At 38.3% G+C, this 72,089-nt stretch overlaps 5 protein-coding genes across 5 annotated transcripts; 1 reads left to right on the forward strand and 4 right to left on the reverse strand.

The window, feature by feature from the left end:
- Positions 1 to 14,285: 14,285 nt before the first annotated feature.
- On the reverse strand, positions 14,286 to 15,221 carry LOC101404048 (olfactory receptor 4D10-like). The gene has a single exon (XM_004437415.3). The coding sequence runs from the start codon at positions 15,219 to 15,221 to the stop codon at positions 14,286 to 14,288; it is 936 nt and encodes a 311-aa protein (XP_004437472.2).
- An 11,904-nt stretch (positions 15,222 to 27,125) lies between these two features.
- On the reverse strand, positions 27,126 to 28,061 carry LOC101409011 (olfactory receptor 4D11-like). The gene has a single exon (XM_004437764.2). The coding sequence runs from the start codon at positions 28,059 to 28,061 to the stop codon at positions 27,126 to 27,128; it is 936 nt and encodes a 311-aa protein (XP_004437821.2).
- A 6,284-nt stretch (positions 28,062 to 34,345) lies between these two features.
- Positions 34,346 to 35,374, reverse strand: OR4D6 (olfactory receptor family 4 subfamily D member 6). Its single transcript, XM_004437414.3, has one exon. The coding sequence runs from the start codon at positions 35,291 to 35,293 to the stop codon at positions 34,346 to 34,348; it is 948 nt and encodes a 315-aa protein (XP_004437471.2). The 5' UTR covers positions 35,294 to 35,374.
- A 16,328-nt stretch (positions 35,375 to 51,702) lies between these two features.
- LOC101403521 (olfactory receptor 5A1) lies at positions 51,703 to 52,659 on the reverse strand. The gene has a single exon (XM_004437413.3). It carries the CDS (start codon positions 52,657 to 52,659, stop codon positions 51,703 to 51,705), a length of 957 nt encoding a protein of 318 aa, XP_004437470.2.
- Positions 52,660 to 65,478: 12,819 nt separating this feature from the next.
- LOC101403252 (olfactory receptor 5A2) lies at positions 65,479 to 69,595 on the forward strand. Its single transcript, XM_004437412.3, has 2 exons — positions 65,479 to 65,574; positions 67,036 to 69,595. Exons 1-2 carry the CDS (start codon positions 65,544 to 65,546, stop codon positions 68,004 to 68,006), a joined length of 1,002 nt encoding a protein of 333 aa, XP_004437469.2. The 5' UTR covers positions 65,479 to 65,543; the 3' UTR covers positions 68,007 to 69,595.
- Positions 69,596 to 72,089: the final 2,494 nt, after the last annotated feature.

The following is a 72,089-nucleotide window of genomic DNA, read 5'->3' on the forward strand; positions in this document are numbered from 1 at the left end:
TTGTCTTGGTGATTATAGCCATTCTAATGGGTGTGAGGTGATCTTAGTGTTGTTTGATTTGCATTTCCCTGATGATTAGTGATGTTGAACATCTTTTCATATGCCTATTGGCCATCTGTATATCTTTTTTGGGAAGTGTCTGTTCATTTCCTCTGTCCATTTTTTAATTGGGTTGTGTGTTATTTTGTTGTTCAGTTGTGTGAGTTCTTTATATATTATGGAGATTAATCTCTTGTCGAATATATGTTTTGCAAATATTTTCTCCCAGCTGGCATGTTGTCTATTCATTTTGATCCTGGTTTCATTTGTCTTGTAGAATCTCTTTAACCTGATGAAATCCCACTTGCTTATTTTTTCTTCAGTTTCTCTAGTGTGAGTAGACATGGCATCTGAAAAGATTCCTTTATGACCAATGTCAAATAGTGTATTGCCTATATTTTCTTCTAGGAGTTTTATAGTTTCAGGTCTCACCTTTAGGTCTTTGATCCATTTTGAGTTAATTTTTGTGAGCAGTGATAGCTGACGGTCTACTTTCATTCTTTCACATGTGGCTGTCCGGTTTTCCCAGCACCATTTATTGAGGAGACTTTCCTTTCTCCATTGTATGTTCTTAGCCCTTTTGTCGAAGATTAGCTCTCTGTAGATGTGAGGTTTTATTTCTGGGCTTTCAATTCTGTTCCATTGATCTGTGTGTCTGTTTTTGTACCAGTACCATGCTGTTTTTTTTTTTTAAATTTTTTGTTTATTGCAGTAACATTGGTTTATAACATTGTAAAAGTTTCAGGTGTATATCATTGTACTTCTATTTCTGCATAGATTACATCATGTTCACCACCAAAATACTAATTACAACCCATCACCACACACATGTACCGAATTATCCCTTTCACCCTCCTCCCTCCCCCCTTCCCCTCTGGTAACCACCAATCCAATCTCTGTCCCTATGTGTTTGTTTATTGTTGTTATTATCTACTACTTAATGAAGGAAATCATACGGTATTTGACCTTCTCCCTCTGACTTATTTCACTTTGCATTATACCCTCAATGTCCATCCATGTTGTCACAAATGGCTGGATTTCATCGTTTCTTATGGTATATATACACAATGGAATACTACCATGCTGTTTTGATTACTATTGCTTTGTAGCATGTTTTGAAGTCAGAGATTGTGATGCCTCCAGCTTCGTTCTTTTTTCTTAGGATTACTTTAGCTATTTGCGGTCTTTTGTTGCCCCATATGAATTTTAGTATTCTTTGTTCTATTTCCATGAAGAATGTCATTGGGATTCTGGTTGGGATTGTGTTGAATCTGTAGCTTGCTTTAGGTAATACAGACATTTTAACTATGTTTATTCTTCCAATCTATGTACACAGGATGTCTTTCCATTTCTTTATGTCATCGTTGATTTCTTTCAATAATGTCTTATATTTTTCATTGTATAGGTCTTTCACCTCCTTATAAGATTTATTCCTAGATATTTTATTCTTTTTGATGCAATTGTAAATGGTATTATTTTTTGAGCTCTCTTTCTGTTAGTTATTGGCATACAGAAATGCAACTGATTTTTGTAGATTGATTTTGTACCCTGAGACTTTGCTGTAATTGTTGATTATTTCTAATAGTTTTCCAATGGATTCTTTAGGGTTTTCTATATATAAAATCATGTCGTCTGCAAATAGTGAGAGTTTCACTTCTTCATTGCCTATTTGGATTCCTTTTATTCCTTTCTCTTGACTAATTGCTCTGGGAAAAACCTCCAGTACTAGGTTGAATAAGAGTGGTAAGAGTGGGCCCTGCCTTGTTCCTGCTCTCACAGGAATGGCTTTCAGACTTTCCCCGTTGAGGATGATGTTGGCTGTGGGTTTGTCATAAATGGCCTTTATTATGTTGAAAGTATGTTGTACTTTCCTTCTAACACTTTCTTATAATGTCAAGAAAATGATGAACTGCATATAAATAAAGTAACGTGTTATTGATCAGAATTTGATTATAAAAAACTGTTTTGTACTAGTGAGTTGATGACAGTCTTATGTGTTCCTAAAACACGTGGTTGACAAAATAAGACTTGTTTGCTTTTCATCTGTCTCTCTTTGGAAAAGCCTTGTGTGTGAGTGTGTTCATATGGGTATGTATGTATGCCACAGGGACTGGTTACTTCGTACAGTCATGCATTGTTTAACGACGGGGATGCATTCTGAACAATGCATTGTTAGGTGATTTTGTCATTGTTTGAACATCCTAGAGTGTACTTACACAAACCTAAATGGTATAGCCTGCTATACACCTAGGCTATATGATACTATTCTTTTTTATTTAATTTTTTGTTTATTGCAGTAACATTGGTTTATAACTTTGTATAAATTTCAGGTGTACATCATTATACTTCTATTTCTGCAAGATTACATCATGTTCACTACCCATATACTAATTACAACCCATCACCACACACATGTGCCCAATTATCCCTTTTGCCCTCCTCCCTCCCATCTTCCCCTCTGGTAACCACCAATCCAATCTTTGTCTCTATGTGTTTGTTTGTTGTTGTTATTGTCTACTAGTTAATGAGTGAGATCATATGGCATTCGACCTTCTCCCTCTGACTTATTTCACTTTGCATTATACCCTCAATCTCCATCCGTGTTGTCACAAATGGCTGGATTTCATCATTTCTTATGGCTGAGTAGTATTCCATTGTGTATATATACCTCATCTTCTTTATCCATTCGTCCCTTGATGGGCACTTAGGTTGCTTCCAAGTCTTGGCTATTGTGAATAATGCTGCAACGAACACAGGGGTGCATGTATCTTTACGCATTGGTGTTTTCAAGTTCTTTGGATAAATACCCAGCAGTGGAATAGCTGGATCATATGGTAGTTCTATCGTTGATTTTTTGAGGAATCTCCATACTGTTTTCCACAGTGGCTGCACCAGTTTGCACTCCCACCAGCAGTATATGAGAGTTCCCTTCTCTCCACATCCTCTCCAACACCTGTTGTTTCCTGTCTTGTTAATTATAGCCATTCTGACGGGCATGAGGTGATATCTCATTGTAGTTTTGATTTGCATTTCCCTGATAGCTAATGATGTTGAACATCTTTTCATGTGTCTGTTGGCCATCTGTATATGTTCTTTGGAGAAATGTCTGTTTAGGTCTTTTGCCCATTTTTTAATTGGGTTGTTAGCTTTTTGTTGTTGAGATGCATGAGTTCTTTATATATTTTGGAGATTAAGCCCTTATCAGATGTATGGTTTGCAAATATCTTCTCGCAATTGTTAGGTTGTCTTTTTGCTTTGTTGATGGTTTCCCTTGCTGTGCAGAAACTTTTTAGTTTGATGTAGTCCCATTTGTTTATTTTTTCTATTGTTTCTCTTGCCCGGTCAGACATGGTGCTTGAAAATATGTTGCTAAGACCAATGTCGAAGAGCGTACTGCCTATGTTTTCTTCTAAAAGTTTCACAGTTTCAGGTCTTACAGTCAAGTCTTTAATCCATTTGGAGTTAATTTTTGTGTATGGTGTAAGGTAGGGATCTACTTTCATTTTTTTTGCATATGGCTATCCAGTTTTCCCAACACCATTTGTTGAAGAGACTTTCTTTTCTCCATTGTATGTTCTTGGCTCCTTTGTCAAAGATTAGCTGTCCATAGATGTGTGGGTTTATTTCTGGGCTTTCAATTCTATTTCATTGATCTGTGTGTCTGTTTTTGTGCCAGTACCATGCTGTTTTGGTTACTATAGCTTTGTAGTATATTTTGAAATCAGGGAGTGTGACACCTCCAGCTTTGTTCTTTTTTCTCAGGATTCCTCTAGCTATTTGGGATCTTTTGTTGTTCCAAATAAATTTTAGGATTCTTTGTTCTATTTCTGTGAAAACTGTTGTTGGAACTTTGATAGGGATTGCATTGAATCTATAGATTGCTTTAGGAAGTATGGACATCTTAACTATGTTAATTCTTCCAATCCAAGAGCACGGAATATCTTTCCATTTCTTTGTGTCTTCTTCAATTTCTTTCAGCAATGTTTTATAGTTTTCGGTGTACAGCTCTTTCACCTCTTTGGTTAAGTTTATTCCTAGATATTTTATTCTTTTTGTTGCAATTGTAAATGGGATTGTATTCTTAATTTCTCTTTCTGCTACTTCGTCATTAGTGCATAGAAATGCAACTGATTTTTGTATGTTGATTTTGTATCCTGCAACTTTACCATATTCGTTTATTACTTATAAAAGTTTCTTGGTGGATTCCTTAGTGTTTTCTACATATAAAATCATGTCATATGCAAATAGTGACAGTTTCACTTCTTCCTTTCCAATTTGGATCCCTTTTATTTCTTTCTCTTGCCTGATTGCTCTGGCTAGGACTTCCAGTACTATGTCAAATAGGAGAGGTGAGAGTGGGCATCCTTGTCTGGTTCCTGTTCTTAGAGGGATAACTTTCAGTTTTTCACTATTGAGGATGATATTAGCTGTGGGTTTGTCATATATGGCCTTTATTATGTTGAGGTACTTTCCTTCTATCCCCATTTTATTCAGAGTTTTTATCATAAATGGATGCTGTATCTTGTCAAATGCTTTCTCTGCATCTATTGAGATGATCATGTGATTTTTATTCTTCATTTTAGTACAGTGGTGTATTACGTTGATTGATTTGCAAATGTTGAACCATCCCTGCATACCTGGAATAAATCCCACTTGATCATGTTGTATAATCTTTTTAATGTATTGTAGTATGCGATTTGCTAGTATTTTATTGAGGATTTTTGCATCAATGTTCATCAGTGATATTGGCCTGTAATTTTCTTGTTTTGTGTTGTCCTTGTCTGGTTTTCATATCGGGATATTGTCAGCTTCGTAGAATGAGTTAGAGAGCCCCCCCCCTCAATTTTTTGGATGAGTTTGAGAAGGATATGTATTAAGTCTTATTTGAATGTTTGGTAGAATTCACCAGGGTAGCCATCTGGTCCTGGGCTTTTATTTTGGGGGAGATATTTGATTACTGTTTCAATCTCCTTACTGGTGATTGGTCTACTCATATTCTCTATTTCTTCTTGATCCAGTTTTGGAAGGTTCTATGATTCTAAGAATTTATCCATTTCTTCTGGATTGTCAAATTTGTTGGCATATAGCTTTGCATAGTATTCTCTTATAATCTTTCCTATTTATGAGGTTTCCATTGTAATTTCTCTTCTTTCATTTCTGATTTTACCTATTTGAGCCTTCTCTCTTTTTTTCTTGGTGAGTCTAGCTAAAGGTTTGTCAATTTTGTTTATCTTTTCAAAGAACCAGCTCTTGGTTTTATTAATTTTTCTGTTGTTTTTTTGTCTCTATTTCATTTATTTCTTCTCTGATTTTTATTATTTCTCTTCTTCTTCTGGTTTTGGGCTTCGTTTGTTCTTCTTTTTCCAGTTCCTTTAGGTGCATTGTTAGATTGTTTATTTGAGATTTTTCTTGTTTGTTGAGATATGCCTGTGTCGCTATAAACTTCCCTCTTAGAACCGCTTTTGCTGTATCCCATAAATTCTGGCATGTCGTATTTTCATTTGTCTCCAGGTATTTTTTTTATTTCTCATTTGATTTCTTCATTGACCCAATCATTGTTCAGTAGCATTTTGTTTAATCTCTACGTATTTGTGGCTTTTCTGATTTTCTTCCTATAGTGGATTTCTAGTTTCATAGCATTGTGGTCAGAAAAGATGCTTGGTATTATTTCAATCTTCTTAAATTTATGGAGACTTGTTTTGTGGCCTAATATGTGATCAATCGTGGAGAATGTTCCATGTGCATTTGAAAAGAACATGTATTCTTCGGTTTTTGGATGGAATGTTCTGCATATATGTACTAGGTCCATCTGTTCTAGTGTGTCATTTAAGGCCAATGTTTCCTTATTGATCTTCCATTTGGATGATCTATCCTTTGGTGTAAGTGGAGTGTTCAAGTCCCCTAATATTATTGTGTTACTGTCTATTTCTGTTTTTATGTCTCTTAATAATTGCTTTATATATTTAGGTGCTCCTACATTGGTGCATAGATATTTACAAGTCTTATATCCTCTTGTTGGATTGTTCCCTTGATCATTATGTAATGCCCTTCTTTGTCTCTTTTTACAGTTTTTGTTTTAAAGTCTATGTTGTCCGATATGAGTATTGCTACCCCAGCTTTCTTTTCATTGCCATTTGCATGGAGTATCTTTTTCCATCCCTTCACTTTCAGTTTGAGTGTCTTTAGGTCTGAAGTGTGTCTGTTGTATGCAGCATATATATGGGTCTTGTTTCTTTATCCAGTCAGCCACCCTATGCTTTTTAATTGGAGCATTTAGTCCATTGATGTTTAAAGTAGCTATTGATAAGTATGTACTTACTGCCATTTTTTAACTTTCCTTTTCTGAGTGTTTCAGTAGTCCTTCTCTGTTCCTTTCGTCTTCTATACAGAATTGATGGACTCTTTAGTTTGACCTCTGTCTGAAAGCTGTATTCTTTAACTCCCCTCCTCCCTCCTTTTATATTTTTGATATCATATCTAACCTCTTTTTTGTGCATTTGTATCCATTACCCTCTTATCATGGAAATAGATAATTTTTCCTATTTGTGGTCTTCTCTTTTCCCCTTAAATCAGTCCCTTTAACATTTCTTGTAGCACTGGTTTCTTGCTGACAAACTCCTTTAATTTTTGCTTGTCTGTGAAATTTTTGATCTCTCCTTCCATTTTGAATGATAACCTTGCTGGGTAGAGTATTCTTGGCTGTAAGTTTTTTCCTTTTAGCACTTTAAATATATCGTGGCTCTCTCTTCTATCCTGTAAGGTTTCTGCTGAGAAGTCAGCTGATAGCCTTATGGGGTTTCCCTTGTATGTAACTTGACTTTCTCTTGCGGCTTTTAGTATTCTCTCTTTATCTTTAATTCTGGACATTTTGATTATGATGTTTCTTGGTGTGGGCCTCTTTGGGTTTATCTTGTTTGGAGCTCTCTGTGCTTCCTGTACCTGGATGTCTGTTTCCTTCCTTAGGTTAGGGAAGTTTTCATCTATTATTTCTTGAAATAGATTCTCTGCCCCTTTGTCTCGCTGTTCTCCTTCTGGGACACCTATAACACGGATGTTAGCGTGCTTGCTGTTGTTCCAGAGGTCCCTTAGACTGTCCTCACTCTTTTTAATTCTTTTCTCTTTTACCTGTTCAGCTTGGATAATTTCTTCTAGTCTTTCATCCAGCTCGCAGATCCATTCTTCTGTATCCTCTACTCTGCTTTTGAGTCCCTCTAGTGAATTTTTCATTTGCAGTATTGTATTCTTCATTTCTGATTGGTTCTTTTTTATATCTTCCATTTCTTTGTTGACATTCTCACTGAGTTCATCTATTCTTCTCCCCAGATCAGTGAGCATCCTTTACACTCTTTGTTTGAACTCTCTGTCGGATAGGTTGCTCATTTCTGTTTCACTTAGTTCCTTTTCTCAGATTTTGTCCTGTTCCCTTAATTGGAATGTATTCCTTTGCCTCCTCATTTTGCCTCTTTCCCTGTGCTTGTGTCTACATATTAGGTAGGTCAGCTATGTCTCCTGCTCTTAGATAGGTGACCTTATGTAAGTGATGCCTTAGGAGGCTTCCAGTGTGCTTCCCTCAGTTCTCAACGTTCCAGGGGTGACTCCTAGGTGGGCTACGTGTGTCCTTCTGTTGTGGCCTGTTTGCTTTCCCTGTAGGCGCCCAGGGAGGCTGAGTTATGCTCCTGGCCAGCTGTTGTAATGCTCAGCTGCTTGTAGTTGTTGTGGGCCCTTCAGTCTCTTTATCAGGTGTGGGAGCCCCAGCACAGTTGGCTGCAAGTTCTAATACCACATTTGTGTAGCAGTATTTCTTTTAAGTGAGTAGGCCCCCAGTGTGGCAGGTTGTTAAGCTCTGGGGCTTACAATTGCTATAAGCCTCCAACCTTTAGGGCTCTTGTCAGCTCTCTGAGGATCGCAGCTGGGTGGGGCTGGCCTCAGGCACGGGAGCACCCTATAGTTTCAGGCTTGGAAGGTGGGGCAAACTCCCTATGTGGGACTTTGACAAGCACAAGTCTTCTGCAGCTGACAAGCCCTGCCACCCACAGGTCCACACACACAGTCAACACAGTCCTGCCTTGTGTGCACGCCCCGATCTCCTGATGACGACCCAGTCTCTCCCCGGCGGAAGCCCCACACACTCCACTACCGCCCCACACTGTCCACCCTCTCCTTGTGCACACCCTGCCCCTCTGAAGTGGGCTCAGTTGCCAGGCTGCAGGGAATCCAGTCACCAATCTATGCAGGCCCACAAGTTGCCTGAGAGCTTGTTGTTGGGTGGGGCCGGTCTCTAGGGTGGGCTGCCCACCCTGGCTGAGCTGGATTAAATCGGTGCTCTAGTGGGTGGGGCAGACCTGGGCTAGTAGGCCCCAGGGAGAACTCCAATGGCATCTGTGTCAGCACGCCCACACCAGGCCACAACAGTGGCCCCCGCCAATGTCCTAGTCCCTTGAGAGGTCTCACCTCTCACCGAGAGGCACTCAGGGCCTATCAGGTGAGTCTCTTTTCACCAAAGCACTGTGCACCTTTCTTTCTGGTGATTTTAGGTTGCTTTCTGAGACGGGTGAGTTTGCACGTGGGCCCTTTAGGAGCCGGTTTTAATTTCTTTGTGAACCAGCTTTTCTGGGAGTACTCCCCAATGTTTTAGTAGCAGGCAAAGTCAGATATTATGCCACTCGTCTCGATTGTGATGGGTTCACAAAATGCCCCCAGCAGAGGCGCTCCCTGGGTCAGGGTCCCGCTCCTCCAGGGAGGGCTGCTTACCTTTGGGCTTCTCCCGGGCGGCCGTGAGGCGCTGCGGCTTGTGAAGGTGGCATTTTTTCTCTCTCCAGAAGGGAGTTTCTGCCTCTTCCACCTCAATTAGGATTGCCCTTTGTTGCAGGAGTTCCTCTTATCCAGTTTTCAGTTCTGTCTTAGGGGTAATTTTTCCACGAGTAGTTGTAAATTGGCTGTGTCTGCAGAAGGAGGTGAGTTCAGAGTCTGCTTACGCTGTCATCTTGACTTCTTTCCTGAGCTTTTAAGTTCTAAGTATCCAAGATAAACAGGTGGATGTCAAATATTCACAGAGGGACTCTTGTGGCAGGAGGGATATAAAAATGGAGGCAGTTTGGTGTGTGGATAAGGCAGTGCCTATTTGATATGACTGGGGTTCTTTGAGGTTCCACGGAAGTGTGGTTTTTTTTCCAGACTGGTTGCTCCATTTAAACAGTTTAAGAACTCCTATCTGCAAAATGGTTGTCTTTGCACTGGATTTCACAGAAACACTGCTCCTTTTTTAAATCACAAATTTAATGCTAGGAAAATTACAAAATTTTAAAGCCATTAATTCTTTATTGTTCTATTCTCCCTCATGGGGATTTCTTTGTTTCTATCTTCATTTTAAACGACTTTAGGTACCAAAACCCCAGGGTCTTGATGAGCCTCTCAGCTGTGGAAATAACAGTGTGAGTCAGAGTCTCTCTTCTCTTCATTCTTTGAATTTATTTCCTAAAAGTTATTTTTTTATTGCATCATCATTGAATATACAATAGAGCCATGTGGTTGAAGTGTACACTTTGACAAGTTTTGACATACGCATACACGCAAGACATCATTACTATATTTAAGATAGTTAACATGCCTATCAATCACCCCCACAGTGTCCTTGTGACACTTTGAAATATGTCCCCTCTGCCCCTCCTTCTTCTGAGAACCACTGATCTGCTTTCTGTCACTATCCATTAGTTTTCATTTTCTGTAAGTGGAATTCTACAATATGTACTCTCTTTTTGTCTGCCTTCTTTCACTCACAAAATAAATCCATTTTTTTGTGTGTACCAATATTTTATTCCCTTTAATCATATGGATGTACCACATTTTGTTTATCCATTCAATTGTTGATGAACATTTGTGTTGTTTCTAGTTTTTGGTTATTACACATAAGGCTGCTATGAACATTAGTGTACAGGTCTTTGTATAGACATAGGTTTTATTTTTCTTGGATAAGTATCTAAGAGTGGAATGACAGCAACTCTGAAAATTTGATAAGGAAACAAAAACCCAATAAAACAAGAGGGGCAAATGGTTTGAACAGACACTTCAACAAGAAGATATAGGGATAGCATATAAGCACAATAAATGATTCTTAACATCATTTATCACTGGGAAAATGTAAATGAAAACCACACAAGACAACAGTACACACCTATTAGAATAGCTACAATAAAGAAGATGGACATATCAAGAGTTAACAAAAATGTAGAGGAATTGGAACTCTGGTGGGAATGTACAATGGTGCGACCGCTTTTGAAAACAAGTTTGTCAGTTCCTTAAAATATTAAATGTATACTTAACATGTAATGGTATTGCTTTTGTATTCCTGTCTTTTTTTTGTGAATCATTGAAATGGACCTAAATTTCTTTCTTTGCAATTTATCTCCCTTTTCTTACCATAGTCAGAAACAAAAGGTGAAAGTCACTTCTCCCGTTTTTTGGGTGTGTTTTCTAGTTCAAATGAAAATATTTCTTTTCACCTGACTCACTTTCTTTTCTCTGTGTGCAATTTTGTCCAAAGTCTACTTAATATGGAAAACTAAAAAAGCTCCCAAGAGGTGTAATAGTGTGCAGGCAGGTACCTGGGTGCCTCTGGCATCACACAGTCTCTTCAAATCCCAGCTGGGCACTTACTGGTTATAGTTCTAGGTTATTTGAAAGAAAGGAACCCAATCCAAAACCGGTGGAAAAAGAATTGAAATCTAATAGTAATATGGGAGTGATGGGGACCCTCTAATGACAGATAAGCTGTGTGTGAGGAAGGGATGATTTCTTACCAAGAGACTCGGAGAAACCTACATGGAGGAGGTGACCATTTATGTTTGAGGCACATGGAAATGTAGAGAAAGGGAGCCCTGGTTTTAGACGACCACTTGAATATATAAAAGTTGCTCATGATTGAGAAATTTGGCTGGAAAGAAAGGCTGCAAACAAGTAGACATGGAAAGATAGGAGAGAAAATCATTGCTACAAAATTTTTATTTCTTTGTAAACCTAAGGAAGGGAATGTAGGTGTTCATTGTACTATTCTTTGAACTTTTTGAGGGTTGGAATTATTTTGTTTCTCTCTAGTTTTGAACTTAGCATAAGAAATACCTCTGTAGATTTCAGTCTGAGGAGTTCCATCTACAGGAAATAAGCCTGAGAAAAATCTCTTCCTTGCACAATTTAAGGGATCCTAGAGAAAAAGAGCTGCCTCTCCCCAAATTCCAAACTGAACTCATTTCTATGACTCTCATTCCACAATATCCTTTTTGTTAATGTTTCTTATTAACAAAATTCTGTGCTGTCTGTCACTGAAGGTTCACCCTGGAACACAGCATCTTGTATATTTATTACATTATTTTTAATAAAACTTTATGAATACTAATGATACATCTAAATTTCAGTTTTTATCACTCTTCTTTTCTCACTCTTGTGCATAGACACACAGACATCACAGACGTTCACACTCATGTAGAGTTATATTTCTTACCTAAAATCTCCAACTTTCTTCTCCAACATCTTAGATAAGTTCACACGAACCTCGGGAATCATTCAGCTTCAGAAAATTCTGTTAAATACCTTTCAAAAGGCCTCTGATTTCAGTGGCTTCTCTTCTATATTTATGAGGAAAACGCCAGACTCAGGGAATACAGTTTTTACTCTTATGCACTGATTCACAGTGCTCCATCATATTTACCAATTTCTTAATCCCAGGACTAGTGTGAGAATTGTCAAAGGGAATGTAGTTGGATGTGGCTGTGGAAAAATTCTGCTGATAGTGAGGTGGTTTCAGTGGGAGCAATTAAGTTGTTACTCAGGCACATACGCTTAGGAACACATTTTTTGTCCTTGGTCTAAGATTTTCTAGCATCAACAAAGATTTTCTCCTTGACCAAACACTACTGAAGATCCCCTGAATTTTTCAACTAGGCCTCCACTTTTGGACCTCCATGCTTGTCTCTATGTTGTCTAATTTTATCAAAAATCGTGCTATGTCAGTTTAGCCAGAATCTCCCACCCTCCATATTGATCAACCTCAATATGGAATCGGTTCCTTCCTCATCCTCCACGATTGCCCAAGTGGTATCTGATCACCCAGGTCTGCCTTCAGCAAGAATCCTGTGAGGTTAGTTTAGCCAGAATTCCACCTTACCCCTGATGTCTCCTCTTAATAGTGTTTCTATTGGGAAATTTTTGTCTGTTCTTAGGGATTCTGAACAACTTCCTTAGGCAGTTTCACCCATGTAGGGTGATTCCTGAAGTGTGACACACAGGTATTGGAAGGAGCCATTAGACCTGAAGGGGTTATGTAGGCGAGAGTGTAGGAGATCTCAATGGGCTGATGAACAAAGTGGATGATGGAGTTGTCACAGGATACACATGTAGCCAGGAAATCCACACTGGATCCATCTGCTAATTCCACTTGCTCGATCTTCAAAGTTTTTTGAAATTCTCACCACTTCCGCCATACTACCCTAAGGGATGTCTTCATTATTTCTATCATGGGACTATTGCAACAGTCTCTTAATTGATCTCTCTGTTTTTGTCCTTCCCTTTCTTCAGTCTATTTATAACAGTAGCCCCTGCAATTCTATTAAAACATGCATCACTGTTCCTCTCTTCAAAGCCCTCCAAATGTATCCCATCTTATTTAATGTGAAAGTCAAAATCCTCACAATGATCTAATAGGTCCTCAAGGCCTGGTCCCATAGTCCCCTTATCTCTGTGACCTCAACTACTACTTCTCTCCTCTTTGCTTCCTCTCATCTACTTACAAAGGCCTACTTGTTGTTTCTTGGATGCTCTGGGCACATCCCTACCTCAGGGCCTCTGCATGTCTGATCTGTGGACTGAGATTTGTACCACAACATGAACATTTTTCTAATTTCAAAAATTTTAAGATCTAGGATCTACCCCCATAAATCAGGGGGGTGTGGAACAACTCCCCGCAGTTGGAAATAGCATAATATGTAAAAAAATAAAAGCTGTGCTGATATATTGAGTAACATTTTGCACTTCATGCCAACATTTTTGCATGTATATGCATAGTCTGAAGCAGCTTCATAGGTTTCTGGCATTTTTAGGGAGTCATGTTTACAGAGAATAATAACAACAAATCAATTGTTTTTTTAAACCATATTCTCCAATGATTTGACGAGCAGAAATGAGTGAGAGGTGATATTCATCATTGAGTTTTTTAATTCAGTAATTTTTGAATGCTTTCTTTGTTCTGCTTGCTGTGCTACATGCTCAGGATACAATAAATAAATCATAGTCCTACTGGGGGAGATAGGAAGAAGGAAACAGGGAATAGGAAACAAGGCCCTGAGTGCTGTGGTCCAGCTAATCCCAGGGTGCTGAGGGAAAGTGGAGGAGGAGCGGCCAGCAGGCCTGGGGTTCAGAGGAAAGTCAAGGTAAGGACCTTGCATGGGGTCACAGAACTCACAGTTGATGAAGTAGATATTCTAACTCAAGCTCTGCTAACTATAAGGCACTGCTCTCAACCACTGGAGTATGGGGTTCAGATGGAAAAATCTTCAAGTAATAGTTATCTAATTTATTGATATGATAGAATCAGAGGAGGAACTTAATTTGGATGTGTTTACTTACTAAGATGGGATTACTTCATGAAAGACCATATAGAATCCAATGCCCAATCAGCATAATTTTTTAATACGTGTCTCAGCTCCCTTCCTGGTAACAGCAAATGTAGCCAGAGTGTCTGAGTATATATTGTTTTTCAATTTCTTATTGATAATTTTATTTAGACAATTGGAGATTCCCATGTAGTTGTAATAAATAACAGTGAGAGATCCCACCCTAACCCATTTTCTCCCAATGATCATTTCACAATTCACACGTATATCAAAACATCAAGTTGTGCATCTTAAATATATACCACTTTTATTTTCAATTATGCCACGACAGAGTCAGGAAAAAAACGCCCACAACAGTTCCAACGTGATAAAATTGTCTGAGTGTATATCAATTCTATTTTCTTATTTCTTCCAAGGCTGTATTGCAAAAGCAATATCCACCTCTCCAGCTAACAATTTGATTTCTCTACTTTCTTTTGTAACATGAAACCCATCTTTTACATTATTATCGCATGCTGATCAGAATCTTTGCATGTCATGTATATCTTAGTGGAAATATAAAATTATTCAGAAATCCTTTAGTCCATACAGTTTATTTGATGGAGAAACATGTTAAAAGGTGGTGAGAAGGAGTGAGCGAGTAGTCTATACCCTGTCAGAAGGCACAAATCTTCTCTTCATACTCCTCATGGCTGACTTCATTTCCTGGTTCCTCAGAGTGTAGATCAAGGGGTTCAGCAGAGGGGAGATGACAGTGAAGGTGACGGTGGTGGCCTTATCTGTGGGGAGGGCAGAGAAGGGCCGTGCATAGACATAGATGCAGGGCACAAAGTGCAGGGTGACCACAGTGATGTGTGAGGTGCAGGTGGAGACGGCTTTCCTCCTGCCCTCCCCTGCCTGAGACCTCAGCATCATTAGGATGACTGTGTAGGACACAAGCAGTAAGATAAACCACAGTGTGGTGAGCAGTCCACTATTGGAAATCATCAGCAGCTCAAGCATAAAAATGTCTGTGCAAGCGAGTTTGAGGACCTGGGGGACATCACAGTAGAAAGTGTCAAGAACATTGCATCCACAGAAGGGAAGAGGCACCAGCAGAGAAATCAGCACGATAGAGTGGACAAAGCCCCCCACCCAGGAGGCCACAATGAGGGCAGTGCATCGCCCCCTACTCATGATGGTCACATAGTGCAGGGGCTTGGAGATGGCCACATACAGATCTAATGCCATCACAGACAAAGAACATGCATCCACCCCCCCAATAAGGTGGAAGAAAAACATCTGGGTGAAGCAGCCATTGAAGGAGATGGTCTTTTTCTGTGACAGAAGGTCCACCAGAACCTTGGGAGCTGTGATGGAGGAAAAGCAGATGTCGGCAATAGATAAATTACGCAGCAAAAAATACATGGGGGTGTGAAGGCGAGACTCACAGGTCACAGTGACCATGATGAGGAGGTTTCCCAGCAGAGTTGTGACATACACCCAAAGTAGGAAAAGATATAAGATCAGGTTCAGTTCTTGATTCTGGGTTAGGCCAAGGAAAATGAATTCTTTTACCCTGGTGCAGTTTTTCAGCTCCATTGAGTCATCTTCTTTCTCTCTCTTTTGTTTCAAGCTTCTTCATTTGAAGAGACTTGGCTATTTATTTTGTTTTCTTCCTAAGCACAAAGAATACAATTCAGAATGTTCCTCATGTGGCTGTGGTGCTTGCAGTTTGTTGAGTTGTCCAAATTTTTAAGATTGCAATCAATTTGGTGATCAAATCAAATTATCACATGCAAAGTCGTTCAGTAATTCTTTTCCTATAAAACCATTTTTGAAAAGAATAAACACTTATTTTTAGTGATGTTTACATTGCATAATTTATTTAATTAAATTGTTTTAGTTTTTAAGTTTTTTTTTTTTTATTTCACTCAGATTTATTGAATGTCAGGAACTGTCTGAAGCATTAAATACAAAGATAAGTAAGACATGGTTCCAGCCTTTGTAGACTCAGAGTCTACAAGTTGAATATTTATGTTAGCAAATATTCTGTTGACTTCAACAGGGTCTTGTCTTGCAAAAAAAGGATGTCATTCTGTTCCTTTCTTTCTTTCTTTTTTTTTTTTTTGTGAGGAAGATTAGCCCTGAGCTAACGTCTGTTGCCAATCCTTTTTTTGCTGAGGAAACTTGGCCCTGGAGTAATATCCAAGCCCATCCTCCTCTACTTTATATGTGGCATTCTTGCCACAGGTTGGCTTGATAAGCGGTGCACAGGTCTGTGCCGGGATCCGAATCTGCCAATCCTGGGTCACCTAAGCAGACCGTGCAGTCTTTTTTTTTTTTTTTTTTTAATTTTTTGTTTATTGCAGTAACATTGGTTTACAACATTGTAAAAATTTCAGGTGTACATCATTGTACTTCTATTTCTGCATGGACTACATCATGTTCACCACCAAAATACTAATTACAACCCATCACCACACACATGTACCGAATTATCCCTTTCACCCTCCTCCCTCCCCCCTTCCCCTCTGCTAACCACCAATCCAATCTCTGTCCCTATGTATTTGTTTATTGTTGTTATTATCTACTACTTAATGAAGGAAATCATACGGTATTTGACCTTCTCCCTCTGACATTTCACTTTGCATTATACCCTCAATGTCCATCCATGTTGTCACAAATGGCTGGATTTCGTCGTTTCTTATGGCTGAGTAGTATTCCATTGTGTATATATACCACAGCTTCTTTATCCATTCGTCCCTTGATGGGCACTTAGGTTGCTTCCTTACCTTACACCATGCACAAAAATTAACTCCAAATGGATTAAAGACCATGCAGTCTTAACCACTACGCATCCTTGCTGGCCCCGTCACTCTGTTTCTTATTGTAGTGTTGCCGTGTCATGAGTCAATTTCCTTGCTCTTGGCTGTTTTATGTCAAATTTCTTAAAATTACAGATTATTCCATGTAGATAACTCACTATCGTGATTAGTTTATACTAATCCGATGATGTGCTTAATAATTATTTTAAAGTATATAAAATATATTATTGGGAAACAGATTGAAACAACATGTAAATCCAAATCTCTAAGAATATCATTATAATTACTTCTATTGTGATAAAAACACTTAAACCTGAGAGCTACTTTCTTAAACTTTTAAGTGCGTGATACAGTATAGCCATCGTGTTGTACAGCAACTCTCTAGAGCTTATTCACCTTACATAACTGATGTGATTCTTGCTTGTATATTGGGCAGAGAATAGAGGTAGTGACCCGCTTCTGAGAGGAGGTCAGTACTGTACCAACCACACTCTCCTCTGCCTCTTTCCCTTTGTGGATCAAAGCTAAGAGAGTGGAGGGATCCCACAGCAGGGAGAGACATTGATATCATTGGAATAACATCTGTTTTTTATAGGCCATTATTGATCATTCTTAGGAAATTTTATAATTATTATTTGCTCCACCCTATACTTAGCAAGTGAACACTTACTGCAATCTTCAAATGTATATGGATAATTTGGACCATTGTCAAATTGTTTGCAGCCTAACAGAAGTGGATGATTTGTATAAATTGATGAACATAATGGTAAAACATGAAACATGTCATGAGAAAAGTAGAGGCAGACATGGGTGGGATAAGAGATAAGAAAGGAGATATCAGGATTTCTAGTAGTGACAAAATCTAATTTTTTTGAGCATTTACCATGTGTTAAGAGTTATGAAAAGTTGGTTCATTTGATTTTCACCACCATCCTTTAGAAAGTATTAATGTTATTCTTGTTTTTCACATGAAATATATTCTGAATCAAAGTTTGGCTGAAGGAAATGAAGAGATGAAAGTAGGATGGAAAACAGTGGTTATTTCCCCCTTGAATCTTATAGATAAGGGTCTAATTTTGTATAACAATAATGTTTGATAAAGTCTGTCTGAAGCTAAGATTTGGCAGAAAGGGGCTCTGGAACCCTGACTTACATTGACCTTAGTCTGAGGCTGCCTCCCCAATAGGCAACTCAAAGGATCACAACAAATGCCCTGATGCCTTCTCTCACACTGAATGGACCACATCTGAATCCTTCTTAACATATCATCTCTCTTCCCAATAGTTAACACCCACCTTTGTTGTTTCTGTCATCGAGAAGATCATCTTGGCTCTAAAGCATTTAATATACCTGGAAAATATCAAAGTCAAACTATGTACACATAATCCATAATGACATCTCAATTTCACTATGCATAACCTTAACCTTTGCTAAATGTTTAATGTCTTTACCTAATTCCTTTGATCCTGAAACTCCAACTTCAAATTGTGTGTTATTAGGTACAGAGGAGAGCAGAACAGTGGTGATATTAATTCTTGAAAATTTTGTTTCTGAAGGCAGAGCCTTTTGGAAGACTAAATATCTTAGTGTCTTTACTCCCCTTTCAGGAGAACAAGAGCCAATTCAGAGAAGCACATCTTTATGAACTTCTGCTGTGTCCCTGTCTTATGCGCAAACCCCTCAGCCTCAGTCGTAATATAAGAATTGCAAAGGGAATAATATGGGACAAGCAAGTGGAAGTCACTGCCTGATTCTGCTGTGGGTGATGAAGTTTCAATGGGAGTTATTGAGAAGTTCCCTAGGCAAGCAAAATTGTAAACACACATACACACACAGATGGACACATTTTGATTGCTGTCCAAATTATTTAGAAGCAGGAGAGGAAGTTTATCTGCTTATCCATAGCTCAATCAGAATTTTGTTAAAACATGCCAAGTGCTGTGCCCAAGAGACTACAAGGGTCCAATTTTCATGGCTTGTAAGGCTCAGAGGACACTATATACAAATGAGTTTCAATTAGATTGCCAAAAAACTAGAGGAGAATCAGACCTCAAATCCTTTACTACCAGTCCAGTTTCTAATTATACCCAGACTGGTTATAGTGTCATGATGTTGCTTTAAGTCTCCACATGTAGAGAAACATGAATTAGATGATGTTTGGGGAATGCACATTTTTCCTGTTTCCAACACTCCACTCATATGGAATCTGTCAAATCGGTTACGGCTGGATAAGTATGTTAGTAAAGCTGTCTACAAAATTACAGTAATTATTTAAGATTCATCCAACTTATTGAATTTCTTGATCTTATACAGAATTCACTTCCACTCTTTGCAGAACGCTGATGGGTTTAGATTTACCTGCTTTATGTTTTACTTTAGTACAGTAAACTAGTCTGCACAGATTAATCCTGCATGAGACAGGTTGTGTGTTTGAGATGGGTAATTCTTTTTTTCCCCAGCTTTATTGAGATATCATTGACATATATCATTGTGTATGTTCAAAGTATATAGTGTGTTATTTGATACATTTATATATGGGAAAATGGTTATCATCTTAGTGTTAGCTAACACCTTCATCACCTCACGTAATTACCAATTCTTTTTTTGTGGTGAGATCATTTAAGATTGACTCTCTTAGCAACTTTCAAGTATTGCTACAGTATTGTTAACTATAATCACCATGCTGTACATTAGGTCCCCAAAATTTATTCATCTTACAACTGGCAGTTTGTACTCTTTGATCAACATCTCCCCATTTCCCATCCCTAGCACCTGGGGACCACCATTCCACTCTCTGTTTCTATGAGTTCATATTTTTAGATTCCACATATATGTGGAATCTAAATCATACAGTATTTGTCTTTGTCTGACTGATTTCTCTTAGCATGATGCCCTCAAGGTCCATCCACATTGTCACAAATGGCAGGATTTTCTTTTATTTCATGACTGACGATATTCCGTTGTATATACACCACATCTTCTTTATCCATTCGTCCATTGATGGACACTTGAATTGTTTTCATATCTTGGATATTGTGAATAATGCTGCAATAAACATGGTAGTTCTGATACCTCCTCAAGATCTTAATTTCATTTCCTTTGGATATATACCCATGGGCCAGCCCGTGGCTTAGCGGTTGGGTGCGCGCGCTCCGCTGCTGGCGGCCCGGGTTGGATCCCGGGCATGCACGGACTCACCGCTTCTCTGGTCATGCTGTGGCCGCGTCCCACGTACAGCAACTAGAAGGATGTGCATCTATCATACATACGTACAACATATGTATGTATACATATCATACATACATATCATACATACAACTATCTACTGGGGCTTTGGAGGAAAAAAATAAATAAAAAAAAAATTAAAAAAAAAAAAAGGCAGTCTGGATATATACCCAGAGATGGGATTGCTGCATCTTATGGTAGTCCTATTTTTAAATTTTTGAGGAATCTCTATAATATTTTCCATAGTGGCTGTACCAGTTTATGCTTCTACCAACAGTGCACAAGAGTTTAATTTTCTCCATATACTCACCAAACTTGTTATCTCTTGTTTTTTTGATGATAGCCATCTCAACAGGTGTGAAGTGATATCTCACTGTAGTTTTGATTTGCATTTCTCTGGTGCTTAGAGATGTTGAGCACCTTTTCATGTACCTGTGGGTCATTTGTATGTCTTGTTTGAAAAAACATCTTTTTAGTTTCTCTGCCCATATCTGAATCCAATTATTTGATTTTTGCTATTGAGTTGTATGAGTTACTTACATATTTTGGATATTAACCCCTTAACTGAAATATGATCTGCAAATACTTTCTCCCATTCTGTAGGTTGTCTTTTCATTTGTTGATTGTTTCTTTTACTTTAGAAAAGCTTTTTAGCTTGATGTAGTCCCATTTATTAATTTTTGCTTTTGTTCCTTGTGCTTTTGGTGTTATATCCAAAAAATTATTGCCAAGACCAATGTCAAAGAGATTTTCCCATCTAGGAGTTTTATGGTGTCACTCTTATGTTTAAATCGTTTATGCATTTCAAGTCAATTTTGTGAGTTGTGTAAGATAGGGGTCTGATTTTATTATTATGCATGCAGTTATCTAGTTTTACCAGTATCATTTATTGAAGAGACTGTCCTTTCGCCATTGTTTATTCTAGGCTTTTTTGTCACAAATTAATTGACTGTATATGCATAGGTTTTTTTCTGGGCTCTTGAGTCTGTTCTATTGGTCTATACATCTGCTTTTATGCCAGTATTATACTGTTTTGATTACTATTGCTTTGTAGTATACATTTTGAAATCCTAAGTGTGGTGCCTTCAGCTTTGTTCTTCTTTCTCAGGATTGTTTTGGCTATTAGGGGTCCTTTGTGGTACCACACAAATTTTAGGATTGTGTTCTCTATTTTTGTGAAAAATGCCATTAGTATTTTGATAAGGATTGCATTGAATCTGTAGGTCTCATTGGGTAGTACGGACATTTTACAATACTATTTCTTCCAATCCGTAAGCAGGGAATATCTTTCCATTTATTTGTATATTCTTCAATTTCTTTCATCAACGTGTTATTGTTTTCAGTGAACAGATCATTCACCTCCTTGCTTCAATTTCTTCCTTGGTGTATTATTCTTTTGATGCAATTGTAAATGGGATTGTTTTCTTAATTTCTTTTTCTGATAGTTTGTCTTTAACGTATGAAAATTTGCAGTTTTGCTACAATGTGACTATATGTGGATTCCTTTTTTGCGTTCTCTCACGATATGGTGTAAATCTGAGAATTTTTATTTTTTTTCAGTTGTGGAAATTTCTCAGTTATGTGTCATAAAATAGTGCCTTTTCCTCATTTGTATTTTTTCCTACTGGAGATCATGTCAGATGTATTGTTTATTAAATTTGTTTGTTTTCTTCTCTATGTCTCCTAACAACCTTTCTCATGTATTCTATCTCTTTGTCTATTTGTGCTCCATTTCATGGAGTTTCTTCAGTTCATTATGGTTTTCATTTCTAGAAATTCTCTTTTGTTCTTTTTACAAATCTACTTTTTTTCCTTTAATTATCTTGTTTCTTGCTTATGTTTTAGGAATATACCCTTTAAATTTTTTCTTTGAGCTTTCCTTTTTATATTATATGCTCTATCTGGTTACTCCAGTATTCAAAGTCCTTGAGAGTCTGATTGTGTTTGTATGTCTCTTTCGATTTTTGCTAATAATGGCTTGTTTCTGCATGCATTTTGTTATTTTGAATTATGAATTTCTGCTCAGTTATTTATATGGAAATCTTGGAAGGATTGGGTTCAGTGTGCATTCCTTCAGAGATGACAAATATTTATTTCTTCCAGGCATCATAGGGCATTACTAACCCTGCCTCACTCTTAGTTAATTTTTCATTTTGGGGCTTCCCATTCCATATAGGCATTACAAACTTGAATCCCGATCTTTTGTCAGAGTTTTGAATTCTCAGAACAGATTGTCTTTATTCTACTCAAAGCCCAGGCTGAGGTACACAAGTTTTACTGTTATCTTCTCTGCTGGTAGGTACATTTTTTTTTCCACTTAACCCTTTCACTGATGGAGGAGTATTCAGTTCTTTGTTTTTTGCTTTTTATCTATTTTTGGTCCTGAGCCTTTCCCTTCTTTTCCTGACGTGAGTCCTGACATGCACTTAAGTGAATGTTTGCTAGAAGCACTTCTAATGTGTGTGTGTGTGTTTAAATCAGGACTTTATTTCGTGATATGTGGTCTATCATATTACCTGAAATAGCTCTAGTACATTTTCTCCATGGATATTGGCGGTTTATAGGAAACCAATGATGTATATAATTTGATTTTGTATATGACCATCTAGTTAAATTCTTTTATTATTTTCAATCATCTTTCAGTGAATTCTCTATATTATTTTGGATATATCATCTCAATATCTGAAAATAATGCCTTTTTCCCTCCAGCTTTCCAAAATTTATATCCTTTCTCTTTTTTTCTGGTCTTTTTTCATTGTAAGTGAATTTAAGCTTAAAGATTAATATTAGTGGTGATGGCCATCAATGTCTAGTAATGGACGGAAAGGGAAATTATTGTTATTATTATTTTTTTGTGAGGAAGATCAGCCCTGAGCTAACATCCATGCCAATCCTCGTCTTTTTTTTTTTTTTTTGCTGAGGAAGACTGGCCCTGAGCTAACATCTATTGCCAATCCTCCTCTTTTTTTTTCCTTTTTTCTCCCCAAAGCCCCAGTAGATAGTTGTATGTCATAGTTGCACATCCTTCTAGTTGCTGTATGTGGGACGCCGCCTCAGCATGGCCGGACAAGTGGTGCGTTGGTGCGCACCCGGGATCCGAACCCGGGCCGCCAGTAGTGGAGCACACGCACTTAACAGGTAAGCCATGGGGCTGGCTCTGAAAGGGAAATTACTTTAACATTAATCATTAGGTTTAATGTTTGCTATACTGTTCTTGTAGATATTCTTTATCAGAATAATTCTTTTTTTTCTTCAGTTCCTGGCTTTTAGATGTTTTGTTCCCTGGTGATGTGGGTTGAACTGTATTGAATATTTTTTGCATCATTGAGATAATCCCATTGTTTCTCCTCTTAATCTGTTATTTCAGTGAATTGCATTAATATTTCTCTTTGAATTTCTGGAATAAACCTTACCTGATGACGATTTGTCATTGTTTTAATTCATTGACTTGTAATTTGCTAATGTTTTATAAGAACTTTACATCTGTGCTGAAAGATGTGATTGGTGTGTATGCGTATATTAATATGTGATATTATTAGAGATATTAGATGCTATTATCTAGTTTGTGGATAGGCTTATGCTGTCCTTATAGAATGTGTTAAGAGCTTTCTAAAATTCATATCAAAATTGGGAGTTACTGGCTCCTTAAATATTTATTGGAAATCTCCCCCAAAGCAATTTGTGCCGGGTACCCTTTCAAATGGTCTATCTTTGACAATCTTTTCAATTCACCTGCAGTTGTTGATTTATTAAGATTTTTTTCCCTTTATTTTAGTCAAGTTTGGTAATGTATATTTTCCACGAAAATTATATGCTGTATTCTATCCTATAAAGTTTTAAAGCTACATTTCATGCAATGAGTCTTTATCTCTTTCTCTTGGTAGGCTGCATGTCGAGAGAGTGCCTTTGTTTATACGTTCAACCAGAAAAGTGTAACTCTTGAACATGCCCAGATCTTTGGGAAACAAAAGCTGGGTTTACTAGAAGGGAGTATCTTATCAGGTTAGCATAAGATAAGTATCTTCATGGCTTCCAAGATGAGGAACTGTAGCCATTACATCTTTGGTTCTCTAAATTGAGGAAAATTAGGATTTTCAAACTTTCTTTTAATACCAAGAAACTGATGAACTGCGCATAAATAATGTAACATGTTATCGATGATCAGAATTTGATTATAAAAAATCTGTTTTGTACTAGTGAGTTGATGGCAGTCTCATGTGTTCCTAAAACACATGGTTGACCAAATAAACTTGTTTGCTTTTTATCTGTCTCTCTTACGAAAAGTCTTTGAGTGTGATTATGTGTATTTGTGTGTGTATGAGTGTACGTGACAGGGACTAATTACCTTGTACAGTCATGCGTTGCTTAACAATGGGGATGTGTTCTGACAAATGCATTGTTAGGCTATTTCATCACTGTATGAACATTGTAGAGTGTACTTACACAAATTTAGGTGGTATAGTCTGCTGTATACCTCTGCTATACGGTACTAATCTTATGGCACCACTGTCATATATGTGGTTTGTCATTGACCGAAACACTGTAATGCAGTGCTTGAGTGTATTTTTAAATATTGAATTTCTTAAGTTCTAAGATGAACCTTTCTTTCTTTCACAGTTTAATATCCCTGAAGTTAAGATGTGTCTTACAAACGATGAGTATATGTAATATGGTAGTGCTTCATTTATACTACTTAGCCGTTGTTAAAGTAGCAAATGCATTTTACAGTGGGTGACATTTTCAGTTCAAATACGGTAGGTATAGTTGCTATACAAAATACTGGAAACTCCATCTCTGGGTCTCTTTTCATAATGTCTAGGGGCAGTTCACTTGGGATCAAATGCTCTTACTGTTAATCAATTACATGTGGAATTTCAGAGAGTGTTAAATTAGACCTTTACTTCAGATTCAAATGTCTATTCCATCCTCTACAGGGTTCATAAAGTGGTGACAGCTTGGGATCCGACCCACTGCCCTTGTACTTGAGATTTGTATGTGGTTGTGGTGCTCATTCCTAGGCTCTTGGGAGAAGCATGTGGCCACTCTCCCTGGGTTGGTCCCCCTCCCACCCCTGGTCCCTTTTCCTTGTATCCATCTTTCTCTTCCTTTCCCTTTCATCTCCTACAGCCTCTTTATCTCCAAATGAAGCATTACCCTTGTATTAGTTTCCTATTGCTGCTGTAGCAAAATTACCACAATTTAGTGGCTTAAAACAATACAAATTTATTATCCTACAATTCTGTAGGTCAGAAGTCTGACATGCGTCTCACTGAGCTAAAATCAAGGTGTCAGCAGGCTGCGTTCCTTTGTGGAGGTTCTAGGGCAGAATCCATTCTCTTGTTTTTTGTAGCTTCTAGAGGCTGGCCACATTCGTTGTCTCTTAGACAGTTTGATCTTTAAAGCCAGTAATGTGAAGTCAAGTACTCCTCACCTTGCATTACTCTGACCTCCTCTTCTGTCTACCTCTTCCACTTTTAAGAACCCTTGTGATTACATTGGGACCTCCCATATAATCCAGGATAATCTCCCTATTTAAAGGTCATCTCTTTAGCAACCTTAATTCTATCTGCAACTTTAATTTCCTTTGCCATTTAACGTAGCCTACTCACAGTCTCTGGGGATTAGGATGTGAATATCTTGGTAGGGGGATTATTCTGCCTACTAAAACACCCTCTTACTTAGTTTTTGTATTTGTTGCCAGTCATTCTGAAATCTCCAAACTTTGACAGTGGAAGATTTTTCGAAAGGTAATAAAATCTGATCTGACCTGATTTAATTTTGTGGCAAAATTTGATCTGAATTAATGTGAGACCATGCACAGTTTTTATTAATTGCACTTAGTGGGAATATTCACACATTTTCCTGCAGAAATACTAAAGTGTTGGGTTATCGGGTGCTCCCCATGAGAGAAATGATGTAATATACAATACATGCACTGCATTATGTTTCTAAAATCTAAGAAATTCTAAATTCCCAAAACTATCTGTTCCCAAAAAATTAAAATAAGGGACTTGGTCCTTATTACTATTATTATCATAATTATTAGCCTATACTTACATTTCAATGAATCTGTTTACTTACTCTGTCTTACTAGGTTCCATGCTCCAGAGGGCGAAGAGAGGAAATAAATGCCATCCTCCCAGATAGGACTACAAGGGATCCCAAGTGTCTGTCTGGACAGACTCAGAGCATAGGTTTCTTGGAACTCTGAATGAATGAATTTGTACATTCGTTTGCCATGAATATTGCAAAACACTCATTTGTCCTGTGATGTTTCTATTCTATTGTGTACACGGGTCTCAACAAACGTTTTTGGATCTAAGACTTGATTTGGTGATCTCATAAAGACACACACAGATGCTAAGGTCTTGAGTATAAGACCCCAGACACTCTGATTCAACCATTTCCGTTTCCTTTGGCTTCCATGAAGAAGTATCTATTCAAGAAATAGAGTCAGTTTCAAATACTAAAAACCAAGATGAAGTAGAATTTGGTATCATCTTCTACAGACATTAGTTTCCTTCCATTCCACAGATTCAATCAACACTTACTTATAGCTTCTTATAGTTTAGGCACTTTTCTAGACACTGGGAATATAAAGGAGAATTAGATCTAACTTGGAGTTTTATGGGGTATTTTAATACACTGCAGTATGGAAAATGATAAAGAAGTGCACATAGGAAAAATAAAAGTATTTATTGGGTTGCATATAGCTTTTTCTTTTTTCAACTAGTAAAAGTATCTTATGCCTGAGGCAGTGGTATGAACAGTAGGACAGGTAGTTCTAGATTCTTGCTATTGCTGTAGTTATATATATATTGGATCTTTACAAAATCAGACTGCGTAAGTCCCAGGTTGCACCCAATTCTGACAGATTCACAGGTAGTGAAAGGCAATGGAGATCCTTAAAATCTAAGACTCTTTACACATACCGAATGGTTGTAGGGGGTTGTGCTAGTGCATTATATAGGTGAGTTGATTAAAAATAATGTGCACAGTTGCTGACAAGGCAGAAGTGATAGAGAAGAATGTTTACAAATAGTATTTGGTATGAAGTATATGCTTAATAAATAGTCATAGGGTAATGATTATTAAAGTGGGACCTAGCTGTTGGATCCCAGTTATGTTGAGATAGATGTCCCCGTTGCCTACTGTATGTCTGGACATTGCAGTGCTATCCTTTACCCATTTCCTGGACGCTCAAGAACTTCTGTTATATTTCACATTTGTGCCCTGCTTGCTGTCAGTTGTCCTTCAAGGACTATGTTCTATCTGCTTAACTTCCTGCTGGTGTTCCTTCTCCATACCAATGTTACAGGTCACTGATCCTTTGTGTATGTGCCAGCCTGCTATACTTGTCATCTCGTTGTTGAACCCCAACATGTGACAGCTAATATTTTAAGAAAATATTTCAATTATATTCTTGCATCTTGATCCACAATCTGTAATGAGGCTATCCCCTTTCCGAAAGAATGAGTCTTCTCTTCAGTCTCTTCATGGCTGATTTCATTTCCTGGTTCCTCATGGTGTAGATCATGGGGTTGAGAACAGGAATGATGACAGTGAAGGTGATAGAGACTACTCTGTCCATGGGGAGGGCAGCGAAAGGCCGGGCATAGACATAGATGCAGGGCACAAAATGCAGGGTCACCACAGTGATGTGGGCTGTGCAAGTGGAGATGGCTTTCCTCCTGCTCTCCCCAGTTTGAGACCTCAGCATCATCAAAATGACTGTGTAGGACACAAGAAGAAGGATAAACCACAGAGTAGTGACTAAGCCATTGTTGGAAATCATCAGGAGCTCTAGAGCAAACGTGTCTGTACAGGCGAGTTTGAGGACCTGGGGGACATCACAGTGGAAGCCATCAACAACATTAGGTCCACAGAAGGGGAGGGGCAGCAACAAGGATATCTGCACAATGGAGTGGATAAAGCCCTCCACCCAGGAGGCCACAATGAGGGCAGTGCATCGCCCCCTACTCATGATGGTCACATAGTGCAGGGGCTTGGAGATGGCCGCATACCGATCTAATGCCATCACAGAGAGAGAGAAAATGTCTGCCCCACCGAGAAGATGGAAGAAAAACATCTGTGTGATGCAACCATTGAAGGAGATGGTCTTTCTCCTTGAAAGAAGGTCTACTAGGACCTTGGGAGCAGTGATGGAGGAAAAGCAGATGTCCAAGACAGAGAGATTGCGGAGCAGGAAGTACATGGGGGTGTGAAGGCGAGACTCACATGTCACAGTGACCATGATGGCAACGTTTGCTAACATGGTTGTTACATAAACTACAGATAAAAAGAAAAATAAGAGCAAGCTTAGCTCTTGAGACTGAGTAAGTCCACAAAAAATAAATTCAGACACCCTGGTATGATTTCTCATGGCCATTGGATGCTATTTCTTCCTGCATGTACAGCTTTGAAGAAAATAACAATATTACTGAGGCAATGAAATCTAGCCAAATTTTATCTCTCATACAAAAATTGAACATACATAAATATGTTTTTTTAAATCATATATCTTATTCTTCATGAACTTGCCATGTTGCCTGGGTTAATCACTCAGTTCTACTTACTTCAGCTCCCGATTAGTGCAAGTTGAGCTTTGAGCTAGATCATTCGTTTTCCCTTGTACTCGGCTGGGAACCTCAGATTCTGTTCAAGTTCTCCCCTAGAAGTTGCTGAGGAAGAGAACTAAGGAAGGCTTCATGGAAGGAACGGTGGGTTCTCTACACCTTTGTGAGTCAGAGCGTCTCTGATTTTATTCAAATTCCACTTTGTTTCTATGGTTTAAAAGCCATTGGAGTAAATCAACCCTCAAACACCTTTCAGTAACAACATGATGGGGATCCATCTGAATAGGCTATTGTTTGAAACTCTACTGCGCACCTAATTACAATAAGTTTTCCTAATATCCCTCTGAGGTTGGGGAAAAAGGTGTGATCATTCTTACTTCAATAGTACTGAAACTGAACTTGATAAGCATAAGTCAATTTTCCAAATTCACACAGAAAATCAGTGGCAGAGGGACAGTAACACAAAATAGTTCTAGGATCTTCCCACTATACCACACTGACTACCACTTTCAGAATACATAAACCCAAGAAGAATTTGTATAAGGAACTCTTTGCAGAATTTTTCTGGCACTTTCAGTCATGGGTTTCATCAGCTCCTCAATTTCCTCTCTCCATCACAATGGAATTTTAGACCTTTCAGAAGTAACAAGTCTTCTCTTCAACTTTTTATTTGATTTCTTAGATATGCAGAGGTTGAGGGTAAATTATGGGTTTAACACAAAGAAATTGACAAAGATGGTGATGGAGATGGTTCTGTTCACAAAGAAGACAACTGAAGGAAGTAAATTATATTAAAAATTTAAAAGTTAATACCTTAGAGACAGGCACCTCCACACCCTAAGGATTCCTGGTATAAGGGGGAACGTTTATCGATCCTGACTGACTCTATTCATAGAAGACTCGCCCTAAACTGTTCGGGGAAAATTGAGAACAAGAGAGTGCTCCAGAGGGATAAGTTTGGGAGGGTCAGGGTGGAGGGGGTCCAGATGGGGACGCGTGTGTGTAACCTGATAATTGCTTCGCGCCATAGCAATTCGCGCCATAAAATGTAACTGTTTAAATGTTTTAAATTAGCCAATCATGTAAGACCGCGCCAACCTTTTCCCGCTTTATGCTTCCGAATCCTATAAAAGAGCTTGCCCCTTAAGGTTCGGGGTCGACCCCTCTGTCTCCTGCGAGAGATACGTGTCGACCCGGAGCTCCGCTTAATAAAACCTCGTGCATTTGCATCAAGCTCGGTCTCCTGTGTCTGTGGGTCCGCGCCTTCCCGAGACTGGAGTTGGATTTCCTTTTTGGAATCCTACACAACAAAAGTCCATGCATGTATATATAGAGAAAGAGCATGAAATGCAAGTTTACCACAGGAATGTAGGTCGTACAGGTAAACATGAATTTCCACCTGTGCCCTTCTTATATAAAAGTTAAGCAGTTTCCGATGAGCTTGGGATTTGCATTTCCTGATGGAGTAAAATCAACACAAGATGGAAACAATGGTTCTCCCCATCCCTGAAGGCCTGTAGGTTTTGTTACCATAGAGTCCTGGTTGGGGAGGAAGGGGCAGATTCAACTCAGTGAATTTCAATTCATTATATTTTGCCCATTTGAGTCAGGAGTGAGCAACCTTTTGTTGCTTGAGGATCAATTCAGGAAAAATAAAGTTCCTGAGAGGCTTAGGCTGCATGTACAACATTGCACAGGAAGCTAGTGGTAGAGTCAGGCTTTGACTTTCAGCCCAACACATATCCTACCATGTCATTTCAATAATTTATAAGAAGGCTTATGATGGCAGCAGCAGTGACAAAGTTAACTTAGAGTTGTAGAAAAAGACCATCCTCAGCCTAAGCGTCTGTCTGAGTCATCTGGCATTACCATATAGATAGATGGTCCTGGAAAGCATGGTGCTTGATCTGTACATAAAGAAGATTTGGGAAGGTAAGAGTCTTGAAAAATTATGTGGATAAATAAACCCAAAACATAGGCTGTGTCTCATTTGCTCTGGAGAATTTGACCACTTGTCTTGTTCCTCCAGTATATTCAGTCTCTGTGGGTACAGTCACTTCCACAGCATGTACTAATAGGTAGCACGTTTTATCCAAAAGACTTGTACTGAGCCACCCACATTGCAAGGAACCTGGACACAGTGTAAAAACTCCCCTGAGGACTCTACTCTTTTCACTTCTCTCAATTTGTTCCCTCCTCTTCATCCTCATTATTAAACCTTTATCATTTTTCCTTAGATGGTTGCAGGAGTTCTCTAACGGGTCTCCTTTTCTTTGGTGTAGTTTTCTCTAATTCTTCCTCTCTGTTGTTTCCAGGAATATCTTTCTAAGTCCTAAATGGAACCATTTATTCCTTTGTTTGAAAATTTTCAGTGGTTCTCTATTGCCTATAAAGGTTAAACTCCTCTAGTAACATCCAAGACTTTCCTCCTTCTTGGATATTATCTGGTGCCCTGTTTCCTTTGATCTTGTTTCAAGTGTTTAAATGTTATGCACATTCTTGCTGGCTCATGCCTTTGGATCTGTTCCCTCTAGCTACCATATCTTCCCTACTCTCAGAATTTCTCATCTATCCACCTTCACAAACACTGATCTTTCAACACTCAGGTCCAGAGTCTCCTCTTCTGAGAAAACTTCCCTGACACCCCTTTGTGACTCATTCTGCCCACACTGATTTCTCTTCTGGCACTTGTAACGTTTTTTTAATCTAATTTTTTATATGTCTTTCTTTCCTTAGTTCACTATAATTTCCCTATTACGCCTCAAGTTCATCCTGTCTGCTCAGTGTTTCATCCATCCTAATATCATCAAAACTTTACCTAGTCTGGGGCATGTGTTAGGTGCTCAATAAGTTTTTTTTATATTAATGAATAAATCTAGCTGGTAAGTGCACATCATGACTTATAAGCGTTGGCATTGGAGTGTGGGTGAGGGAGAAGGATCTTGATGAACACAGGCTAAGAAACTCTTTTGTTGATGTCTTTGACTTGGCCTGAGGAATGCCAGACAGAGATTTGTCTTCTGATCCAGGCTATAAAATAGCTCTGTGACCTTGAGAAAGTCACATTGCCTCTCTGTGCCTCAGATCCTCAGTTGTAAAATGTGAGGGCAATCTAGTGTGATGTGGTGTGGGACAATGTTAAGAGCTTTGGAGTAGGGCACATCTGGGTTGGAATTCAGGCTTGTTACCTGGATTGGAATTCTGGGTTGTTACCTGGAGCAAGTTCTTTATTTTCCTTCCATTTCCTCCTCTGCAAACTGGGAAGCGTAACACTTACTTCATTGGGTAGCATAAGGAGTAACTTTGATCACATTTGTAAAGTACCCAGAGCAGAGTAGGCATTCAATTAACTTGGCACCTTTCCCTTTCTCCTGAAAACAGCATCTGCCCACCTATAATGAAGTATTTATGAAGACATACACAGAATGTAAAATGCTGTTCAGTAGAAGAACAGCTTCTCTTTGAACCAACTTGATTATTTTTGTTTCAATGAACTTGGGTGAATTAACCAAGTGGACCAGAGCCTTCAGCACCAGGTCATTGGGTTTGGGAATAAGGCTGACTCTTAGTCAAAGGCAAAAGAGACCCAGTGAGTCATGGGCAATGTATGGATATGGGGCTGCCTTTGAAACCCCCACAATTTTTAAGGGAATTTGGGGTTAAAATCACGTTTTTAAGGAACGCGCTCATCTTGTGGAAAGAGGCTCTGTGATCTCCATGTACAAACCAAACCCTAAGCTGTAACAAAATGTGCTACTTATACGCAACTCAATTTTTCTATCAAATACAAGCTGCTTTCTCTTTTGCTATGCTGACTCCATCTCTGTGGCTCCTTCTTCTCAGGACTACATTCCTCCTCTCCCAATATTTAACATCTACTTCTTTGCTTTCTGCCCCTAAAATTTTCAGCTATTTTTGCAGTATCTTATACACTGGGTACACTTTTCATGCTCATCCTGTTCATGTATAATCCACAACGTCTCGCACTCTGACAGTTCAATGTCCTTACCTAAATCCTTCAGTGTCCAACCAGGAATTTACGACCTCTGAGACCGGGTAGCTGGGCCTCAGTGTGTATGGTGCTGGGGAAATATTGTGTTAGAAGGTGAAGTCCTTCTGAAGATTAGTTATGCTAGACTTCCATGTCTTCTCTTCAGCCTTCACGTTGGAAAGTGCAGACTCAAGGAGTCACGTCATCATGGCCCTTCTGCTTGTCTCAAATTGTTCCTGTCACATGCACTAGTGCCTTAGGCCTAAGCCTAACATGAGAATTAGCAAAGGGAATTTTATTGGATCTGAGTGTATAAATAGAATGGACATTCTTCTGATAGTATTGGAGTTCCAGTGGGAGTTATTAAACAGTTTCCAAGTCATTACTGCACACAAGTCCACACATATGCACACACACACACACACACACACACACACACACACACGAATATACCCACGTTTCTATGCTTTCCAAGTTCTTGCAAGGCCCCAGAAGACATACACTATATATTCTGTGATTCTTTGACTTTTGAGGAGAGATATTAATAGAAACATCTAATGTTATATGATCATTCATTCTCAATGTGGGTAATATGCCCAAGGGGGCAAAAATTGGTTCTTTGAGGCCAAAAAAAATCTGAGGTATTACAATGATGTGTGGTCCTTCAAAGAGCCTCAGTACATAAAAAGATATATAGCTTATCTTTGGTATGAAATTTTCTTGTGGGAAAGCAATTAGGAAAAATATCTAATAAAGCTCTTTGGGGGGCAATAATTTTAAAAAGTTTGAGAAGCACTGGTACTGGCATATGATTAATAGTTTTGGCCCAATGTCTGTCTTGTAGAACTTCTAGAAGATCACAAATGTGTGTCACCTACTAGGACCATTTTGTCCAAATATTAAAGCATCATAACAATTTGCAAAAAATCAGTCTATATGTTGCAATTACCTGAGATTCCTCACTCCCTTGGCCAATTTTTGAATGACTATTGGAGGCTGTAGGGTGGAATTTGAGGCAAGCATAGAGAGAGAAGGGAGTTTTATTGTCTGTCTATATATTTACTTTCTTGAAATCATTCTCTTGGGAGAAACATGGATTCCAACACTGACCCAGTGGCTATGCTTAAATTACCCTGGGTACAATGTGTTTCCTTTCTCTCCTGGTACAAAAAATGGGTCTTGAGTGCATGAAAAGGTATTTCTTGAGTAATTTTTTTTTGTACTACAGAGACTTATCTTGAATTGTCTCTGTATACATAGACAAAAACTATAGTTTTGTTCTAGCTATAGACGACCTGGGAGTGCAATGGAAAGAGGGTAGGAGGAAGAAGGAAGTTCGGATTAACATAAAATAAATCATCCTAGGAGATTTTGTGCAGATATAACCCCAAGTAGTACAAGTACATTTGAGATTAATTTGAATGGGCAAATCGGTAGAATTGACCTGAGAATAGGAAATTCTTGGTCCACACGTAGATTTGTCCATGTATATATCTGACTTAACACAACTTAAAATACTCCTTCTCTTTTAACTAATTGGTGAAATATATTGAAGACTCTGTACTCAAAATATTAAATCAAGCAGTGATTTTTAATGATCAACTGGAAATAACAGAGTCACTAGAGAAAGCATGTATGAAAGAAATACATCCATATTCTGTATATATGCATATTTAGGAATAGTATAATAGGGGATATTGATTATATGCCAGGAGTGGTGGTAATCTTTGCAACTGTCATCCTTTCAACATATATCATGTTGCATTCTCATGACAACCTTGTGAGTAGATAATGTTATTTCCATATTACAGGTGGCAAAAGTGAGGTAAAATATGTTGGCATGAGAATCACAGATTGCACCAAAATAGCATGAGGTTATTGATTTCAATCTTATACCCCATACTTCTCCTCAATCCGCAAGCCCAATAGCTCATGTTGTTCATTCTCATCTCTTCTTTTTGTTCTTATATTTCCTGTAATAGAGTTGAGTGTCTATAAGGATATACAGAAATGACTGTGGAGAAAAGAGGTAACCGTCTCTAACCCTCAGGAATGCAGTTTGAGAAAAATACATCAGAGTTAGATTTCCAGGCTTGATCTGACTGCTCACCCCAGTTTACTGCTCTCAGAAGGCCCAAGCCTCCTCTGCAGTCTCTTCATGGCTGACTTCATCTCCTGGTTCCTCAGGGTGTAGATCATGGGGTTCAGCATGGGGGTGATGACCGTGTTATTGATGGACACGACTGTGTCCATGGGCAGTGTGGTGAAGGGCCGGCAGTAGACGTAAATGCAAGGCACAAAATGAAGAGTCACCACCAGGATGTGGGAGGTGCAGGTGGAGAGGGCCTTGTGCCGGCCCTCCCCAGAGTGAGATCTCAGCATCACCAGAATAACACTGTAGGACCCCAGGAGCAGGAGGAACCACAGCAGGGTCAACAGCCCATTGTTAGAGATCATGAGGAGCTCCAGAGCAGAGGTGTCAGTGCAGGCCAGTTTAACCACTTGGGGCACATCACAGTAGAAGGCATCCAGCGTGTTGGGGCCACAGAAGGGGAGTGGAAGTAAGAGAATGATCTGGACAATTGAGTGCAAACCACCACCCACCCAAGAGGCCACCACCAAGCCCACCCACATCTCTCTCCTCATAATGGTCACATAATGCAGGGGTTTGGCAATTGCAAGATATCTGTCATAGGCCATCACAGAGAGGAAAATAATATCTGCCCCACCAGCAAAGTGGAAGAAGAAGATCTGTGCCATGCAGCCATTGTAGGAGATGGTTTTCCTCTCTGATAAAAGATCCACCAGGAACTTGGGAACAGTGACAGATGAAAAAACAATGTCCACGACTGATTTGTTCCTCAGGAGAAAGTACATGGGAGTGTGGAGGTGGGATTCATAGGTGATGGTCACCACAATGAAGGCATTGCCCAGCACGGTTGTCACATACACAGCAAGGAAGATCACAAACAAGAAAAACTCCAGCTCCTGGAAGCGAGTGAGTTCCAGGAAGACAAATTCCTTCACATTGGTGTGGTTGCTCTGGCCCATCATGGGGACTACCCTCTTCTAGGTCTACCTTAGGAGAAGATATGTTAAGGTTAGGAATATGGGGTCTTGAGGTGGCGACATCATTTATCATATATTGCTGTAAGTCTCTCAAGTATCCAGATCTTCATGACTACTCAGAAAAACTGAGACAGAATCTCGCCTTTTGTGGTGTGGAAATTCTTTACCCTAGACTGACAAGAAGAACCATCACACTCCTATGTCCTTACTTCGACGAGAGAGAGATGGAAGGACTATGGTCATTTGACTATGGCTTATCTTCTGTCTTGTAAGAATAACTTCTTCACATGTATGTAAATCTTTATACTTTACCAAAGGCTTTCACCTGCAATATGTCATCTTGATTTTGATTCTCATGACGTCTCTGTGGGGTCTATAGAGTGGTCATGACTATCTCCATATTATACAGGAGAAACTGAAGCTTAGAGCAGGTAATGACTTGCCTACATTTGCATAGTTGCAAAGTTAATAAGTGGTAAATCAAGGAATTGAACTCAAATAATTTTTCTGACCTGACAAAAACTCCCTCCTTGACCAGATTATAGTTAGGCTCCTCTGAACGCTCTTTTCAACTAGGTCTCGACCTTGGCCTTCTACATTTTTCCTCGCTGAGCCCAGTTTTAGCAAGAATCCTGCTAAGTCAATTTAGCAAGAAGGCCTTACCTGTGATATCTGATCAAATTTCTCATACTCCATCCTTAATATCTAACTCCTTGTATCTAAGTCCTTGTCTTGTCTTTGGCAAGAATCTTGTTAACCAAGTTTAGCATGAATCCCTCTATCCTTGATGCCTTCTTTTAGTAATTTTCCATCCACTGACCCCCTCCATCTGTTCATTGGCTATAAATCCCCACTTGTCCTTGTTGTATTTGGAATTGAGCTTAATCTCTCTCCTCTATTGCAGTAGACTTGACCTCTATTCCAGTAGTCTTGAATAAAATCTGTCTTGCCATTTTTGACAGGTGTCCAGTGAATAATTTTTTTCAACAGTCTCTAGAGGTTTTTCCACTGTAGTACTCTGCCAGATCAGAGAGTCTGGGGATTGCTTTGGTTTATCAGAATTATGGTGGGTAGATAAGGCTTACACAGATAATTAAGAAGCCTGACTACTTCATCCTCATCTCCTCCCTTAATGGAAAATAAGAATCAGGCCCTCATATGTATTCCTCCCTGCACTCTGAGACACTTGGACCTCACTCGGGTCCACAGGGCTCTTGGTAGAGTGTAGAGATGTAGTCATTGTTCACAGCACATGAAGCATCACAGACAAACTGATCATTAAAGCTTCAGAACCTCAGAGGTGACTTAACCCAACTCTCCTCACTTTAGGGGTGAACAGACAAGGATGTTTATTTTTCCAGGATCAGTCTACGAATTAGTGAAAGATGGAGAAGTTTAAAAAAAATTTCAAGTACTTTTATGATTTTTTTTTTGGCGTGAGAACACTTAAGATCCACCTTTAAACAAATTTCAAGTATACAATAAAGTATTGTGAACTATAGTCACATTGTGCATGATCTCGAAGACTTATTCATCTTGCATAACTGAAGCTTTGTACCCCTTGACTGCGTCTCTCTGTTTCCCTCTACTCCCAGCCCCTGGTAATCACCAGTCTACTCTCTTCTTCTATGAGTGGAGGACATTATAATAAGTGAAATAAACCAGACACAGAAAGACAAACACTGCATGATCTCACTTATATGTGGAACTTAAAATAATCGAACCCATGGAAAGATAGAGAATTTTAACCAGGTGTATTGACTGAAATTTGAGAGATTTTCTGCTATTGCTATATTATAGCAAAATAGATTTTTTCAAATCAGATATACAGCCATCAGAGGACAAAACTCTTTTCAATAAAAATATTTGTATATTCAAGGACTCTCATATCCCCCATAGTTTTAAATAATTTAAATAGTTGAGGTGATCAAAAGCCAGCTCATGGTAGAAAGTAGACATTGTTGGTATTTAAAGAGATGGAATTATATCTGAAGAAAATAGGATAAGAAAGAGAATAGACTAGATGAAAAAAGAACAGAACACGTTCCCTGAAGTAAAAGCATAATAAAGCATCCTGCAAAAAACTTATTTCTTGATGTTCCTTTTTTTCAGTTCTGTTACAGTTGAGTATATTTTACGGTTTAATTTGAGGAGTTCAGACATACAGAAAGCTTATGAAATAAAAATCTTCTTGGTTGATTTTCCTAGATTTCTGATTTCACCATTAGAACCATTTAATTCCTGTGGAAAAGTGAATTTCCCTTCTAAGGGTTCTTTTAGTATGATCCAATAGGAATCCCACTTTAATATCCCAGCATTCAGTAACATATTACCTGGAGCTGGTATTCTGGAGTTTTTTACTGCCACCTAGCAAACAGCGGAAAGCTATGCAAATTATGTTATTGCCTTTCATGAAGGGTGTTTACAAAGAAAAGCCCACCTTAGGATTGTATTGAGGGCAGGATCTATTAGTTGCCCCACTGAGACCCCAAGAGAAATAATTGTCCTAGACCCAAGTGCAAGAGATAGCTCCTCTGAGAAATCAGTAAGATCTTCCTCTCAGACAATGAAGACTATGTACTGGGATGTTTCTCTTTATTTTGTCTTCCATATACTCAGAAACATATATGTGGCTTAGTTTCCTACTCCATATTTTCTCAAGTGTATTCTCTTAATGGTTTCTTACTTACATTTTATTTTTTTATTGTATATGTTTTGTTGTTGTTGATGTAAGGTCTCCCTAATCCTTTGTAGAATGTGATGGGTAAACATATTGGTTATGAAGATAGAGACTGGTTTTCACAGGTATACATTAATCAGGTGGGTTGAGAATAAACATTGGTCATGAAGGCCAGGTTGGAATAGGTCCCTAGCCAGGAGAACATAGCAGTCCTAGGAGACAGGTATGGAAAAGAGGATATGGAAACTAGGTGTGTGGCACTGGTAGTCAGGCTTGTAGAATGTACAGGAGGTCAGGGGCCATGAAAGTCATACATGGCCCTCTTCAGTTTGCCTAGTTGGGTCCTAATCACTATTTTCAAATAACGCTGCACTCAACATTTTGAAAATGTATTTTTGTGTACATCTGCAATTTCGGATATGGACTTTACTAGTTCAAATGATTACATTAGTTTTCTAATTTTAACTGATGATTAAAGTATTGTAAGAAACAGCTTAATTCTAATTGTGTTTGAATGTTTGATTTCTTTTTATAGGTAAATACTATGAGCTAAAATAAATTATAATACTTTTTAGCTTCTCAGGGAAATGGAAGACTGAAGATTTTGTCATCTTGATAATATGTAAAAAATAAATTATTAAAATATTAGAATAAAATTTAAGTAAATGTTTTTCACAGTTTTGGGGGTAAAGAACAACTTTGTAGGTATTACATAAAAGATTATTATATTTGGCTAAATAAAAATGTGAAACTTCCGTGTTTCAAAAGCATTAAAAATAAGTTAAAAGCTGAAAATCAATGAAAAACTTGGGAAAATACATGTAAAAATAATACAAAACAGGCTTAATACTTTTGATAGATAAAGAGCTTTTATCATCTGGTAAGAAATAGGTACTTTAAAACAAAAATGGGTCATGATTCACAGAGAAATATAGTCAATCAGCCCACGTATGAAAAGATGGTCAAAGAAATGCAAATTAAAATTGCAATGAGATATCGCTTCTCATCTAGAAGATTGGCCAATGTTGAAAAGATCCATTATTGGCATGCAAATCGTGAAAGAGATACCTCCATATATGGTTGGTAGGAGTGTATATAGGGACAAAATTTCTAGGGTCATTCTGGCAATAAGTGTCAAAACTTAAAATGTGCAAATCCTTTGACTCAGAAATTCTACTTTAGGAATTTATGCTAAAGAGTTAAACAACCAAGGGCTTGATGTCATAAGGACAAAGAAAATTCATCACAGTATAGTTTAGAATAAATTAGAATTTAAGTTATGTCTGATATGTAAAATTGTTTCAATAGGTTATGGATACAACAGAACGATTTAGTATTTGTGGCCATTCAAATCGATAACGTAGAACTTTATTCTTAAACATGGTAAGATTCCCTTTTAGTGACAGATAGAAGCACTGAATGTATCATATAATGTTCTTTTTGGGAAAAAAAATTCTGCATGCTTGGAAGAAATCTGGAAAGATGTCTATCTCAATACTAGCAGTTATTATCCACGGATAATTGGATTTTAGTAATTTTATTTTTAAAAGATATTCTACTGCGTCCAAATTTTAAAAAAAGATTTTAGATGGAGTCTGATTTTGAAAATCAGAAAAACTCACACACATATTTACAATTTGAAATAAAAGTTTTATTTAATTTGAGCTCTGATATTATGCCTCTTGAATTTTTCTTTTCCTTTTCTGTAAAATTGTCCTAAGAAAAGTGACTTATTAAGGAAAAGCGGTGTGTGGGGAAGATAGTTCTAACTATTCTTTCAGTATGTTATGGTTCCTTGAGGCATTGGCTGGAGGTGTCCAGTAGAGAGCCTGAGACCAGCCAAGTCAGATCTCTGGAAACTGAGATCAAAGCTACTTACTGTTGGCTTTTCTTTTGAATTAATCTGATTCCACTTGCTCCTCTGGCCAATAACCTCAGAAGATTCTAGACTATCAGGTGCAATGTCAGGTCAGGGTGGAATGGTGACTTTTCTATCTTGTAACCTCAGGGTTGCATTATGAAACTTAGAGGCAGCTTGTTCAAAAGAGAACAGCCTTTGAATTCAGGTTCAAGTGTTTTAAATTTTGTCTGGATCCCTCTGAGCAGCTAAACCTTTATGCACCTCAGAATCTTCTTCCATGGAGTGGGGAGCCTAAGGTTTTCTTTGAGGTGGGGTTTACATGAGAGAACCTAGCACTTTTTATTGTCTGTCATTATATGTCTATTTTTTTCTGTCCCTTCCTCCAAATATAAACTCCTTGAAGGCAGGGACTTTGTTTTGTTACCACTGGATCCCCAGCTCCTACTTGGCACATGCCAATTATTCAATAATTCTTTTTGAAAAGATGAATGAACTAATGGATGGCCAGTGCCTGGGATGCAATAGTTACCCTACAAGTACTTGTTCTTCTTTAACGCCATCTCCAGCATCATCCTAAACTTCCCACTTCCATCCCCTTATTCACTTTTGTTGCTGCATATGTCAATGAAATGACAATTCGTATGAGAGCACATTGTAAACTTCAAAGCATTATACAAACGTAGTGTATTACTATCATCATGATGCTAATGGTATTATATAATTGTGCTTCTCTCTCTGTGTTCCCAGCTAGATTTTAATCTCTTTTTCAGAAAGGGATGGGGCCAGTTATTTTCCTACACATTGTAAGTCCTCAATAAATGTTTACGAAATGAGTTTTAATATAAAAGAAATCACCTTCTATTTAGAATGTGTCTTGAGAAGCCTAATACTTTACATGCGAGGCAGGAGATCTTAATTAGCCTAAGGCTTTTAGTTCTAAATTACATATACTTCAAGAATTGCACATGGATATTTTACCTCTCAGGGACTGAAGATCGAACACTGTCAAATCATAAAATGATATGTGTGCTAAACTGATGTTGCCTGCAATTGTGCCTTCAGGATGCCCTCGCCTACCTTTGCCTTAGAAAGATGAGCCTGCCATGTTTCCCGTCTTCACTGCTCTGCTCCCCTTCACCCAAACACATGCAAAGTCCACACTGCTCCCTTAGACACTGAAATGAAAGTCTAATATAATAATCAGCTTAGGGAATAGCGTTGGATATTTGTAGGAAATGTAATTTTCAGTGGAAAACCTGGCAGTGGCAGATGCAATGGGAGTTATTAAAAAGTTACTAGGCAGCATGTATATATATCTGGGATTTTACCATCTACCTTTCTGTTATTGCTTTCTAGTTTAATTCCACTGTGGTCTAAGAGCATATTTTGTTTGATTTGTGAAGGTGTGTTTTATGGCCCAGAATGTGGTCTGTCTTGGTGACTATTACATGTGAGCTTAAGAAGAATGTGTATTCTGCTGTTTTTGGATGAAATATTTTATAAATATCAATCATATCCAGTTGATTAGTGGTTCTATTTAATTCAACTCTATCCTTACTGATTTTCTGCCTATTGGATTGGTAAATTACGGATAGAGGGGTATTGAAGTCTCCAATTATAATAGTGGATCGTTCTATTTCTCCTTGTATTTCTATCAGTTTTTGCCTCACCTATTTTGACACTCTTTAAGTGCATACACATTAAGGATTGTTATGTACTGGGAGAATTAACCCTTTTATAATTTTCATTATAAAGACCCTCTCTTTATCTCTGAAAAATTTTCTTTGTTCTGAAGTCTGCTTTATCTTAAATTAATATACAGTCATGCACCCAATGACAACATTTTGGTCAACCATAGCTATGGTGGTCTCATAAGGTTAGTATCATATAGCCTAGGTATGTAGTAGGCTATACCATCTAGGTTTTGCAAATGCCCTCTATGATGTTGGCAGAATGATGAAATCGCCTAATGATGCATTTCTCAGAACTATCCCCATCATTAATCCACACATGACTGTATCTACTCCAGCTTTATTTTGGTATATCTTTCTCCGATACGTTACTTTTTTTTTTTAATTTTATTTATATATTTATTTTTTCTTCATCATTTTTTTAATTGATGTTTTAATAGTTTATAACGTGAAATTTTGGGTTGTACATTTTTGTTTGTCCATCACCATATATCTGTCTCTCTTCACCCCTTGTGCCCACCCGCCACCCCCATTGCCCCTGGTAACCACAATACAGTTTTCTCTGTCCATGTGTTGGTTTATATTCCACATATGAGTGAGATCATACAGTGTTTGTCTTTCTCTTTCTGGCTTACTTCACTTAACATAATACCCTCCAGTTCCATCCATGTTGTTGCAAATGGGACGATTTTGTCTTTTTTTCCGATACATTACTTTTAATCTGTGTCTTTATATTTAAAGTGGATTTCTTTTAGAAAACATGTAGTTGGGTATTTAAAAAAAAATCCACTCTGAAGTCTCTGTCTTTTAATGGGTGTATTTAGACTGTTTGAATGATCAGGTGGCTTAAAAAAATTTTTTTATTATAAACTATAGCTCACTTTCAGCAAAGGAAGGCATAATTATAGAGCAAACCCCATGTAACCATTACCCAGATCAAGAAATGAAATATTGCTAGCACTTTAGAAGCCCTAGAGTGTTACACCCTGACCATTTCCCCCCAACTAGAGCTAATCACAATCCTGACTTTTATGGTAATCACTTGCTTGTTTTTTATTTTAACAACAACTTATGCATCCATAAACTATAAAGTTAATTTTTTCTGTTTTTGAACTTTAAATGCATTAGATCGTATTATAGGTATTATTTTGTGTCTGGTATCTTTTGCTTGACAGTATGCTTGTGAGGTCAATTCATGTTGTTGCATGTAGCTGTAATTTGTCTACACTTATCACTATATGATATTCCATTGCACAATATAGCTCCATTATTCATCCATATCTTTATGGACATTTAGATTGTTTACTATTTGGAGTTTTTATGAACAATGCAGTTGTGCTAGTTCAGGTCTTACAAGAAGCAGACACCAAGACAGGATTGAGCATGCAAGGGTTTTAGTAAAGGAAATTTATGTGAGAGGAAATGCAGAGGGAACCAGGGAAGATTGGGATTGATGTCAGACCATGATGTGAACCTGCTCCTAAGTGGAGGAGAGAGGGGAGGAATATTTGGGTGGAAATCAAGTTCTGTTTTGGCCCTCTGTGCTGGCAGAAAGAGATGGTAAGCGAGGCTAATGTTGAGTGGGCTTAGGAGACTAAGATGGCACTTGTTTCTAGTTCTAACCACTATTTACTAGTTGTGTGACTTTGGGCTACAGTTATGCCAACAGGTCGTTTTTGAGGCTCAGTTTCTTTTGTTCAATGGGAATGATATTGCCCATCTAATGGGGCTTTTGGGACTCCTGGTTCAGAGGATGTATACAAAGTTTCTAATACAGTTCTAGGCACAGAGTGAGTGCTTATTTAAAGGGGCATATTAAGAATGGCGGCTCTTGGGCGTGAATGGATTATATGTCATGGGACTCCACATTGAAGTAAGCTAAATACAGAAAAAATGAGTCCACTCTGAGAGATATGCAAATTCTAAGGAAGGTGGTATTAGAAGTGATGTTGAGGGTTTAGTCTCCTTGAAATTGAAAAGTAAATCAAGGGGCTCTTTTTAATCATTATTTTATTTTGTCCTTAAATATTTACTTTAGAGAGTAGGCTTGACAAAGAACATTCAAAGTTTAAGGGTAAGACTTCTTAGCACCATTAAGTCTATTTTCTAGTAGACAAATTGACACTAAAAAAAAAGGAGTAGAGATATTTACCCTAAATGTTACTTTAGCAAAAATCAGAATGATTTATCACCAAGGATTTTTGACATAATTGAAATCTCTGAACTCTTATAGTAAGAGATGTAGAGACTCTCTGAACTTAGAAGAGGAGATTCTTTCCTGGAGAGTGAGGGGAAACTCCCTGCCCTCACCATAAAGCAGAGAATTCAGTCTGCACACAGAATGACACAGAGAGATGGAAACCTAACATAAACTGCACAAATTACAATTCTGCATATAATTTAATTTTCACACCTATTTTGCAAAATAGGTGTGAAAATTAGATGAATCAATTTTATATTTGTATTTTTCCCTTGGTAGATTTAGAGAATGAGGATGCAAGATCATAAGTAATGCCCACGAATTTTCAGAGTTGGCAATTTTTGGATCTGGTATTAGAACATTGGTCATCTAAGAAATATCCACCTTGCAGATTATTGTACTGATTATATCAAATGGCAGCTGTGAAGTGTCTGGCACAATGTTCCATGAATAGCAGGCACTCAGTAAACATTAATTTCTTTATGTATATTGTGGGGTAATAATGGGAGGTATCTTTGGAATCAATCCTTCTTCAATTAGATGATAATATTAAAACAAAAAAAAAAAACAGATAAGATTTTATTGGTCTGCAAGACCCAGAATATTTTACATGTTAGCTCATTTAATTAGCTCTTGCCAGTTTCAAATGTTTTAAAATTTGTGGCTAAGTTTGAGCTTGACCATTTGATTTGATGGCCTGCCAGGTTTAGTTTGATAGGCGTCTTGGCTGTGAAAGTGAAATGGCATAAATTGATTATCAACATTATGTAACCAGACCTGTCAGCCTGAGGTTGAAGTTTTCCTGTGGATGTGCCCTCTTCTGGTCAGAAACTTTTCCTCATTCATTATTACTTTCTCTGTTTAACTTCTCAAGTGCTTAGAGCATTTTAGCTTCCTCTCTCAGACTCTTACTAAACAAAAGATTATGAAACTTAAAGAGTAACTTCTTTTAAAAGAGTAAGTTTCCTATTTTAAAAGAGGACAAGTCTTAAACTAACAGATGAGTTTCAGATGGTAGAATTCCAGGCATCAGAAGGCAAATAAGGGAAAGTTTGGAAGTTAGGGACCTCCCTTGGGCTTAGAATATATGTCGCTTTCTAATTCTTTGGGTAGGGATCAGGAGCAAGCAACCACCTCAGGAACATTTTCTTTCTTTATTTCTCTTCTTAGGAGTGAAGTTTCAAACATGAGTCAGGATGCCCATCAGATGTCATCAGAGGAGCAGAAGAGGACAGGGAAGAATATGGGTTGAGTTTACAGAAAGGCAGAAAGACTGGAGTAATGCATGGAGCAAAAATACTAATGAAGTTCCTGTCATCTGGCAAAGTCTTACAGTTCCAGAGGGCTTGTCAATAAGACTGGATGTTACATACACACAGAAAATGCAGACTGGCTGTCAGCTCTTCTCCCCGCCACCCCCTACCCCCCCGCCTCTCCCTCTTGCCAGACTGTTCTGTAACTACTTTATACTTTGATTTATTCTGCTTTGGATACAGTATCATCACGCACATATAGCCCCGTCCAGTCTTCAAGTTGCTCTCTAGTGAGACTGAGAGAGCTTGAAACTGGCTTATTCATCCACCCTCCTGGTGCCAGAAGTGTGTGTTTGTGGGAAGATACTTGAAGTGAGAAGGTAAAAGGAGACTGAAGAGAGATTATAACCTCTAAGAAACTCTTTTCTAGTGCCTGTTATCGTCTGCAGCTTTGGACAGTAGAAAAGGAGATTTCAAAGTCCATGGTTAGGGATGTGTTTGGGGAGATGGCTCTCTCTCTATCCTTGCCGATGAATCACTAAATTTACCACTTGAGTGTCTCTGTGAAGGAGGGATTTTCAGAATCCAAAATTCACTGCTGCATAAATTAATCACTCTCTGGGGTGTAAAAAACACATCCTTATTTAAATTTTCTAAATGCCGAGATAATTAATCTCCATCCCAGTGGTCAGACCCTGAGATTCCCCAGGGTTGATCTAACTCAAAATTTTCCTTTGTGGTCCATGAAGAAAACGCACAGGAGGTTCTGGAAGACACAGCAAAGGATAAACAATCTTAAATTCTGCCTTCTTCACCTCCCAATAACCTGTTAGCATAGAGAATCTCGTAATTATTTAGTTTCTATTGTTTGCCAAGTATTGTCCTGGGCATTTTGCATATGTTAACATATTTAATCCATTTCCAGATGATTTGATGGATACTAACACTCATATGTTAGAGGGACACCGTGCACCGCCTTCCTCACATCATAAGCCCGCACCCTCCTCACATCACACATTTCAGACTTTCTCTCAGGTCAGGCGGCACAAAATACACAGACTTTTTCTGGAATATTTTTTTTTATTTTATTAAAAGTGTGCACTTACGTAGCACTATTTAGTGGAGGAGTGGAGAATGTCTTTTCCATGGAGGAATCTCATGCACATATAAAACAATAGAGGAGAAATTGGAGGAAGGTGTTCAAAGGCACAAACTTCCAGTTATAAGATAAATAAGCCCTGGGGATGAAACGTAACATGATGACTATAGTTAACACTGCCGTACGGCGTTTGAAGGTTGCTAAGAGAGTAGATCTTACAAGTTCTCATCACAAGGAAAAAAATATTTTTTCTTTTCTTGTATCTATATGAGATAATGGATGTTAGATAAACATTGTGGTAATCATTTTGCAATATATGTAAGTCAAGTCATTATGCTGTACAACTTAAACTTACATAGTGCCATATGTCAATTATATCTCAATAAAACTGAAAGAAAAAAAGCAATAAAGGGTGACAGACTCATAAAAAAAGCAGCTTACCTGTTAAATATACCATTAAAACTTTTTATATATAAACATAAATTCAATGAAAATATAATTTTATTTTTAATATGTTAAATTAAAAATTTAATATAAATTTTAATAATATTAATTGAACATTTAATTTAATATAAATTTTAATTTAACATACATATAAAATTTTTAATTCACTTTTGCTTCATGACAGAGCACAGAATTGGACTTTTCAAATTAAATAGCTCAAACAGCGAAAAGGTAGAGAGAAGTTCATTTTTGATTCATATTATGGCCAATTAAGGGAAAGAAAGACGTTTAGGTTAGAAAACAGGGAATCATTTTCAAGCACTACAAGTTTGCTTCAATTTTCACCATCAGGCATAGCACCATGAGCGCATCCTTGGACATATACGCACATTTTAGAATATATTCCTAGAAGGGGCAATAGCTAAGGCAAAAGCATGTACATTTAATGATTTTTGATACATATTGCCAAACTGATCTTCAGAAAGACAGTACAATTTATATTTTCACCAACTGTGTATGAAAGGGCCTATTTTTCTGTACGTTTGTTAGCATTTGGTATTAGTTACTTTTAACATTTGCCTTTTTAATAGGAAAAACATTTTCACAGTTACATTTTCATTTCTTTGAACATTAGTACTGTTGAGTATTTTCTCATCAAATTATTAGCCATTTGTTATTTCCCATTTTGTGATTGCTTGCTCATAACTGTGCCCATTTTTCTATTAGTTTATTTTGTTCTAATTTTGTTTGTAAGAGAGACTTATATAAACTATTGTCTACCATATGTTGCACACATATTTTCCCTGGTTAAACATCAGTCCTCTGATTTTCTTCGTGTTTTGTTTGCCATATAGATTTTTAACACCGTGTAGTAAAACCTGCCCTTTTTTTCTTTATGGTTTTGCTTTTAGCATTAAGTTTAGAAAGATCTTTTCTATTACAAGGCTACATATATATTTCTCTATATTTTCTAATTGCCCTGTAGCATTTCAACTTTTTTAAAAGCATATAACTGTTCAATTTTTTTTGCTTTATTTTATTCAGTGCATGCATATTGAAGTCATCCTAAAATATTTTGAAACTAGAAAGAGTAAAAATAAATAAGTGGAGACCTTTTATCTCTGCTTAAAAACTTTATTTAAACATGTTCTAGAAAGTGTTTCTGGTAAAATTGAGTTTGTAAATATTTTATAAAATCATTTTGTACTTTAACCAATTTAAGTCAGCTTCTAATTTCTAAGGAGACAGAGCTAAATTTCAAAGATGGAAGATTTCTGAAGGAGAGGGAGAAAGCTAATCTTCACAGAGTGTTTTGTTCTGGAAACAGTGGATTCACACTGTGATAAAACAATGGTCTCTTTTTCCCTTTATCTATGATTAGAGAGGAAGGAGGCAGAAGAGGCTGAAGAAGTCTCAGCAGAGGTTCATACTTGTCTTCAGGCTCAAACTGGGTTCGATTTCTCAGATTAGGGAAATGAGTGATTGACATCTGATGAAGACTCAAGCCTACTAAAGCCAGAAAGACGGTAGTATGTCTTTCACTGTAATGAAGTAATTTTGTGTAAATTGAAAGAAATTATGCCTAGGGATAGCGAAGATGGAAAGGGGTTGAGGATTGATGTACAGGGTGTTTTATTTGTATGGATACTCTGGTGTTTATTTTTCTCTTTAACTATCTCTAGTTTTCTATTACATTTAATGTAACCAGTACTGCCAAATTTTTGAATTGTTATGATTAGCAGTTTAATTAAAATCTCTCTTAAAATTTTTTTGAAGGATAATAGATGGGAAAAGGGGTCTAATTTTGTTCATTCTCTCTTTCGTTGAAACAAGTCTACAAGAAGCCTTGTTAGCCATACCACAAGGCAACAATATAAGCACTACATGCAGCAAAAGCCAAAATTACTGTAAACAATGGATTGTTCATTTATTAAACAAATACTCATTATGTGTCTTCTATATGTCAGACACTGTGTTAGGTTCTAGAAGAACAACAGTGAACCAGGGTCTGTCTCTGTCCTTAAGGAAGTTATAGTATAGTGTAGGGTACACACAATAGAATGAGTGATTACAGACAGTAATATTAATGCAACAATTGGGTAAACCATATCTTGGGTTTGGGAAAGGGGTGGGCAAATCTTCACGGAGGAAGTGCTGTCTGAGCAGAGAGCTGAAGGATGAGAAACCATCAGTTAGGTAAAAAGATTATGGAGGAAGGAGGAAACTCCTTGTACAAAGAGCTTGAGGAAAAAAAAAAAATCTTGGTGACAGTGTGCTGCCCAGATTCCGAAGTACTAGGAGAGATGTAGTGGGGGACGGGGGGTGAAGAGTTGGAAAGGTAAGCAGGGCTATAACATGAAGCAAAATGTACATTGTAATGCATGTTAAAGACTTTAACTTGAGGGCAATGGAGAGTTTATGAATGTTCTTGAGAGCTGGCCTCATAAACTCAAGTCAATAAAGTGACATCAAGTGTTAAAAGAGCTAAGTAAGTAGAACAGTGGTCCCCCAAAATGCCTACTTCCTAATCCCAGGAGCCTGTGGGATAGATTGTCTTTCATGCAAAAGGGGCTTTTCAGGTGTGATTGAGTTATGGACCTTGAAATGGGGAGATTATCCTGGATTATCTGGGCTGGCCCAATCTACAGTCAAGTGTCCTGTAATGATGGGGTCACATTCTGAGAAATGCATGGTTAGGCAATTTTGTCGTGTCAACATCACAGAGTGTACCTACACAAATCTAGATGGTATAGCCTACTACACACCTAGGCTATATGGTACTAATCTTATGGGACTACTGTCGTACATGCAGTCCGTTGTTGAATGAAGCGTTGTTATGCCGTGCATGATTGTAATCACAAGAGTCTTTAAAAGCAGAGAACCTTTCCTAGCTGAGGGTAGATGTGACATTGCTGGCTTTGAAGATGGAGGAAGGGGACCATGAGCCACAGAATGTGGGTGGTCTCTAGGAGCTGGAGAGGGCAAAGAAATGGATTCTATTCTAGAGCCTCCAGAAAAGAACACAGCCCTGCTAATACCTTGATTTCAGCCCACTGAGACCTCTGTCAAACTTCTAACCCACAGAACTGTGAGATAATAAAATTATGTTGTTTTAAGCCACTTAATTTGTGATAATTAGTTACAGCAGTGATAGTAAACCAATACACTCAGATTCCTCAGAGTGAACTGTGTAGAGGCCACATTTTATTCTGCTTACATGTAAAGCTCTCTCATGAGGTCAGGTGGAGGGTCTATGGTATATGAACTGAGATGGGTTGGTAAATAAAGCAGATGAGGAAAAGCAAAGGGTGTATGTATGTTTTAAAGAAGGAGAAGAAGGTAAAATGATTTGATATTAAATAATTTGTAGTTTTCCTTTAAGCTAAACCTTTTCCATGATTTTCATAAATTGAATCACTTCCTTTAGGAAGAAAAAATAATTCTACTTAATCAAAATTATTTATTTGGATTGAAATATATGAGAATTCAAGCATGTCAGTTCTAAACTTCAAAGAAATCATCTATTCCTATGTCTCCAAATCTGCTCCACTTGGCCAACCTGGCCCTGTCATTAGATCTTACATCTGAAATAACCCTAAAGGCTCCCTCACATTATACTCAGCCTGCTGAGGAAGCAGAAAACTAGAAGTGTCCTGGATATAATATCCATCAATAAAAATGATTCCCAGAATTTCCAGTACAATGCAAGATATGTCCTGATATTCATAAAGCTTACTGATAAAGGAATTTTAGGAAAAGTTGTCCATTAGGTAATACCGTTGGGTATTATTTGTATGGGTCACTTTAAGTTTGCCTGACCTTGGAGGAGGATGGATTTAGGAGACTGAGGAACCCAGGATAGCTGAGACAGAGATCACTCCTCCCCTGCATTGTTTATGCTCTTCCAGATATGAAGAAAGTAGTTAATTCACTTATATGAAAAATGAAATCAAATAAAGTCTTTTTGCATGTCCAGTAGACCCACATTAATGGAAAAGTGAGTGTGTTGGGAAGAGGACAGAGCCGTAAAGGAATGAGAGAGGGATTTACCAGCAGAAATGGTTCTGCTGGACAACTCCACTCTAAACGTCCTCTATGAAGGAGTAATGACCTCGAGGTGATGACCTGAGATATAACTCCCTGAGATAATGGCAAATCATACTGAATGTGGGGCTGTAAGGACTAATACATTCAGGTTAAGAAGCAAAGATTTTATAGGAGCAATTGGTTTGGATAGAACAGAGCAAGAAAAACTCAGAGTGTGGTGATCAAAAGAGAGCTGTGAAATGGAGTCAGGTGCTGAACCGGTAAGGGAATGACGTGGTTGAAATAAAGGAAACACAGACCAAGTGCCAAGTCTCAGGCACTTTAGGTGACTGAGACTGGGAAGAGAAGAGGATTGATGTGATACCATTGGACTCTAATTTTCCAGGCCCCTACACACCCGAGACAGAAATGGCAGCAAAGGGTAACATCCTTCAGTATTTGCTTAACAAATTATTCAGTAGCCATAATGGGAATCCAGCAGGGATATCTTGGAGAAAGTGTTTAACGGAGTAGGCCTCTTGTTTTGTAATGTACCTCAACTATACATAGTGTATCTTTTTGGATTCTACCATACGCTAGTAATAAGAGTTATACACTTGACAACTTTTGGGCTGTTCGTTGTCAAATGTGGAAGGCAGAATTTGGGCAGATCATGGGCTCTGGAGACAGGAAGACCTGAGTCTGAATGGGAGTTCTGCCCCTTACTTCCTGTAGGACCCTGGCAAGTCAGTGTTCCCTGTTGGGACCTCATTTCCTCATTTGTAGCATAGGGATAGTGCTATGTGCATTGTAGCACTGCAATGAGTATTAATTAAATAGCTCTTGTGCCTGGTACATATTAAACACCTAATAAAAGGTGGTTGTTATAATCCCAATTGTCAGAATAGGCTCTCCTGGGGAGATTTTCTTTTCTAGAGTAATCCCTTCCCCTTTTTGGCTTTCTATGGTGGGGTCAGTAGACAGATGACGACGAGGAACAGTGAGAAGAATCCAGCAGGAGGACCTCTATTTCCAAATATGCACACAAAATGCATCGCTTGCCTAAGCCAGAGGTGGAGGTAGATACCATGGGTCATTTATGTCTCTGGCAGTTTAAAGAAATATGTTTTCAATCAGGAACTAGGAAAACACTTTTTTCTTCTCCAACTCCTTCCACAGGGCATCTTTGATCTCTTTGTTCCTCAAACTGTAGATGAGAGGGTTCAGCATGGGGATCACCAGAGAATAGAACACAGATACCACCTTGTCCCTGCCAAGGGAGTAGCTAGATCTGGGTCGCAGGTACATGCAAAGGGCTGTCCCAAATAGCAGAGTCACCACCATCAAGTGTGAGGCACATGTGTTGAAGGCTTTCCCTTGGCCTTCAACTGAGTGGATCTTCAAGACAGCAGCCACTATGTAACTGTAGGAGATGATGAGGATGAGGAATGATGTTCCCCCAACAGTGACCACTACGATGAAATTCACCACTTGAATGGGGAAGATGTCAGAGCAAGAAAGTGCCAGGACTGGTGGGAGGTCACAGAAGAAATGGTTGATGATGTTGGGTCCACAGAAGTGGAGCTGAAATATTGAGCTGGCCTGGATCAGGGAGCTCAGAAAGCCACCAACATATGCCCCAACCACCATGCGTGTACAGAGGCCCTGGGACATGATGGCAGTGTAGAGCAGAGGGCTGGAGATGGCTGTGTATCGATCGTATGCCATAGCAGCCAGGAGAAAGCACTCAGTTAGACCCATGCCGACAAAGAAAAAGAACTGAGCAGCACAGCCCAAGAATGATATGGTCTTCTGCTTCTGGAAGAAGTCAGTGAGCATCTTAGGAGCCACTGCGGAAGAGTAGCAGATGTCAACGAAGGACAAGTTGCTGAGGAAGAAATACATGGGTGTGTGCAGACGGGTGTCACTTCTGATCAGAAAGATGAGGGCCAGGTTCCAGGCCAGGGTCAGGAGATAGATTCCCAGGAAGGTCACAAAGAGGAGGGCCTGGAGTTCTGGATGGTCTGCAAACCCTAGGAAGATGAACATGGACACTGACGAGCTGTTCCAGGCTTTAGTTGTGGATATGTTTCCCATGGACTGCAAGGACAAGATGCAGACCTGGGAGAATAATGACAATCCCCATTATGGGTGGTATCAACAAATAATTACAAAATACGTGAGAGGGAGGGCAGAGTATTACAGAGGGTTACAACTTTATGAAAAGATTCTCTCTCTCTTTCTCTCAGAAGGCAATAGTAGTCATTGTTTTAAATATTTGTTTTTTAATGTAATATAGTGTGGTTGATATGAGCTTAAACTGGATTCAGACTTCCTATGCCTCTACCATTTAGTAGCTGTGTCACTTTGGGTGATATATCTAACCTCTCTAGACTTCAATTTCTTTCTCTTTAAAACAGGTGACAGTACCAATGTCACATATTTATTTTAAGAATTGGAAAAGGCAAAGTATGTAAAGTTCCTGACACATAGTAAGTCCCTAGTTAATGTTATTATTTGGACAGTTTTGTGTGTTCAGATGAGTCGCATCATGCCCTGGAATAACTGTTCATCTAACTTTATTTAAGTTTCAGTATTGGAATGGAGAAACCAAGGGAGGGACCAGCTTCAGGTATGTAATTGTGAAACAATCAATCAGACATTTAGAATATTTTTAATCCAAAGGATTACACCAGATGTGTTAGAAATGCTCTTAATTTTCAAATACTAGATCTCAATATACTAGCATACTTTCAGTTTCAAATTTGTCTTCACTCTGAGCTCTCTAAGCTGTTTAATTCTTAAGAATGTGGACTCTGGATTTAGACTTCCTGGATTTAATTCCCAGCTTTACCACTTAATAGATGTTTGATCTTGGGCAGGTCACTTGGACTCTCGATGACTCTCTGTAAAATTAGAGATAAGAATAGCACTTTGTTATTACAATTCTCCCTCCCTCCCTCCCTCCCTCTCTTCCTTCCTTCCTTCCTTCCTTCCAGCCTTCCTGCCTTCCTTCCTTCCCTCCTTCCCTCCTTTCTTCCTTCCCTCCTTTCTTAAATCTCCTTTAGGACATGCCTGGCACATAGTTAGTGCTCTACAAGTGTTTGTTATTGTGATTGTTGTCTAAAAACCTAAATTACAAAGTATCCTCAATCAAATTCTTATAATTTTCAGCGTATGAAGCATCTTTCAAGATCAGAGACTTGATTTCATCCAATCCACACCTATAAGAATTCCCATCACCCCCTCACACATCCACACTAAGTCTCAATCCACATAAAGCAGAAGAGAACTCTTGCTGTCAGTAGATCTCTGAAGCTGAGGTCTTGTCTCTGCAGAAGGCACTAGGAAGAGTGTGATCAGAGGGCCTGGTGACTCACGGTGAATGACCCTTAAAGATTTAGAATATATCTTGATCCTTCTTAAGATTTTAACCCAAACAATTTAGAAATCAGAAAAATTACCCCATCTCTTAAACCATATTTTTAGCCTATTCTACTTATCTATTAAAATACAAGTGAGTCTCACAAATCTCATTTTATTTTTCAAAATAGAAATGTTATTTTATGAATTTTAAAGCAATATCTGAGAACTGTAAAATAATTTGATCAATAAACAACTGTGAAATATTGAACCTAAAAATCGTGGGCAGTTTCTGATCAATGCAAAAAACCCCTTGAAACCAGAAATTATGACATCTTTCTCCTGAAATAACAGCTCGTAACATTTTGATGTATGCCTTTCATGTGCAAGTATATATATGTGTGTGTGGCTGTATGTATCATAGACCCTCTACAACTTACATATATTATAGAAATCATTCCAAGTCAGTGACTTCACAATTTGGGAAGTAACACTTTCTCTATTTGCTATGATTTTTTCTTGCTCAATTTAGGTGAGCCACTTCATTTTAATATCCCCAGTTTTTCATAAATCAATGTATAGCTACCCACTGCCAGTCAGTCAAGGTCTCATTGACCTTCTTAACTTTCTTCTCAGAAACTGCACAGCGAGATGCCCTTGGAATTAGAGCCCACTCTCTTCCCACCCAATAGCTCCTGCTACAGATTTTTCAGTGCTAAAACTTTCAAATTTGGCTAATAAGAGAATGTGAAGCTCCTTTTAGCCATCACCATGCCATCATTTGTACAGAGTTTCCGAGACCTCTCACACTAGTTCCAGTCTTGTAAATATATGGCTTTAAGACTTAACCTGTGTTTAGAGGTTATGCACCTGTTTGTGACAGGTGTGTAGACTACTCAGGATCAGGAGAGGATTCGTTTTTTTGAAGAAAAGAAAAGGACCTGCAGCAAAGTTTGACATAACCTAGTGAAGATCTGGAGCCACATGGAGAAATTGGGAGCTAAACAAAAACAGCTCTGGTGAAGCCCTCATCCATTCTGTGTAGGGTCAGCCATTTAGCAAGGTAGAGATCTGAGGTCTGTGATGTGATTCAAGGTCATTTGGGGCACCTATTCAGGTTAGCAGAAAGGGAAAGGGCATAAGTTGGTGCCTAATATTCCTGGTATGCTTCAGGACAAGCCTGGTTCTAATCCTGTCTCTGCCACTTGCCAGCTGTGGGATGTTGGGCAACTCATTTAGCCTTTTTGAGCTTCAATTTCTCCATTTGTAAAATGGGGATAACAGTGACTACTTAACAGAGTTGTTTGAGGATTGCTTAAGATAATGCATGAAAAGCTCATAGGTCTTGAGATAGGATGTTTGCTTAATAAATTGAGATTGTGATTGCTATCAGCAGTGAATATTCCATAAAGAATTATTCATGAAACTTAACCTTATTTTGGAAACACTTCCTTCTTCTGTGGTAGGTTGAAGTGTGCTTATTTTACAGAAATAAGGAGTTCACTGATGGACCATGTAGGTTTGTAAAAAGTGTTTAAGAGTGAGATTGAAGAATTTAATCATCTGGAGTTGATGGGTCAACTGACAGTCTATTTTGAATGTTGCCATTAGGGTGGAGAACTTCCTTATTTAAGGATGAAATTTTCCAACTTCAGAAACAGAAAGTGAAGCTGAACAAATTGAAATAAAAGCAAAAGAATATCCATGGTTTTATTCCCACATACGGATTCTCTGAATCTTATCCTAGAACATTAAATGAAAGTATATTAAGAGTTGTGTGGAGTACTTTATGTCGCTAAACTCTGCTCACGAAGAGGTGCTTCTTCCTTTCAGAAAGGAAATCTTCACTCTTGCAGCAAACTCAGAGAGGCTCAGATTGGCCTGAGTCTGGTCCCCCTACAATCCTATGATACAGGTATAATCAACACCAGGCCTATTTCACAGAGCTGAAGAAGGAGAGTTTGAGAGGCTCAGTGACCTTATTGGATTAGTAGATGCTGCAGATGCCTCTTTGTGAATGACCCTAGCCTTCAAGGCCATAGTGAAGATACAATAATACAGTAAAATTAAGCACCTATCATAGTACCTTGCACATAGAAGACATTCAGGAATTGACGGGACCTGGTAGAGTTGATTTATGACTCAGCCCATCATTTATCAAAAATGGCAAGTGTTAAATTGTATAACAAAATCTGCCTAGGTTGAGCTTAACAGATGCAGTTCGTGATGGAAGAAAAAAAATGGAATAATGACAACGAAAAACTCAGCCAAACTATGGAGTTGGTGTGGGTTTTCTGTGATTTCCCCATCATGTCTGATCTGGGCTCTGTCCTTCACTTCATGATGCCTCCTCCTCTCACTTCTTCAGGAACCTGTCCCCTCAAGGTCTTGCTCTTCTAGGTCTGTCCCTCATCCGAATGTACAAATGGTTAATGGAGCTGAAAGAGTCCCTCTCAACGTAAGGTGAGAATTCAAAAGGTACCAAGACTTTAATCCAAGAATTCATATTCAGATGGTAAAATTCAAGCCATCAGTCAGAAAAAAGAAGGAGGTATTTTAGATATTAGAGGTCTCTGCAGTATTTGGAAAATCTGCTATGTAAAGTCTGCCCAGATTATAAGCCTTCCAAATCACTTTTCAGACTATTTACTAATAATTGGGGCTGTGTTTAGGGGCATAGCAATTCCTTCAGAAATTTCACTTATTCTTAAATCTCCTCCCTAGTTGCAAGGGGTCAAACATGGTTCAGGAGGCCCATCAACAGAGCAGTAAGGTAAGACTGGGGCTGAATTTGGGGTAAGACAGATAGAATTGAGAGGTACATGGAGAAAAACAGAAATTCAAAGAATGCCTTGGTCATCTATATGGGCTTGTAGATCTAGGGTGTTCTATAAAGTGAGATTAATATGGGCATGAAGACAAAAAGTAAAAGATGAATGACTGTACTCACCCTCTCCCTCTGGTTCTGTCTGTCCTTTAGCTGATACTTGTCTTGAGTTTGGCTTTGGAAGGAGTTTAATCAGGCTTTGGTACCTGCTTCCAATCTCCAAAGCGCTAATGAGTTTGGAAAGCAAGCTTGAGGCTTGTTTGTTCATCAAAGATCAAAATATCCAATTGGTGCATAGAACGTATGTTTGGGCAGAAAAGTGGAGGGAAAAGTTACACAGAGAGAAAAGTAAGGATGTAATCTTTAAGAAAGATTCTGCATTTCTGGTATCTGCTAATATCTGCATTTGGGGTCATTTTGGAAGTGTTTCAAAGCTGGGATTGCAGGGGGGATTTGAGAGAGATCTTTTTCCCTCTCCTTGGAGATGTTTCATTACATTTGCCCTTGAGGGTCTCTTTTGAAAGAGAAAGAAATGTATTATCCAAACTTCACAGATTTGTAGTTAATTGATCTCTGGGGTAGTGTACTCATATAAGTGCTCTGAAGGCAATGCTTATTAAACTCCATCCCAATGGCCAGCTCCTCAAATCCTCCAAGGCTAATCAATACCTCTTCTGGTAGTACATGATGAACAGTTCAAGATAGCATTGGGACACATAAGACAAGATAAACACCTACTCTGCAGAAGAAAGCAAGATTGTAAACAAACAAACAAACAAACAAAGTCCTTTCCACTACTTCATAGAACCTCTTTGGCCTGAAGTATGTTAAGTGGATGGGAACTCAACCTTATTGAGCTCCTTCTATGTGCTAAGCACTGTATTAGGTGTTTTATGTATGTTAACTCACTAACTCCTGCAAAACCCCCCCGTAAGGAGGAAACTGAAATTCAGAGAAGCTAAGTAAGTTGCTCAAAATTTTACAACTAGCAAGGGATTGATTCAATATTTGAACCCCTGACTATGTGACACTAAATCCTGCATATGAATGTATAATACATGTTTTTGTTTTGGAACTCAATTGCACATAAGTATGTTGATATGGTCAATCGTACCACTCAACTCATAAATCCATGCTCTGCACAGAAACCTACTCTCTTCCTCCAGGAGAAAGACGATAGATACAGGGATTTTTTCCCCTAAAATTTTTAAAAACTTACTCTCATATAGCATGATATAGTATAAAGGTGTAGGATTTTTATTCTATGGATGGCCACGTACAAATGATAAATAATTTGGGGCCAGACACTCATCAAAAAGGAAGCCATTAATTTATGTGTTTGCAGGTGAAGGGAGAAAAATAGAAGATCTGATTCACTTGTTTCTTAAACTGAGAATATCGAACTGTCATCTTTTAAAAATAACTGCAATGAATAGTGGAATATTGATCCCAGCTCCATGGCCAATTAAGGGAGATAAAGTTATCTAATCAGACAGAGAAAGAGATAGAGGGGGAGACATCCAGGAGAGGCTGAGGAATAGAATTCCAGGGAAAATATGAATAAGGGAGAGATCACTCATTCATCCTTTCTGTAAGTCTTTGTTAATTCCTATTCTGTGCCACGCACTGTGTAATTCACCGAAAATACGCATAATAGAAGACAACACAAGGACTTTACTCGTATGGTGCTTACTTATTAATGGAGCTGCTCCAGATGAAGATTTCACTTAAGGCAAGCTTTGGAAAAGCAAGCAACTACGGCACTTGACTATTATGTTAGTAATGATGACTACTATGACTATTAGATGGCTTGGCTGTTTCTGACTCCACTGGAGAGCTTATGGAAAGAAAACGACCAGCTTTGGGTTTTCAGATCTCAGCTCACTTCCCAGACAACCAGAGAGCCTCTACAGGGGCTCTAAAATTTTTATTTCTTGAGCGTTAAAGGTCAATAAGACTTAAAATCAGATCCAAACTTAATTGTGCAGATTGCAGAGCCTCTTAAATTAAAGTTATGACATGTTTGAAAAAGAGCAAGACCCTGAAATCTGGGTTGGGGGCATTTGAATAGGCTCAAAGGAAGTTGACAATCTTGAACTCCCAAATTACCCTGAGCCTCCCTAGCCATGAGGATAGGCCTTCTTAACCTGTCTGAAGAGACTAGCCTTTCCTTGCTCAATGACTATCTCTTAGCCTCATGTAAAGCAATTGCCTTGCAAGGGGATGCCTATTCCCTCGATACCCACAAAATCAGCCTTTGTTGCTGCCAGACCATAATTAGATTAAAATTTCAGCATGTTCCAGGAAGGCAAGTGCCAAGTATGACCTTTGAGAAGAGAAATTATTCCTCCCAAGTTTGAAAGATATTGAATTATTTTGGGAAAATCTAGGGGGAATATATGTAGAACGGATCCTAAAAGTGTTAGCAAGAAAGATAGACTATAACATTAGATTGGGTGAAACTTAATTATATACTCTGGATTTTGGATTTATTGTCTTCACTCGGTCATCTGGGGGTGGCTGTAACACTTTACTGGATTAAGCAGTAGCCTGCATTCAACAGATTGAGACAGCAGATCTTCTGTGGCTCAATAAAAAGGAAAGAATTCAAAGTCTTAGGGAAGTAGAAATGTTAAAGTAGGTTTATCATGAGGGATCTGCACTCTAATCCCCCTCCCAACCACATCTATCTAAAGGGCTAAGAGGGAAGTCCCTTCATTAAGGCATTAAAGAACAATAGAAAGGGGAAAACCAGTGTCTTTGAAAAGCAGCATGGTAGAATGACAGTGAGAGATGCTGTCATTGAGAAGATGTCCTGATTTTATTGTGAAGGCAAGTGGTAATGCTGAACCTCTAGAGACAAGATGGACAAAGTTAATATATTGGGCAGCAGGACTTATGAATTCTGAGTCTGGTTTTTTTCACTTAGCGTCATGCATTTGTGATTCACCCATATTGTTGTGTGTATCAGTAGTACACCCCTTTTTATTGCTCAGTAGTATTCCATTGTGTGGATATAACACAATTTACTTAATCATTCTGCAGTTGAGGGACAATGGGTGGTTTTCAGTTATGGGTCATCGTGAATAAAGCTGCTATGAACATTTTCATACAGGTTTTCTTGAGAGCATAGATTTTTATTTTACTTGGAGATATATCTAGAAGTGAGATTGCTGGGTCATATGGTAAATTTATGCTTAATTTGATAAGAAACTACTAAAATGTTTTTTAAGGTGGATGTAAAAATTTTTCATTTTTATGAGAAATGTATGAGAGTATTAGTTGCTCTGTATCCTTTCCAGCTCTTGGTATTGTCAGAATTTTTAATTTTTTAATATTGCTATTGTAAGAGGGCTATGTGGGATTTCATTTTGGTTTTAGCTTGCATTTTCCTGACAAACAGTGATGTTGAGTATCATACGTCCACTTATATATATATTTGCTGAAGTACATGTTCAAATTTTTTGCCAATTTATTGTTTTTTTTTTTCAAGAAATGCTGACTTTTTTTCTGGATACAAGTACTTTATCAAATGTATGACTTGCAAATATTTTCTTCCAGTCTCTAGCTTGTCGTCCATGCACTTAATGTCTTTCAAGAACAGAAGTACTTAATTTTAGTGTCTGATTTATCACTTTTTTTCTTTTATGGATTATGCTTTTGGTGCTGTATCTAGGACATTTTTGCCTAACCCAAAGTCTTTTTAAGGTGAGATAGTTAGGAGATATTTTGGCTTAATTCACTTGTATCTCCACCTTCTTGCCCAGGTTTGGGGAGTTCTCAGCTATTACTTCTTTGAACAAGCTCTCTGCTCCTTTTCCCCTCTTTCTTCCCTCTGGAATACCTATAACCCTTATGTTGCATTTCCTAATAGAGTCAGATAGTTCTCAGAGAATTTCTTCACTTCTTTTTACTCTTAGTTCTCTCTCCTCCTCCATCTGAAATATTTCTGTATTTCTATCTTCTAGATTGCTAATTCTATCCTCCATATTGTCAGCTATGCTATTTAAAGACTTCAGATTTTTCTTTATCTCCTCCATTGTGTTTTTCATCTCCAACATTACTGATTGGCTTTTCTTTATAGTTTCAATCTCTTCTGTGAAGAAGTTTCTGATTTCATTTAACTGTCTATCTGTATTTTCTTGTAACTTGTTGAGCTTTTTTATGATAGCTATTTTGAATTCTCTATCATTTAGATTATAAATTTCTGTGCCTTTTGGATTGATTTCTGGGTGCTTGTATTTTTCCTTCTGGTCTGGAGATATATATTTTTTCATACTGCTTAATGGCATGGATTTGTGCCTCTGCATAGTGATAGTATCTGGTTGCATCTTCCACCTGCCATCACTGGGAAGGGATCAAGATCTGTTTATTCTGAACTTGCTGAAATCCCTGGAGTCTAGCTGCTGCTTTTCTAAGAAATGCATGGGCACTCAGGCCTACCGGCTGAGCTGGAGTGCCGGGCAGGGGGAGCAGCACTTTGTTTTGCTTGCATGATCCAGGGGTCTTCTCGCTCTTCCCACACTATCTGCTCTCCTGGGGTGCTAGCTTGATGAAGACACCCTGCAACAGTTCAGTCACCTGTGTGTCGGTCTTTCCCATGTGCTCTGAGGGAACTTGGAGAGTGATGGTGTTCCTGTGGAGGGCCTCCCCTCCCCTCTCCTCTCAGAGCCACACATCGTGGAGCCCAGGGTCACTGCTGGGGAGGGAGAGGAGCTCTCCTTACCTCCTTCCACTTCCTCTGGGGGGTCCAGCACCTCCACCTTCAGAAGTAGGGCTGAGTGGGTCTCTCAGACATCTTTTGTGTTGTGTGAGTGTCCTCTGTTAGTATATGCATGTCCTTTTTGTTGTATCTTGGAGGGGAGAGTCTAGAGGGAGAGCTCACTCCACCATGGTGTTGACATCCTCTCTTTCTCGTTCTTAAATTTCTTATAGAATAGGTTGACAAATACAGCTAGTGTCTCCACTTTACATTATCTTGTCCAATGCAGATATTGTTAATTTATAATTTGCTCTTCATTCTTGAGCTTCTCAATCTTATTTTGTAGATAATTATTATCACTAAAATCAGAGTTGGTATGACAGATGAAATCTATTACCATCCTCTTTTATCAGTCTTTTCTAGCCTCAGGATCTCCTAGGACAGTTGATTTCCAATCCTAGCTAAATATGCTTCTCTTGATGAAGAACTTCCTTGCCTTCTCTTGTTTGCAGTCTATTTTGGGAGTCACTTAACTCTTTTTCTTTCAAAGATCTCAGTTGCTAAATTTCTTTCCCTAAATTCAGTCTATAACCTTGTGTGTCAAGAGTCTCAGTAATGATATTCCTTCATATAGAAGATATTTCTGTACTTTAATTAATTTTTATTTTCCAACTATGGATTGCTAAACTTGATCTCCATGAAACAGATTAACTTTTTTTTTTTTTTGAGGAAGATTCAGCCTGTTGCCAATCCGTCTCTTTTTTGCTGAAGAAGGTTGGCTCTGGGATAACATTCATGCCCATCTTCCTCTACTTTATGTGGGATGCTGCTACAGCATGGCTTGATAAGCAATGCATAGATCCGTGCCCAGGATCTGAACCTGCTAACCCCAGGCCGCTGAAGTGGACTGTGTGAACTGAGCTGCTATGCCACTGGGATGGCCCCCAGATTAACTCCTTTCTGTAAATTTTATTCCTGCTTCAAAAGTTTCAAAAAACAGGAAATCAACATCTCAAGATCTCAGACTTTCAGAGATTAAGGGGTTTTTGGAGAATGATCCCAATTTTCTCAGGCTGGGCAGTGGTGGAGATGTTATTTGATTCGTCCAGGTGCTAGCAGTGCTGAGAGTTTGTTGTTTTTAACACCATGGAGTTAATTCTGACTCCTAGTGATCCTCCTGTTGTACAGCAGAGCAGAACTCTGCTGGTCTTTTTGGGCCATCCTCTCACCTTCCACCACTATATCAGACAATGCCCTGCTGGTATTCATAGGGTTTCCATGGCCAATTCTTTTGGAAGTGGGTGGCCAGGTCCTTCTTCCTCCTATGCCTTAGTCTGGAAACTCCACTGAAACCTGTCCACATGGGGACGCTGCTGGTATCTGAAATACCAGGGGCATAACTTGCAGCATCACAGCAACAAATAGCCATCACAGTATGACAACCTACAGATGAGTGGTGTGGATTCCTGACTGGGAAATGAATAAGGGCCATGGCAGTGAAAGCACTGAATATTAACCACTAGACCACCAGGGCTAGGAGTAGCACCCAAAATATTAAAGAGTAAGGGAACTGTTTTTGTCACTATGAAAATGAGTCACAACAAAGTGTCAGGAAGGAAAGAGCTCTTGGTCATGATCCTAGAGACAGAGTTAATGATGTTATTAGTTAACATTCATTGAGTAATATCTATTCATCAGACACTGTGCTAAGATAGGAATTAGATATTATTCATATGTAATTCCATTATTTCAACAACGCTTTTGAGGTAGGTATTATTATTGTTATTACATCAGTTTTACAAGTGAGGATACTGATTATTTAAGAGATTTTAAAACTTAGTACATGTTTATATGGATAAAATGGCAGAGCTAGAATTTGAACTCAACTCTCTCAGTTGGAAATCTATGTTTTTAAACACCATATATTAGGACAAGGCTTGATCTGTTTGTGTGTAGTTTACTTCCAATGAAGAGTAGGTTGTCCATCAAAGCAAAAGGAAATCTTCCTGGACCCAGATCAGGGAAAGCTCAGAGGAGCATAACGAAGGGGACTGTAAATAAGACTATGGCGATGGATGGTTGGCCTCTTTCCCCATTACCCAGAGAGGAATTAGTGCTCAGAAATGTTTGGCTCTACCGATTTCTTGGTTTTTATTTTGGACTCAGGTGTGAGTGGACGGGCAGCCATGTGGAAAAAGAGTGTGCCTACTCCTGCCCATTAAAATAATGAACTCCCAAAGGACATTTTGAAGACTGGGTAATAAAGGAACAGGGATTCCAGAAACAGATATTGCTACTTGCATGAGGCCAAAGTATAAAAAATTGACTCAATCAGAAACCTTGCATGGAGCCAGTGGGAAATACAGATGAACTGAAGTTTGAAAATGATGTTATTGCAGCAAAGCAATCAATAATTTTTCTCCTATAGCATGAGATCTCAGGACACTTCTGCATAAAGTAATTCAGTAAGTCCAGCTCCTTCTCTCTTGTCTCATTTATCCAACAAATGACAATTATAAATTCAAACAGCCTATTCCAAATTTTATCTGTAAGACGGTGGAGTAACTCTAGCCACCTCGATAGAGGGTTAAATGAGTTAATATAAATCAAGTCCTTATAACAGTGCCTGGTTTCCAATAAACCCTAAATAAGCGTTTGTGATTATATTATATTATTATAGTTGAGCACTCATAAGCCAAACACCCTGCTAACCTTTGAGGATATGTAGTGAAAAAAAATTCATGTGTTCAACAAATATTTACTGTGCCTGTGTCCAATAGACTGTTCTAGGGACTCAGGATAGTTTAATAAACACAACAGATAAAACTCCTTGCCTGCCTTTGAGTAGCTTACATTATGCTAGGGAAGATGTCATTAAGATAAGAAACACCAAGCTCATCTTATTTTCTCTTTGCTGGGATTAACAGATTGATGTCATAGTGAAGAGTGGTCTCAGCTCTTCTTGGTTTTGGCTGCTCAATTACTGATGGTGGGGAGACTTAAAATTTTTAGAAAACACAAAGCTAGAAGCAGTATTTATTTTAACACTTTTATTGAGATCTCTTTAACATATAGAAATTGTATATATTTGGGGTGTAAAACTTGATTTTGTATGTGTGCATATATTGCAAAAAGATCACCATAATCAAGCTAAATGACTTATCCATTAACTCTCATAGTTACCCTTGAGTGTGTGTGTGTGAGAAGATTTAATTTAAGATCTATCCTCTTAGAAAACTTCAAGTATACAATACAGTAATGTTAACTATTGCCACTATGCTGTTCATTAGGTCTCCTGAACTTATTTTTCTTGAAAAATTGAAACTGTACTCTTTGACCGTCATCTCCCCATTCCCCTACCCCTGCCTGCCCACTGACCTCAGCCACTGGAAACCACCATTCTACTCTCTACTTTTACGAGTTTACTTTTTTAGAATTCCACTTGTTAGTGAGATCATGCATAATTTTTCTTTCTGTGTCTGGCATATTTCACTAGCATAATGTTCAACTATGTTGTTGTAAATGACAAGATTTCCTTCTTTTTATGGCTGAATAGTATTTCCTTATCTATCTATTTATCTATCTGTCATCTATCATCATCTATCATGTATCTATCTATATATCTCACATTTTCTTTTCTTGTTTAACTTTAATTGTTCTTCAGTCAACTTTTTTATTTTTTTAAAGAGTCAACAGTTTTAAAGAGTTTTGTTTTTGAGGAAGATTGGTCCTGCACTAACATCTGTTGCCAATCTTCTTCTTTTTCCTTTTTCTCCCCAAAGCCCCAGTACATAGTTGTATATCACAGTTGTAGAGTTGTAGCTCTTCTATGTGGGATGCCATCTCCACATGTCTTGATGAGCGGTGAATAGGTTGGTGTCTAGGATCTGAACTTGCAAACCCTGGGGTGCTGAAGCAGAACGTGTGAACTTAACCGCTACACCACCAGGCCAGCCCTCACGTTTTCTTTATCCATTCCTCTATTGATGGACATTTAGGTTGTTTCCATATCTTGGCTATTGTGAATAATGCTTCAATGAACATGGAAGTGCAGATATCTCTTTGAGAGACTTCATTTCCTTTGGATATATGCCCAGGAGTTGGATTGCTGGATCGTATGGTAGGTCTATTTTTAATTTTTTGAAGAACCTCCATATTGTTTTCTGTAGTGACTGTACCAATTTACATTCCCACCAATGTACAAGGGTTCCGTTTTCTCTACCTCCTTGCCAACACTTGCTATCTCTTGTCTTTTTAATAACAGCCATCCTAAAGTGTGTGAGGTGATATTTCATTGCAGTTTTGATTTTCATTTCCTTGATGATTAGTGACGTTGAGCACCTCTTCACCTAAAACAGGTTTTAAAATGAACGAATGATAGAGAAATGCAATCAGATAGTTACAATTTGTTGTAAACATGCATGTGCCATTAAATTTGAAAAAATGATAAAATACCAGCAACTTTAATTTTACCATTGGATTTTCCCTAGGGCACTTCTGCCTTTTTATATCCATTTATATTTCCTCATTTGATCTTGTACTAGTGCCATCTTTCTTAACTAAAAAGTCTGTCTTTCTTAATGCAAAATGTGTGTGGTCTTACCTCATGTCTTCAAAATGATAATCTGGTCAGCCTGATGATATCAAAGTTGTCCCTTGCCTATCCTAAAGTATTATTCTTAATTATGTAGTGAACTGTCTCCTGCTTTTCTTGTTCAGGAAAGACTGGTTTCTTGTTCTTGACCATCATGGCTCATCCAATTTCAGTCAACTTTGGTGTTGCTTCCCCTCTGCCCTCATGGAGATATGTTCATAGCCCTTCTATCTCATAATACTGCTGATTGAGTTAGTCCAAATTTTGATCTTTTTATGCAATGACTTGTATAAAAACTTACTATATAACTAGAAAAAAATTCTAATTCTAAACATGCATGTATATGTATATATTATGTATTATATATGTATATTTATATAGTACTCTTATTTTTACTTGAAAAGAATAGACTACTTTATTACAGATTGGATTTCCTCCCTCAAAATGGAGTATATCAAATATTGTAGCCTGTTGTATTTAGCTCTTTTTTGGATTCTTATACTAAAGATATATAAAATATAAGAAATTCATAACTTTATTGTTAACCTGGGTTTATATTTTGAAGTCAGAAAGTCTAAAAAGCCATGAGAAACCGAAGCCCAGAGGAACCTTGATACTTATCTTACTCAATCCTCTCATTTTTCAATTGAGAAAATGAGGATTTGAAGAGGAGAACTGACTTTCCAACGGTCCCCAGAGAGTTAGGAATGGAACTGCAGACAAAACTCAGATTACTGACTCCCAGTAACTCTCTTCTCTATTAGATGGATCCTCTTCTGGTCAACAAAGTATATAGCACACAGATTTTAAATAGTGCCATGAAATTATCATAGGCTGACTTCCTCTGAGAAGACTTTGCCTAGCAGGTAGCTAGCTAGGACCTTACCTTGGTATTAACTGTTTATATGATCTTCCAGGAAATATCCACTCAAATAATAACAAACAAAATCTAACTGATCACAGGATTGTTTCTTTTCCTTTACGCAGGAAGCAGATCTATGGCCATAAGAAGGAACAATACAACTGTCACAAAATTCATCCTCCTGGGATTTTCGGATCAGCCTCAAATGACTATTTTCTATTTTGTGTCATTTCTGGGGATTTACCTCCTGACCCTAGCCTGGAACATGAGCCTCATCGTCCTCATCAGGATGGACTCCCACCTGCACACGCCGATGTACTTCTTCCTCAGTAACCTGTCCTTCCTAGATATCTGCTATGTGTCCTCCACAACTCCCAAAATGCTCTCTGACATTATCACAGAACAGAAAACCATTTCCTTTGTTGGCTGTGCCATGCAGTACTTTGTCTTCTGTGGAATGGGGCTGACTGAATGCTTTCTTTTGGCAGCCATGGCATATGATCGGTATGCTGCAATCTGTAACCCATTGCTCTACACAGCCCTCATTTCCCATACACTTTGTTTAAAGATGGTGGCTGGGGCCTATGTGGGTGGATTTCTTAGTTCTTTGATTGAAACATACTCTGTCTATCAACATGATTTCTGCGGGCCCAACACAATCAACCACTTCTTCTGTGACCTTCCTCCAGTCCTGGTTCTGTCATGCTCTGATACCTTCACCAGCCAGGTGGTGAACTTCATTGTAGGTGTTGTTGTTGGAGTGGTATCTGTCCTTGTGGTCCTCATCTCTTATGGTTACATTGTTGCTGCTGTCCTGAAGATCAGCTCAGCTAAAGGTAGGACCAAGGCCTTCAGCACCTGTGTCTCTCACCTGACTGCTGTGACCCTCTTCTATGGTTCTGGTCTCTTCATGTACATGCGACCTAGTTCCAGCTACTCCCTAAACCGGGACAAGGTGGTGTCCATATTCTATGCTGTGGTGATCCCTATGGTGAATCCCATCATCTATAGTCTTAGGAATAAGGAGATTAAAAGTGCCATGAGGAAAGCTGTGGAAAGGCATTATTTGCTTTCTCATGGGCATTCATTTTTCTGACCCCAAGCTAATGTTTACAATGAAGCTGTGAGCAGGGTCAATTATGCTGACTTTCATGTAATTCTGGACTAGTTGATCAACACAATGATTTGTGTTGAGCAGGCTTTTTTTCTTTTCTACTTTTCCAATATTCCCCTAACCAGTCTACCTATTGGTTATTGGAAAACAGTTTGGTTATTATTGGTTTCTAGAATGAATAACATTGTATAGATTGAGATTATAAATGTTCAATTTACCAAAGAACTTCACCATGACAAAGAATGAGCAACCTGAAATGTCAAAACAGAGTTGGTGTCCATAGGAGGAAAACATTGAAAAAATGTTAGTCCAGCATTCAAGGTGGTGATTCTTAAGGTAGGATAGGAATATACAGCATAATAACCTGAGAATGGGGACACTTTTTCTGAAAACAATTGCCTTTCTCTCTTATGAGGTTCCAACATGTTTCCTTTAGGGCACATGAGCACCACAAGGCAGACACACTCCCCTATTGAGAATCATGGCTATTGTGAACCACTGTGACTGGTCGGTGTGTAGTACTGACTCTTTAGATGTATTAAGGCAGGAAAGAGATTGAAAACTTCTGATTAGGGCCTTAATGTCTGAACAAATGGGAAGACCTCATGGCTAACTCAATCAACGATACAAAAAGTGGTCACTGAAATGATTTGAACAAAACCAAGGAATTGTCATTAGAGTCCAAAGTAATAGCTTTCTAAGCAACACTCAAAGTTTCTTAGGAATCTGCAGAAGAGGAGTACCCTTCCCCTCGGTTTTCACCAATTTTGTGATAAGTTCTAGAAAATAATTTAGCCAAGAAATTGAAGAGAGTGATTTTTCTCCTCTACATTTTCTCAGAACTTGTTATATATCCTTCAACTGGCAGTAAAAACTGGAATAAATTTATTCAGCTGTGACCTCTCTTGGGTAGGCACTAAATAAGTGAGTAAATAGGTATCTACCTGTTTGTCCTTGGGCAAGATATTTGGGCTCTGTGTGCCTTAGTTCCTCACCCATAAAGTAAAAATATTAATAGTAATTATCTCATAGATGTATTGTGAAGAATTAAATGAGTCAGTATAAGTAAACACTTAGAATCATGTCTGATGTATAGAAAATGCTCAAGGGGTGATATTGTTATTATTATTATTATGCTATAATGATTTACTACCATCTGAGCTAAAGAAATAGAAGACATTTCCTTAGTTTGATAGGAAATGTGATCTTTGTAATGGCTTTGATGCATTAGAAAGTGGGTCTGCAGAGAGTACAGTAAGAAGTTGTTAAGAGTATTTAAGTATTCTTGTCATCAGGCCTGTGATTATTAATCTCATCTCTGCCATTTTGCAGGTATCTTTATAACCATTTTTTCCTCCACCTTTATCTGTACTCCAGTTCACTGAGCTCCTATCCTTCAATTTACCTTTGTAGCTAATCTAAAATTCTCCTAATGCCAAAAGTCATTAGAACAATAATAAACAAATAAATAAACACCTCATGATCTGGATTTACATGAAGCTGTCACTAGTGTGATATTACCTCTAACTTTTTTTTAATGAACAAAAATTCTGAATATAAATCTCTCTTGTTTGGCGATGTATGTTTGCCAGTAATGGAAATTTGGTTTATGCATTGAGAAGATATAAGATACTTTTGCAGTTTGCCCAACTATGAAGGAGAAAGCAATGCTTATTCATCAATAACCAATAAATCTGGTGCATAAGATGGGGATGTGTCATGAGGCTTGAATAAAGCAAAAATGATCTAGGTTTTACAGTAAGCCACATGTTAAATAAAACTTCCCAAATAAGTTCATTTATTATGGGGCATACAAACAGACATACATTAAACAGAATAATTTGGCGCTAAGAGAATCAGGCATTTTATAACTATTTGAAGCAGGACAAGGTACATCTGTCTCCAGAAGAAGCTAGCCAATTGGAGATGAATTCACTTTAGTAAGAGTACCACAATCCAGGGTGCGGTGCTCATCTTTGCAACCTCCAAAAATCTCTTCCAGATGGATTGAAGTTAATTAACCAATTTCAGAATTCTGCATAAGCCAGTAATACCATTTTTAGTTTTCAGTGAAGAACAAAACAGTGAAGCTTGTACTTGTACCAGTGGCACAATTCTCTGTGTTGTTGAGAAAACCACATGGAAAAACAAATTACAATCAAAAGTCTATTTGGAGAGAAAGGAATCAAAGCAAAGCGGGTAATGTGTATCAGTGTCTGATATGCCCAGCTACAGGGTCCAGACAGGCTGAGACCCTGAACCAGGGTACTACCAATTTTTCTCCCCAAACATTCATTTTTCTTCTAAGGGACCATCTTCACTTCTAATCAATATATTATTTACAGATTCATTAATTCAAAAGTTTTCCTTCTTTTGGTCTAAGAAATATTTTATCTCTAAAATGCCCCTTTTACATATTTTATTCATCTATTATGATCTGATTTGTGGTTTAATTTTTAGTTTTCAGAAACCTGCTTATTGTCCTTATGTTCTATCTACATTCCCCTAATTTTTTTTTGGTAGGTATGTATGATTACACACACACACACTCACTTACATACTCACAAATTAGTGACTGATGCATGAAATGGGTTGTGATGAGATTTTAAACCTTTTTCTAAACACGAATCATCTCACGTTTCTAGTCTTGAACCAAGAGAAACTTGCTTGTTCTGTGATCCTTCACACAAATAAGGAAACATTTGCATTTCACTTTCCTGTGTTCAGAAGACTGATTTGGATCTCACTGACCTACAACTGAGCAAGGAAAGCCTGACTGACTTGTATAGAAGCAGATACACCATGTGCATTCTCCCATCAGCTTGATCTATGACTACCTTCCCTGAATTCTTGTCTCCTTGTCTATAACATCTCCTAACTAACTGGGGAAGATAAACCAACTGCTTATATCTGGCTTTTGCTGCTTTTATTCCGTTCTCACTCTTCTCGTGCTCTCCTCTCCCCTTTTAATCTGGCCATGACCTCCTATGTGTAATACTGCTTATGGATCTGGCCAGGGATGAGATTCCCATCTTTCCTACAAGTAAAGAAATAGCCATAGCAGGCTCTTGCAGTCATGGCTTGGAACCATTATAAACTAGATGTGGCAGCACCTCCTTTCAATGTTGCCAGACTAGATGGCTGGCACCATCTAGTTGCAAGACAGACAAACCACACACTTTTGTGGGACCACACTCTAGAAATAAATAGGCATCTGCAACCCAGACAAACTTCACGGAAGAAGAGAGACTTCCTCTTTCTCTCAAAGCAAAGTTCTTCTGAAGTAGAAACATGATATCAGATTGGACTTAAATGTCAAAATAAGTATAAAAACTGGCATGAGTAAAGTATCACGTTGATATTGTATGGTGTATTCTTGTTGTTCTAATAAAACTTCTTTCTTTCTTTTTTTTTTTTAGAAATTTATTTATTTATTTTTTATTTTTATTTATTTTTAATTTTTTTTGTGTGAGGAAGATCAGCCCTGAGCTAACATCCATGCTAATCCTCCTCTTTATGCTGATGAAGACCGACTTTGAGCTAACATCTATTTCCAATCCTCCTCCTTTTTATTTTTCTCCAAAGCCCCAGTAGATAGTTGTATGTCATAGTTGCACATCCTTCTAGTTGCTGTATGTGGGACGCGGCCTCAGCATGGCCGGGGAAGCGGTGCTTTGGTGCGCGCCCGGGATCCGAACCCAGGCCGCCAATAGCCAAGCGCACGCACTTAACCGCTAAGCCACGGGGCTGGCCCTAAAACCTCTTTCTTATGCAAAGGGAGACTGTGTTGTTTTCATCTTAAGAAATCCTTAAGGAGCATAATTGACCCGCTTGACCAGAGAGAGGAAGTCCCTATATCAGACATACACTGAAACTCATAATTCATTTTCTAACAGCTATAATCTAAGGAAGTAGCCTGGAAGAGATTGTCTCACCCTTCAACTTGACCCTCAGTCTAGAATGTAACTAGAAAGAAGACTCCATCTGGTGCTGAGATGCAGCTGGGAGGTGTCCTTGTACCTAAACAGGAAGAGGTGGATTCTGAGAAGTCTTGCACCTCAACAC

Source organism: Ceratotherium simum, chromosome 34 (genome assembly GCF_057802395.1).
Source record: "Ceratotherium simum simum isolate JZ-2026a chromosome 34, ASM5780239v1, whole genome shotgun sequence".
In the NCBI taxonomy this organism is placed as follows: Eukaryota; Metazoa; Chordata; class Mammalia; order Perissodactyla; family Rhinocerotidae; genus Ceratotherium; species Ceratotherium simum.

Excerpts from the sequence above, each read along its gene's own strand:
- OR4D6 (XM_004437414.3), bottom strand. The coding sequence starts at position 35,293 with ATGATGGGCCAGAGCAACCACACCAATGTGAAGGAATTTGTCTTCCTG.
- LOC101403521 (XM_004437413.3), bottom strand. The coding sequence starts at position 52,659 with ATGGGAAACATATCCACAACTAAAGCCTGGAACAGCTCGTCAGTGTCC.
- LOC101403252 (XM_004437412.3), top strand. The coding sequence starts at position 65,544 with ATGCCCAGGAGTTGGATTGCTGGATCGTATG. Across the intron at positions 65,575-67,035 it reads TTGGATTGCTGGATCGTATG|GAAGCAGATCTATGGCCATA; the intron begins GTAGGTCTATTT and ends TCCTTTACGCAG.
- LOC101404048 (XM_004437415.3), bottom strand. The coding sequence starts at position 15,221 with ATGGAGCTGAAAAACTGCACCAGGGTAAAAGAATTCATTTTCCTTGGC.
- LOC101409011 (XM_004437764.2), bottom strand. The coding sequence starts at position 28,061 with ATGGCCATGAGAAATCATACCAGGGTGTCTGAATTTATTTTTTGTGGA.